We start from the raw sequence: 72,089 nt of genomic DNA on the forward strand, positions 1-72,089 counted from the left end.
TAAGATATGATTCCAAAAAATTTAATTAATTAGAAAATTTTCTGTGGGATCCAAATGAATAAAAATAAATACAAAATAAATTAAAAAAATTATAATAATATTTATTTAATATTTAAAATTATTAAAATAAAAAATATAACGTTCTCATTCCACATTTTATTCACTTCGATAAAACAACTTATTTTCTCGCATGTTTCATCACATATTTTTTCCGAATTAATCTCTCGTCTCGTGACCTCACACTTTGGTCAATCAAATATTTGATTCATATTTGTTTAACCACTTTCAAATGATACTGGTCTATTATCCCTCGACAAACCACATCTTAATCACACTTGGTTAAAAATTTGTACTTGTTTTTGTTAGGTTGCAAGTTCGAAATATATAAATAACATTTTTAATTTTATTTTTAATCGTTTTAAGTTTATGGGCGGGTCAACCCACAATCCAACCCAAATATCCATTACTCTCACATAAATATTCAAATTAACCACAGCTCTCGACCCGGTAATCCAGACACTTTAAAAATTAAGCATTATTATTATATATATATATATATATTAGTTAGTTAAAAATTTAAATTTTTATTGTTAAAATGTCTCGAGTTCATCAAATTTGATGTTGAATTTTAAATATAAAATGTTGTTAGCCTAGTTGGTTAAAGGGTTGTATTTATTTTGTTTGGTTGCAAGTTTGAAACATACAAATAATATTTTTATTTTTATTTTTAACCGTTTTAAGTTTATGGGTGGGTCAACCCATAATCCGACCCAAGTATCCATTTACTTTCACATAAATATCCAAATTAACCACAGCCCTCGACCCGACAATCCGGACACTTTAAAAATTAAGCATCATTATATATATATATATATATAGATTAGTTAGTTAAAAATTTGAACTTTTATTGTCAAAATGTATCGCGTTCATCAAATTTGATATTGAATCTTAAATATAAAGTGTTGTTAGTCTAGTTGGTTAAAATGTTATATTTGTTTTGTTAGGTTGCAAGTTCGAAACATACAAATAACATTTTTAATTTTATTTTTAACCGTTTTAAGTTTATGGACGGGTCAACCCAAAATCCGACACAAGTATTCATTTATTGTTAGGTTGTACTTGTTTTGTTAGGTTGCAAGTTCGAAACATACAAATATCATTTTTAATTTTATTTTTAATCGTTTTAAGTTTATGAGCGGGTGAACCCACAATCCGACCCAAGTATCCATTTACTCTCACATAAATATCCAAATTAACCACAGCTCTCGACCCGGCAATCCGGACACTTTAAAAATTAAACATCATTATATATATATATTAGTTAGTTAAAAATTTAAATTTTTATTGTCAAAATGTCTCGCGTTCATCAAATTTGATGTTGAATTTTAAATATAAAGTGTTGTTAGCCTAGTTGGTTTAAAGGTTATACATGTTTTTGTTAGGTTGCAAGTTTGAAACATACCAATAGCATTTTTTATTTTATTTTTAATTGTTTTAAGTTTATGGACGGGTCAACGGTCAACCCACAATCCGACTCAAGTATTCATTTACTCTTACATAAATATCCAAATTAACTACAGCTCTTAACCCGGCAATCCGGACACTTTAAAAATTAAGTATCATATTATATATATATATATTCTCTTAATTAAGCATGTTTATTTTACCATTAAGGTAAATAAATATTATTAAACATTATAAATTACCATATAATATAAATATCGCCTCTTCTCCTTATACTAACTCTAGATATGGGAAAGAAAAACCTATCCCAAGTCTACGTGTCATAAAATGACTGGCTTCACAATGCAAACAAAGATTATTGATTATATCATGATAATGTCACGTGGTCCACACCACATGAGAGACATGACATTTTAGTTCAATATTAAAACTAAATATTTTGAAAAATATAACCTCAACTAAAAGCACTTTTTATTTTCTTTTTTTTATTTGGAGTTGAATGTAATTTTTGAAAAATATAACACAAGATAATCTAAGATATTATTTTACCAATTTATTTCCACAGAAAAATAAACATGAGCACCATTAATATATTTTTAGTTGAATGAACTATTAAATATATATATATATATATATATATATATATATATATATATATATATATATTCTATAATCTAGTTTCTTTATATATTTCAAACAATATGGAAGATACATTTTTTTTTCTATAAGTTTAATATATCCTCCATCATATTTTTTTTAATATTAAATGTTTTCATGAAAACATTAATAATTAATCTCATATAAAATCCAATCTAAAATGAATTCTTATTTACTTAGTTGGGGACCTAACCATATTCTTATTTATCTTTAAGGGTTTGATCAATAATTTTGGAGGATCAAATTATTTCAATAACCATAATTTAGAATATTGTTGTAATAAAATATCTTATATTATTATTTTTTACAATTATTTATTCAAATAAAATTAAAATTCAACAAAAATCTGCATCATGACATAAAATTCAAAAAGATTATTATGAGATTAATATAATAAAGATTAAGAACTAAGGGCGGTAATAAATTGTAAGGAATAAATAGTAAGTCACTTTAATCAATTTAAAGTGGCTTATTATCTTAGATTCTGAATAATGAATTCACTGGGGGCAATTAAAGTACTATTACACACACTATTTTTTTAAAGGAAAAAATAACAATTAATGAGAGTAAAAATCTTGTATTGATAAGATTAATAACAATATTAATCTAACCAAGATAGACTATAATATTGAAAGATTTTTTAGTTAAGATTCTGAAATGGTTAATTTTGGTGAGTTTTGAGTGTATTATTTTTTTTTCAAAATGAACAGTTTTTGTCGCTATTTTTAAACGACTATCATTTATATAATATTTAATAAAAAAAAATTTAAAACATTTTTTTAGTTAAAATGTTATTAATATATACTAGCATGTTTCTTTTAAATTCAATTAGTCAATAACCTGAAATAAATATGAGTTATATATAATATTTAATTATTTAATTAATTATGATAATTTAAGTGACAGAAATATTATCATAAACTATAATCTTATAGTCAATTCTCACTACAAATTACCTCAGTTAAAATGGAAATCAAAACTACGAGGTGGTATTAGCTTATAAAATTTAATAATAATAATAATAATAATTTTTACATTACTTATAGTTGAATTTTCATTGCATATGAAGCATAATTAATAATTAGAGAATAAAACCTATTTCACACTAGCATAGCATAGTTGTAAATTTTGTCTTCTGCTTTTTTACATGGGTTGGTGATCTTGTGGTCATGTATGGGAGACAGCCCAATTGTATGGAAGCCTTGTAATTGACAACTAAATCATACTTAGCCATGATAATTTTATTTATTAGTATTATATATATATTTAGGCTAGTTCGATTTTGAGTTATTTGAATAAACTAAAAAAAATAAATTAAAATTATTCTACTTTTTTTCTAAATTTATTAACCAAAATATTAAAATATAATTTATTTAAAATTATTATTTTTTATTTAATTTATATATATCAATACATTTTAATTTTTTTTACTAAAAAAAAATCATTACCTTCTTAAAATCATCATCGATCATCATTTTTCTTACTCCTCTCCAAGTTATTCAAATAATCACTGCTGAACAACAAGTCCTTACTTAATATTCATAAGTAATGACTTTTATTGTTGTTGTCGGCCAAATTGTCTTGTTTAGATCAAACTTGTCATCATATTGTCCAATAACCACGTCACGTCATGCCAAAACATTGACCCGATTTGGTCATTGTAGATGTTGATCAGACTCATCAAGATCAACCCAAATTTCACTTCTTCCTTTTTCTGGAAGAAGAAGGTCATATTAGCCCTTGAACTTCATCTTGAGTGTCAAATTTGGGGACATAGTTGTTTTCATTGATTAGATTGTCCAAAAACCATATAGAATCAATATATACCTTCTTATGCTGAAATGGACTTCTTTCCCTCGTATATCTCGTTTGAAAATTAATTTAAATGATATTATATTAGTATATATATAACTTAGTTATACACCACACATTTAAATTATTTATATGCTACAGATCGACTTTCATAGTTAGCCGATAAAGCCTTTTGCTATCACCAAATTAGTAACAGGAAGATAGAAAAAGTTTGAGAAAATTTTTGTGAAGGAAAATTTATTTGGTGGCTCGGGGCAAGAAAATGCAGCAAGTAACTTCAATGGAGCAACTCAGACCGGGGAGGGAAAAGAAAGAAAAGTAATGTTTAAGATTTTTTTTTTAATCTTTATCTGCATTATGTTATTTTTTATTAGGAAGTTTGTTTAAAAGTTAGGCCTGGTTTGGATGAACTATTTCCTGTCCTACCCACATTTCAAACAACTTTTCTCAAACTATCCACATTTTCATTCTCATTTCCAAACTACTCACCTTCTCTCTACAATATTAATTAACTCATTAATTAACCCACTCTCCCTCTTAACCCACTAATTAACTCCCTCTCCCTCTTTTTTTAAACCCATTAATTAACTCTCTCTCTCAACTATTAATTAATATCCTCACTTTTAAATTATTAATTCATTCATTCTATCTCAATCAAATAATTAAAATATATTATATAAATATTAAAATAAAATAACACATGTATTTTATTTTTATTTTAATATATAAATATAATATATATATAATTCAAATTAAATACACTAAATTAAATAAATTAAATAACTATTATAAATTAAAATAAAATAGAATACATAAACAAACTTAAAACTTAAAATAAAATACATTACATAAACCTTACATCACAATAAAATACATAACATTATAATAAAATAAAATATATAATAAATATTAATCACATTTAATATACAATAAAATGCATATTTTATCTTTATAATTCAATTTTTTTTCTATAACATTTGTCTTATCTTTTAATGACTTTTCATCTAACTTTTGAGTTAGTGATTTGTCAATTCAATATTATATTTATAGTGATTTGTTAATTCAATATTATATTTATAGTAATTTGTTAATTATACTCTTATATAATTAATATAAACTTTTAATATTTATGTGTTATTTTATTTTAATATTTATATAATATATTTTAATTATTTGATTTAGATAGAATGAATTAATTAATAGTTCAAAAGTGAAGATATTAATTAATAATTGAGAGAGAAGGGTTAATTAATAAGTTTAGAGAGAGGGAGTTAATTAGTGGGTTAAGAGAGAGAGTGAGTTAATTAATGGATTAATTAATATTATAGAGAGGGAAGGTGAGTAGTTTGAGAATGAGAATGAAAAGCTGGGTAGTTTGGGAAAATTTGTTTGAAATATGGGTAGGATCAGAAAGGGTTCTTGTTCGGATTGAGGTTTTTGAAAAAACCTAAAGAGGGAAAAAATAATGATTGGTGATGATTTTGAGGAGATGATGATTATTTTTGATAAAAAGACTTAAAAAGTACTGATATATATGAATAAAATAAAAAATAATAATTTAAAATAAAAGGTATTTTAGTATTTTAGTTAATGAAATGAGTAATGTGATTGTCGAGAAGTGATTTGATTGAAAAATTAATTTAGGATGAATTAAAAAAAAAAAAAAAAGAACAAAACCTTAACCATGTTTAAGTAAATTTGTGTTTAGGTTTTGTTTGAATAAAAAGAAAAAAAAGAGCTTATTATCTGTTAGAAAATAAACCGTTAAGTCATATCAAGTATATTAATTGGTTTAAATATAACAAGAAGGTGTTGTAGCGTAGTGGTAAACACCCATGCCTGTCACACATGTGACCAGGGATCAAATCTCATCGACAGCAAATAATATTTAAAGTTTTGCTATTTCAGGGAAGCTGAGCAAAATCCGAAATTTACCTATAGGTCGCCGATTGAATATCAAACCGGCCAGAAGAAGCTATGAAAAAAACCTAAAGTCATCCAGAACCGACTGAAGAAAACCTAACCGGTCAAGCTACCAAACCGATCAAGAGTATTCGGTACGTGACCGCACAGAGAAAGGATCGGCCAAAGCTCAAAACCGGAATCATCAGGAACAAGGAACCGGACCGGATGAACAAAAGAACCGACTGAAGAAAACCTAACCGGTCAAGCTACCAAACCGATCAAGAGTATTCGGTACGTGACCGCACAGAGAAAGGATCGGCCAAAGCTCAAAACCGGAATCATCAGGAACAAGGAACCGGACCGGATGAACAAGAGAACCGACTGAAGAAAACCTAACCGGTCAAGCTATCAAACCGATCAAGAGTATTCGGAATGTGACCGCACAAAGGAAGGATCGGCCAAAGCTTAAAACCGGAACCATCAAACAGCCGATCAATCCACAAGGCAATCATAACCGGAAGAAGTCCGGTTACTTCACTATCAAAAGACATTCGGCCAAGTCAAGTGGCCAACCTAGGCCAAGTCAAGAGGCCGACCTGTACAAGAAGACACTTTGGGTATCTGTTGAGAATGATACCAAAGGAACAGACTGAATACTTCCATATCCATGCAAGTCTGAGGAAAGACTGTAGGCTGCAGAAAACAGTACTACCGGATCCTTCTACTTCGGGATAAGCCAGAAAGGAAATCTTCAAAGTACAGACAACTGTCCAAGCAGACAGTGCCTACATTGAGTAAAAGACAAACCCAGCAGGTTTGCTTTACAGACCGGCAGGTCTGAAACAGGATGCCAGGTCTGAGATTGACCGTCAGGTCTGAGGAGAAGACCGCAGGTCTGAGACACTGAATCACTGCATCTCTGACCAGCCAATCAGATTCAAGGAAGTGAAATATGACCGTTGGCATATTTCACCTATAAAAGGAGCAGCTGAAGAGGTGTAAAGTGTGGACACAAGACAAGATAAATTAAGTGTGTTTATCTCTCTACAAGATTGAGAGCTTAAGTATGATTACAATTTCGGTGTAAATTGTACGGGTGTTATCGAGCAGGAAATAAGTCTCGATCGGATTGTATTTGTATTCCTTAGTGAATATCCTTCTCGCGGTTTCGAGAGGAAGGGGTGACGTAGGAGTTTTATCTCCGAACATCCATAAAATCTGTCTTGTGTTATTTACTTTCTGTTGGCTTCACTACAAAACCGACTAACCTAAACATACCGCCACAAACCAACTTCATACTGACAATACCGAATATCCAGATAACCGAAACCGACCCACCATCCTTCAAATCTCCATCATCCGAAACCGATTCCGCCTATCATACACGTGTACCGCTTCAACTTGAAAACAAACCTCTTCCGCGCTTGAACCTAGTTCAAGGGTTTGTGACAGGTTGTGTAGTATTGAAACCCCGGTGTTAATCTCTAACCGGATTAACCACCACCCTACGAGTGAGAACCGCTAACCGGTCCAACCCCCGGTCCACCAGCGGCGACCTAGATCCTAACAATTGGTATCAGAGCAGTTAGTTTCAATACTCAAGCAAACATGTATCAAGATAGGCCTCCAATGCTAGAAGGTGAAGACTTTGCCAACTGGAAGGCACGGATGTATCTACATCTAATCACCTTGGATGATGAAATGGAGTCCATTCTAACCGAAGGACCGATATTCATTGATAAAGATAGAAAAGAATGGACGGCTGAAGATAGGAGAAGGAACAATCTGGACAACCATGCAAGAAACCGGATCTCCAACAGCGTAGACAGAAACACATATTGCAAGATCAGAGATTGTAAAACCGCGAAGGAGACATGGAACACAGTTATCCAGATCTTCGAGGGAAATGAAAGAACCAAGGAAAACAAGTGGGAATGCAGAAAACCGAGGAGAGATGACCGGAAACCGGACAATCAAAATAACCGAAATAACTATCAACAAACCGGTGAAGGAAGTGAGGTACCGAAAGCACTAATAGCCGACGATGGTGGAAGTTTGTGGGCTCGTAGTGACAGCGATGATGAGCTCACGTGCCTCATGGCAAATGAGGAACAGAAAAATGGGAACCAGATTTTCTATTGTCTATGAATGTAGGTAAATCAAGACAAAGGCTTGGAAAAGACAACATTGCATTCGGACAGCCGGCTGCTGACAGACACATCACATGAAGGGAACAAGCATGAAGTGGCTAACATCCTCACAAAGCCACTTCTCGAGTCTAAGTTTTCTTCCCTTAGAAATATTTTAGAATTATTAGATTAAACCGGCCAAACAAACATAAGATTTTTTAAACCGGCCTACTTCTTACTTCTTGCATGGTTTTGAATATTTATTCTAAATAATCAAAAAGGGAGAAATTGTTAGATAAAAGATAAAGACTCTTCCAAAACCTTTCTCAAAATTTTCTCCCAAAATTTTTCGAAAAATTCTCTAAGTCTTTTTCAAAAAACCGGACAAACAAAAACAACCGGCCTACGGTTGCAAACTTACATGATTTTGATAATTTTAAATAAAATAATCAAAAAGGGAGAAATTGTTAGAAAATAAACCGTTAAGTCATATCAAGTATATTAATTGGTTTAAATATAACAAGAAGGTGTTGTAGCGTAGTGGTAAACACCCATGCCTGTCACACATGTGACCAGGGATCAAATCTCATCGACAGCAAATAATATTTAAAGTTTTGCTATTTCAGGGAAGCTGAGCAAAATCCGAAATTTACCTATAGGTCGCCGATTGAATATCAAACCGGCCAGAAGAAGCTATGAAAAAAACCTAAAGTCATCCAGAACCGACTGAAGAAAACCTAACCGGTCAAGCTACCAAACCGATCAAGAGTATTCGGTACGTGACCGCACAGAGAAAGGATCGGCCAAAGCTCAAAACCGGAATCATCAGGAACAAGGAACCGGACCGGATGAACAAGAGAACCGACTGAAGAAAACCTAACCGGTCAAGCTACCAAACCGATCAAGAGTATTCGGTACGTGACCGCACAGAGAAAGGATCGGCCAAAGCTCAAAACCGGAATCATCAGGAACAAGGAACCGGACCGGATGAACAAGAGAACCGACTGAAGAAAACCTAACCGGTCAAGCTATCAAACCGATCAAGAGTATTCGGAATGTGACCGCACAAAGGAAGGATCGGCCAAAGCTTAAAACCGGAACCATCAAACAGCCGATCAATCCACAAGGCAATCATAACCGGAAGAAGTCCGGTTACTTCACTATCAAAAGACATTCGGCCAAGTCAAGTGGCCAACCTAGGCCAAGTCAAGAGGCCGACCTGTACAAGAAGACACTTTGGGTATCTGTTGAGAATGATACCAAAGGAACAGACTGAATACTTCCATATCCATGCAAGTCTGAGGAAAGACTGTAGGCTGCAGAAAACAGTACTACCGGATCCTTCTACTTCGGGATAAGCCAGAAAGGAAATCTTCAAAGTACAGACAACTGTCCAAGCAGACAGTGCCTACATTGAGTAAAAGACAAACCCAGCAGGTTTGCTTTACAGACCGGCAGGTCTGAAACAGGATGCCAGGTCTGAGATTGACCGTCAGGTCTGAGGAGAAGACCGCAGGTCTGAGACACTGAATCACTGCATCTCTGACCAGCCAATCAGATTCAAGGAAGTGAAATATGACCGTTGGCATATTTCACCTATAAAAGGAGCAGCTGAAGAGGTGTAAAGTGTGGACACAAGACAAGATAAATTAAGTGTGTTTATCTCTCTACAAGATTGAGAGCTTAAGTATGATTACAATTTCGGTGTAAATTGTACGGGTGTTATCGAGCAGGAAATAAGTCTCGATCGGATTGTATTTGTATTCCTTAGTGAATATCCTTCTCGCGGTTTCGAGAGGAAGGGGTGACGTAGGAGTTTTATCTCCGAACATCCATAAAATCTGTCTTGTGTTATTTACTTTCTGTTGGCTTCACTACAAAACCGACTAACCTAAACATACCGCCACAAACCAACTTCATACTGACAATACCGAATATCCAGATAACCGAAACCGACCCACCATCCTTCAAATCTCCATCATCCGAAACCGATTCCGCCTATCATACACGTGTACCGCTTCAACTTGAAAACAAACCTCTTCCGCGCTTGAACCTAGTTCAAGGGTTTGTGACAGGTTGTGTAGTATTGAAACCCCGGTGTTAATCTCTAACCGGATTAACCACCACCCTACGAGTGAGAACCGCTAACCGGTCCAACCCCCGGTCCACCAGCGGCGACCTAGATCCTAACATTATCTTTAAAAGTATTACTTTAATATAATTTATTATAGTATTCAATTAAACATGATTTAAATTATTAATTATATATATATATATTTATTTATATCACAAAATTTAAATAATTAAAAACAGCTTCCTTTATATCAAATAATTATTTTAAAATAATCTACCCAAAGTATACATGTATATATATAAATTAGCATAAGTAAAAGGTATGAGTACAAAATAAATTGTGGCAATCCTTACTTAAAAATAATAATCATTTTTATAATAAGTAAAAAATATTATGAAGATTAGTAATGGTAAGTAAAATAAATTATTGAAAAATAAAAATTGGATAGGCTTGGTGCTGGCTCAAATAATCAATATGAATTTCATTAAAACAAAAATCAAATTCATATTGGAATATACATGGTCTAGCTTCTAAAATTTTAAAGAAAAAAAATTAAGAGTTTAACCTTTTTAATTAGTTAAAAATTAAAATCATTAGCTGAATTAAATAAACTCAATTTAATCAAAAACAATGAATTTCTTTTATCCAATATACTCAAATTTTTAAACATTTTGACGGAATTTGAAAAAAGTTTGACATGGCGTTGAAAAAATAAAAAAAATCACTCTTCCTCACATCTTTTTCCTTTTACCTGCCAATTCCAAGTTTCCAAAATTTCTAACTATCACTAGTCTTAAATAATCATAACTTATGTGTAATTTTATATTTAGTCATAAAATAAGTATTTTTTTATATCTAAATCTATATATAATAAATAAGTTTACATTTATATGTAATTAAAAGAAAAATATTTATGTATTTTTATATTTTTTCTCATATTTTTTTTAATTTACTTTATTAAATGCATAAATTAATTTAATATATTTATTTTTAATTTTCATATAAATAAAATATATTATATTATATTATACAACACTACAAATAACTAAAAATTTATTTTAATATCTAAAAATTAAATTAAATATATATTTAGATAAATAAATAAGTTATATATTCTACGTGGTTTAATTGTAAGTTAATAAATAAAAGTTTATTATATATTATATAAAATTATAATTATAATTAAGATAAGTAAAAAATAAAAATTATATATATATATATATATATATAGTGTTTATATTATTTATGATTTACAAATAAAAATAAATAAATTTGAAGAAAAAATATTATATAAATAAATAAAATTATTTTAAGGTATTTTTTTTTGTAACCACCTTATCAATTAAAGGTTTGGTTGAAAAATGCTTCTTCAATTTATATATAAAAAAAAAAATTGGAGAAAGAATATTATATAAATATAAAAAATTATTATGAGGTTACTTAGGATTGTGTTGGAAAGATAATATATATTCATATAATGAGAAAATATATAATTTATATATAATGATGAAAATTAAAACTTTGTTTTTATATATTTATATATAAAATGAATGAAATATAAATCATAATTATATATAAATATAAAAATTAATAATAAAATATAATATTGAAAATATAAAAATTAATTAGGATAAAGTTTTTATAGCATATAACAAGTTACCTATAAAAGCGGATGTATCAATATATAAGGTTTCAACAGATCAACAAATAGATACCTTATGGGCTATGGCTAGTTTCAATAAATAATAATAAAAAGTTTTTTAAATAAAGCCCAAAATTCAAAATAACAAAAGAGAAGTAATAAAATGCTAAGGGTCCATCTTTCGGCCCAATCTCACTTAACAGCTGCAAGAGAAATAAATAATGCATTCAAACAACCCTTCAATTTTTAGTAATAAAATTTTAAAAATCAATTTCAATTGTTTTTACTAACATTTCTTCCTATAATTATTTTATAAACAACCAGAGTTCCAATCTACATGTTGTCCACATTCCGAGTCTCTATAACTATTTATTTTTGTCAAATAATCAAAAATATATTTTAAATGTTTATAAATAATAATATTTGGATTGATTTCAATGATTAGATGAGATATTAGTATTATATAAATTTATTTTTTTTAAAAGGGTATATAAAATAAATATCCAACACTACTAATATTTTTCAATTTGACATAAAAACATTACATTTCTCAACATGAATTAATATCCAACACTATGAAAAAACAATTTTCATAGAATTTTTTTTTGTCAATTAAATGCTTAGTCTCTGTCCGTCGGTGGGTCGAGGTCCCACGAAGAGCACGACTGATAAACTTGTACTTATATATATAATTATATATTATAAAAATGAACAATAACATTCTTATATAAATGGAGAATTGACATCTTACCTATGGTGTTGAAATTAATTTCTCAATTTTACTGTTAATTTATATAAAATGGAGTATCTACATTTTATAATCATATATTTAATTTAAATAAAAGGAAGTTGTCTAGGTATATATATAGTTAAAATAATAGTCTAGTAGTACACTACTGACAGAAGCTCTTCAATTATTTTTGATACAAATTTATTCCTCACTTTTTGACTCCTTTGTCTCAGCACCAAAATTAATGTGCATATCCGTAAGGGGATACAATTATTGAGATTTATATTATTTTTAAAAAGTAACATGTTATTCATTTTCTTTTGTCTCAATTCAAAAGTTATATTTATTATTCTGACAAATATTCACCATAATTTAAAATCAAGTCTCTCTATAAAATATTAATATTTATAAAAATTATTCTATAATACTTCCACGCTATACCCCTAAGCTCTTCAAATTTCATAATTTCATCTCTTATCGTATCATAATCACAGTCTAAAATATATTTAAAATTAAATCAACATCATTCTTTTGTCAATCTCTGTCCATGACTTTTGCTCATCTAATATTTTTTATTACCAATAATCAACTACTAAATATAATTAGGATAATCCTTTCCCACAATGTTCAGAAATACCTATAACTGACATTTGAGATAGAGCTGAATTTTAATAAAACAATATTATTTTATTTAAATTAATATAAAAAAAATTATAATTTTTTTAAAATTCAAACTAAAACCCAATTCGGAATATGGGTGTATAAATCAACATTATATAATATTTTAGTGACATAATTGTTAATTTGAAAATTTTTTTAGGTCAATTAAAATGTCATGCTTCTTCATTTAAATTTTAAAATTTGAGAATCTTATAATAAAAAGATTTTATTTTAATATTTTTAAATGTTATCAACTTATTATTTAAGTATGATATATAAATAAAAGATTAATTTATTAGTTTAACTACTTCAGTTGAACGAAGGTTTTAATTACCAAATTTTAAATAATTGTCAATAAAACCACTTAATTTATTTATATTCAATAATTAATTAATGACATAAATAATTTATTTATTTATCTATAAATATATATTTAAAACTATCCGGACAAAATCTCTTTTTTTTTTATTAATTTGCTTTAGCATTAAGTAACTTCAACAAATGAGAGATATGGGTTAATTTGATTATATGATTTTGTTTTTACTTGTAATGGACACGGCAAGTTAAAGTGGGTTTGCTAAAGCCGTTGGATGGAGTCTTTATGGCATGAGATGAAGTCAAACTCGGATTACTAATAAATATGCACCGTTGGATGGAGCCATCGAGGGTTTCCTGCTTTTTCAATATCTTCTTCTTCTTCTTCCTTTGAGCTAAAAAGCTTACCTTTTTTCTATTTTTCTCTCTCATCTATTAAAAACAATAAAACATTCGAAGGCCAGAGCTGGATTAGTGAGATCCTGAAAGCGAATCTAAGCGAGAGTTGATGGTGGAGGATTGATATTGGCTTGATTGATAAATGCGGCGGCGCTTTGATTTTGAGTTCCATTGTTAGGGCACGATTTTCCTCCTAATCTGTTTCGAGATGAATCGAGGTCTTAGGGCTCCGGAGAGGCCCCAAATTAGGAGTCTAAGAACATCGATGGTGAAGGAGAAGGATGAAGATCTCGCATTATTTCTGGACATGCGGAAACGGGAGAAAGAACGCGATGATGATCTGTTGCTTCAGAATACACAACTGCTTGAAGCTCCTCCTTTAGGTAGGAAAAACTTTGTGTGTTCATTACAGTTTCTGAATTTCTTATTCAAGAGTAAAGTGTTTGAAGCTTCTTCAGGTAAGATTACATTTTGGGCAAATTTTTGATGGAAATAGAGATTGATTGATTAACCTCATTTCAATAACTGGACTCTTGAACTATAGATTTGAACACATAATAATATTTATGTGAAGTTCCTTCTTCGTTTGATTTGAATTTGTAGATTTGTTGGTGGTTGTTGGTGTCAGCCTACTAAACAATAATAATGCTCATCTCTTCCTTTTTATTTGCTGGGTCCGTTTGTCTTTTTATTCTATTTTTTTTATGTAGTAGATAGACAGCTTTTGAATAAATTTCACAATAGTTTATTCCTGGTATTCCACTGTGCTTTAAATAATTGGTATCTCATGTAACACCATTTATTTTTTAATTTCTAGGTGCAGAACAGGGGAGATCTTCTTCTACACGTGCCCCAGCAAGGAAAAATTATTCTGATGATTTCTTGAATTCCGAGAATGATAAAAATGAATATGACTGGTAATAGCTTAGTCTCATACAGTCTTTATTTTTATACCTTTAAGCTACTTTCTTGGTTCACTTCTACCCAAGAATTGATATCTGGTTAATAAGGTTCAGTCTAACCAAAGAATAATCATTGCACCTGAATTTGGAAACACTTCTGTTCCTACTAGCATGTCCAGATTGATAGAGAAACCCCAAATGAATTTTCTGAACATGTGTCTTAGTATGCTAAGTACAAGTGTATCCCTTTTCCAATTGTAATCTACACCTGGATTAGAAATCTGATAAAAATGGTGTTTCCAAATGAAGTAAATTGTAGTCAGAAGTTCCTTGATCAATCTATGTATGTTCCATAATTGGCATCATTAACATAGTAGTTTAAGACAAAAACTACAGGCAAGGCCATCATCCCTACTACTATATCCTATATTAGTATTATGTATTGGGGTTTAGGGCTTCAATCTTATTTGTCTTTTGAAGGAAAGATTTTTCGGACATCCATTTCATTTTTTTTTTTGTTTACTCATAAGAATTGCATGCAGAATAATATAATATGCTATGCAGATCATTTCTCCATAATAAATTACACCTTGACATGGTTTAGGGTGTCATCTTTAAGTATTGTTGCTATTGTGAGTTTTTTCTTCCAATCCATTTTACTCAATTGGTTTTCTGTCGGAAAGTAGTTAAATTTAACAAGCTTCTCTTCTGTTGATTTCAGGCTTTTAGCTCTCCCTGGTACTCGTCGTTTGCCTCCAGTGGAGATGGAAAAACCTAGAACGGTTATGAATCAGGTTGGGACATCAAAAGCTCGCCCTGTGGCCCTGAAATCCAGAGTAAGACTTCCATCTAGGTTATTATTTGTTTGTTGGGAAATGGGGTTCATTTCACAATAAACATTATCTTGATCTAATCTCAGATCTAAATGAGAAACCACAATAATTTCTGCCTGATAAAAGAAGTGTTTCTATGGGCCCTCTTGCATATAGTTCATCTAGGCATTCTGATCTCAATTTATCATAATCATTACATGCAACTAACTTTTGTATTCTTATATTTTTTAAATGTCATAATAGGTAGCAAATACTCAGTCAGAGGCTTTTGGCAAGAGTAATTTGGCATCTAGACAGCCTACTGCAGCTTCTGGCTTGAATACTAGTTCAAATTCTACAGGGCTTCGCAGAGCCTCAGCAGCATCGGCTGGTCCAGGATCAACAAGACCTTCTACACCAACTAGACGTCCAACATTAAGTTCATCACCCAAACCCACTTTGACATCATCTAAAACCATTCCATCAAGAACATCGAAACCAACAACGACAACTACTACATCTAAGCCAGCAAGATCTTCCACTCCAACCTCCTCCAGGTCAACAACATTGTCTACAAATAAGTCTACAGTTCCAGCAAGATCATCTACCCCAACCAGACCCAGACCCTCTATACCTTCATCTATGCCCCAATCGAGGTCAGCAACTCCAACTCGTAGACCAACTGTCACAAATACATCTGCCTCTTCTGTTAAGTCTAATTCAGCTTCTGCACAACCAAGAGCAAGTTCTCCAACTGTGAAACCTAAATCATGGAATCCTTTGGAAATGCCGGGATTTTCACTTGATGCACCACCAAATTTAAGGACAACCTTACCTGACAGGCCTCTTTCAGCTAGTAGGGGAAGGCCTGGAGCAACAAACTCCTCTCGATCTTCTTCTGTTGAGCCGCCGATGGGCAACACTGGAAGGGTCAGAAGACAATCATGCTCTCCCTCGAGAGGGCGAGCCCCCAATGGAGTTATTCATGGTAGCGGAAGCTCTGTTCCAGCAATGAGCCGCTTACATGCTAAAGCTAATGACAATATCAGTCCTGTTCTGATGGGAACTAAAATGGTTGAAAGAATGATTAATATGCGGAAACTGGCACCACCAAGACAAGATGATAAACACTCTCCTTTGAGTAACTTATCCGGTAAATCCTCTTCTCCAGATGGTTCGGGCTTTGGAAGGACAATTTCTAAGAAATCATTGGATATGGCTATCAGACATATGGTATGGATTCTCTTCTCTCTCTCTGCTTCATTTTGAATACTGAATTAATTAAGTGTATGATAAAGAATTGATCTGAATTTTAAGTAATGTCCAAAAAGTACTTTTTATGGTAACATAATTTGATTAATTGACTTAGCCTCTTACTATATTTTATCAAGTTAAATCATTCAGCTTAGCGAATGAAGACAGATTTTCTAGCTTAATTTAACTTGAATCTAAGTGATTAAGAGATATTTGTTATGAATTTAGTACAAATAAACACAATTATCTTACTATGGGGTTGGACTGTTGGAGCAGGATATAAGAAGGACAATTCCAGGTAGTTTACGGCCATTGATGACAAATATCCCAGCTTCATCTATGTACAGTGTGAGAACAGGCCATTCCCAGAGCAGAACAGTTAGCGTTTCGGATTCCCCTCTTGCAACTAGCAGCAGCAATGGCAGTTCTGAAATGAGCGTTAACAACTGGTTATACCCAGAAGGAGGGAATGAAGTGGATGAAGGTATTAGCAGCAGCAGGAAATGTACTATTCTGTCCCCATCGTCCAGTGCACGAGGCAGGTGATGTGACCATTTTACCCCTCTTTTGTCTAATGGCGGATGTAATCGCATTTGTTGTTTAGTTTGGGCGAGGTTGTAAGTACAACGAATCTTGCTTGCCCGGGAAACCCGATTGTTGTCTCGGCTTATTAATTATGATATACGATCCATGTAAAGTCAATTGGATTAATTAAGACAGATATAAAGAGCTATGTGTTTTGGTTAATTGTTACATTTTTAGTAGGTAAGTTTAAGTTGCAATCAAGTATTTGATTTTTGCATGGATGTTTTGAGCTTTCTAGGAGAAAAAAAAGCCTTATTTATGTTTGTTTTGGTTTGAAAAGATGAATTTGATTCATAATGTTTTTTGGAATGGATAATCATTATAAGTCTATTTCTGATTTCTCCTTTGAATCATCCTTAAAGGCTGATATTTGTACTTAAGTTTAACAACCACATTTTAATTTTATTAGAAGAAGTCAATAATGAACTGAATCAACCATTCTAACGGAATTTGACTAAATTGTTTGCAATGACTTAATTATTACATTTGATTTAAAAAAAAAAATTGTTTAGGTTTGAAGATTTAAACTTATGATTATAACATTGTTAAATATTTTTAATTATTAAATAAATTATAAATTATTATTATTTTATTTATTAAATATTAAATAAATATTAACTTAAATAATTAATATATTTAAGTTACAGTTATCTAGTTTTCTTATAATTTATATTCATCTTTATAAATTAGTTTTAAATAATAAGTAAAATTCAAATTCACCAAATAATAATTAAATTTTCAATAATAAATTTTCACCTATAGATTTCATATTTCAAATGACAAAAGATCATTTAAAATTAGGAATTCATTTCTCACCTGAGAAGGTTTTTAAGTTATAGTTGAGGAATATACTAACTTGTAAATTAAAAGAAAATATTATATCTTCCAATTAATTAGATTAGATATTACTTTTTGGTTCAAATTAAAATGATAAAAGTATTGAATGATTAAAAGGTTTAATTACACTAAGAATAAACTATTTAACAACTTTTTCATATAACAGTTTAGTTTGAAATAAGTGAAGGTCTTGATTGAGTTGAATTATTTGAATTTTATATCTTACCATCATTAATTAATCTCTTGATAATCACAACAACCAACTAAAATATTAAAGAGAATTGAGGAATTTTGAGGAAGATAATTAGGAATGATGTGGCGCAGTCCAATTAACCAGTCAAATAAAATATATCCCATATATATTTATATATTACATTCAGAGTGAACACAGCTCAGCTCAGCTCATGTTGCAATAAAAAAAAATGGAGAATCTGACGAAATAGAATATATATATACACGTTGAATTCAAATATCTTTGTTTTCCGTGCATCCTTCTTCTTCTTTTTCTGGCGTGCTTGAATTGAAGTAATATATATGTGATGTGAATGAAAGATCGCATACACACACATGCACTTTTCTACTTAATCAACTGCAAATTTATATATATATATCATTGGATCAGGAATCTCATCAAATTCATTCATATCTCTTGCTAATTGCGATGATGAAATCAACCGGCGTTCCTTTTCATCTTGTAAGTTGCTGCGTTTTCGTTCTCTTCTTGCTTTTACTAACCTCCTACGCCGTCGTCGCCGACGCCGCTAACGACACCGACCGTCAAGCGCTGCTCGAGTTCAAATCTGCGATAACCCGGGATCCTCTACGAGTTCTTGACTCATGGAACGATTCGGCTCACTTCTGCGACTGGAAAGGCGTCTCCTGCGACACTCTTCACCAATCGGTCATTTCACTGGACCTCAATTCGATGCAACTCGAGGGTACACTCTCACCCCATATCGGAAACTTGACCTTTCTCGGCGGACTAGATCTCCAGAACAACGCCTTTCGAGGATTCATTCCCCAACAGATCGGCCGTTTAACCACTCTCTGGTATCTAGGGCTGGAGAACAACTCCTTTGCAGGGGAGATTCCGATCAACATTTCCCGCTGCCTAAACCTACAGTTCTTGAGATTAGGCAATAATCAGCTCGTCGGAGAACTTCCCGGAGAACTCGGAAGCTTGTCCAAGCTCAAACAGCTCTTCATTTACTTCAATAATCTCACCGGCCCGATTCCTCCTTCATTTGGGAACCTATCGTCTCTCATCCAGCTTTCCGGAGCTGGAAATCGTTTCATCGGCACTCTTCCCTCCTCACTTAGCCGGTTGAAGAATATGACATATCTAGCCCTAGGGGATAACTTGCTTTCTGGTACGATTCCTCTTTCCATTTTCAACATGTCGTCTCTCTTCTTCTTGCATCTTCCCCTCAATCGCTTCCATGGAAGCCTTCCATCGGATATAGGTTTCACTCTTCCTAATCTCGAAGTTATCAACGTCGCTGGAAATTTTCTTGACGGACCCATTCCCATTTCTATTTCCAATGCCTCAAATCTCATGAGACTTACAATACCCGGAAACAAATTCACCGGAAAAGTGCCGACTTTAGAGAACGTCAAGAAACTCCGGTGGCTAAGTATTTCTTTCAACAACCTTGGAGGTGACGACGACGATGATGATGATATGGGTTTTCTCTCTTCTTTAGTCCACTGTACCGAGTTAGAGGTGTTCGCCATTAATGGAAACAACTTTAGAGGCACAGTCCCTGAAGTTGTTTCTAATTTCTCTTCCCAATTGAAAATAATGGCCATGGATGCGAATCAAATAAGGGGAAGCATACCAGGCGGCATCCAAAATCTTCATAGCTTAGAGTTGTTGTACATGAACAATAACCGATTCAATGGAACTATTCCAGCTGGTATTGGATCTCTTCCAAATCTAACCGAATTGAAACTTGGATTCAACAACTTCACAGGGAATATACCATCGTCCTTAGGGAATCTCACATCCTTGACCGAATTAAGCATTAAGCAGAACGATCTGACGGGCAGTATACCTTCAACATTAGGAAATTGCCGGCGATTAATTTCGTTGGACCTTTCTGGTAATAATCTTAATGGAAGTGTACCCATGGAAATCCTCAGCCTCTCGTCCTTATCGATCTCTCTCAATCTGTCAAATAACCAGTTGGGTGGTTCTCTTCCGATTGAAGTCGGAAACTTGATGAACTTAGCCAAACTGGATTTGTCTAACAACAAGTTAACCGGAGAAATTCCTAGCAGTATTGGAAAATGTTTAAGTATGGAAGAGCTATTCATGCAGAGAAACTCGTTCGATGGAAACCTGCCTTCGTCTCTAAGTTCATTGAGGGCCATCCAATTCCTCGATCTTTCCCAAAACAACTTTTCCGGCAGAATTCCAACTTCCCTGGAGGACTTATCCTCTTTGCAGATGTTAAACTTGTCTTTCAATCATTTTCAGGATGAAGTTCCACTTGGAGGAGTCTTCAAGAATGTAACCGCCGTTTCTTTAACAGGAAACGATCAACTCTGTGGGGGAGAATCATCGTTCCAACTACCCGTATGTCGGGTTGTGGGTGGTGGAAAGAATCGAAAGAAGTCGAATTTGGTGAAGATTTTGGTCCCGCTAATTCTAGGATTAGTTCTGATAATCCTTATCGTGTTTTCGGCATTTCTTTATCGTTCGAAGAGAAAACGTAAACAGCAGCCCTCAACAGAGCTTCCGATATTGGCATCGGTTATACAAGTGTCCTACGACAAACTCCTAAAAGCGACCGATGGGTTTTCGTCTGGTAATTTGATCGGCGTTGGAGGGTACGGAACAGTGTATAAAGGTAATCTCGACGAATTCGCAACGCCCATTGCAGTCAAAGTTTTAAACCTTCAAAGACGAGGAGCGAATAAGAGCTTCTTGTCGGAGTGTGAAGCATTGAGAAATATCCGGCATCGTAACCTTGTCAAAATATTGTCTGCTTGCGCCAGCATTGATTTCCATGGGAATGAGTTCAAGGCTCTAGTTTACGATTTTATGTCCAATGGAAGTCTCGAGAATTGGTTACACCCACAAGACGGTTCCATAAAACTGAGCTTTCTTCAGAGACTTAATATATCTATCGATATTGGTCTTGCGCTGGATTATCTACACAATCAGTGCGAAACCCCGATGGTGCATTGTGATCTGAAGCCGAGTAATGTTCTTTTAGACAACGACATGACAGGCCGTGTTTCAGACTTTGGACTTGCCAGGTTCATCTATGGAGGAGAAGAAGAAACTGAGAAAAGAAGGGATGAAACGGAAACAAACACAATTGGAGTACGAGGAACTGTCGGTTACGCTGCCCCAGAATATGGAATGGGAAGTGAGGCATCAACAATTGGGGACATGTACAGCTTTGGCATAGTATTGTTAGAGATATTCTGTAAGAGGAGACCAACAGATGAGTTATTTAAAGACGGTTTAAATCTCGCTGGTTTTGCAAAGGCAGCATTGCCAGATCGAGTAATAGAAATCGTAGATCCAATACTAGTTGAAGAAGCCATCACTCACAACAGCAGCAGCAATATTGAAGCTTCTCTGGCTTTCATAATTGGCATTGCTGTTGCTTGCTGTGAATATTCTCCAAAGGAAAGAATGGATATTAGTAATGTCATCATCGAGTTGCAACACATAAGAAGCAATTTTCTCGTGGCCGCGAAGAAGAAGAATCTGTCCACACCATCGCGCGGGTAATTTGCTTTCATGGAATGGAAAGAACAATCAAAGGAAAGAGTATTTGTGATCATTTAATTACATATTCAAATGTTTACATTCAATCAGATGGAAGAAAGAAGTATAGTTAAATTGAACCTTTTATCTAGATGAAGTAGATTCTCTGTCTTTCAATATTAAACTCAGCTCATCCACCACATCACCAATATCCATTCTATCTCGTGTTGTGTCCATCGAGCACTTGACTCCGATGTTTATCATCGAAGCGAGGCATTTGGTGTCGTCTTCCTTCATGTCCTGAAGAAGCATCGGATCCACAATCTCCAATATGCGGTCTGGAAAAGACATCTTAGCGTAATTGTGGAGGTTTATGTCTTCACCAAACATAGGATCAGTTGGCTTCTTCCCAGTCACCATCTCTAATAATAAGATCCCATAACTGTATACATCACCATATGTGGATACCTCTCCTCCAACCCCATACTCTGTATAATATTTGTTGGGTTTTTTAGAAATAATAAAAAATAATAGTTTACATGCATAAATGTGTTTTTGTTTTCTTACCTGGAGGTGCATAACCAATTGTACCCCTTATTCCAATTGAACTACCATGTTGATTTGGCTCCATAACCATGAGCCCAAAATCTCCTACATGAGCTACCATGTCGTTGTCGAGTAGGATGTTGTTTGGCTTTAGATCACAGTGAATTACTGGTGTCTGGCAGTGTCGGTGAAGGTACTCGAGAGCAGAAGCCACGTCAAATGCAACTCTAATTCTCTGAAGAAGAGTGAGCTTGGGGAGTTCACCAGCTGCAGTGTTAGCCGTGAGGTTACCATGCAGCCAGCTCTCCAGGCTTCCGTTTGGCATGAACTCGTAGACTAGAGCTTTGAATTCATTACCTTGGAAGTCGATGCTTGAGCAACAAGTATAGATCTTTACAAGGTTTCGATGCCGAACGTTTCTCAAAGCTTCACATTCCGCTATAAAGCTCTTTGAAGCTCCTCGACGATTAAGGTTTACAACTTTGACTGCGAAAACCATCTCATCATCGTTCAGGACTGCTCTATACACAGTCCCAAAACCGCCTGTTCCCACCAGATTTGATGGAGAAAATCCGTTTGTTGCTTTGAGAATCTGCTCGTATGACAATTTCGGGAATGTTTCTCCCGGAAGCGACTCCTGAACATTCTTCCTGTCTTTTCTTCTTTTGAACCAACATAGTATCAGTAGAACTAATAACCCAACTAGAATGGATGTTGCAGAGGCTGCTATGAGTATTATTTTCAGAAGCTTTTTATGTTTCTTCGGTTTCAAGATGGTGCATTTCGGTAGCTTTAGTTCAGATATGCCACCACAGAGCCTTCTGTTCCCAGAAACCAACGTGGAATTGAAGTTTGCAAATACTCCTTTCGTGGGCACTTCACCTTCGAAGTTGTTGAAAGACAAGTTGAGATTACTGATGGAAAACTCACCAAGGAATTCGGGAATTCGTCCAGACAAGTTGTTGCGCGAAAGATCTAGATTCTGTATGCCTTTCAAAGAAGCGAGGGAGGAAGGAATGGAGCCTCTAAAGAAGTTTCCCTGCAGGTAAAGGTTCTGAAGGCTTGTGCAGCTGCCAATACTTCTTGGAATTTCACCTGACAATTCATTGTCGGACACATCTATTTGTGCCAAGTGTACTAGCTTCCCAACTTCATCGGGTAAGGATCCAAACAGACGGTTTCTAGCTAGACTTAACGTAATCGACAAACTGGGAATTCCAAAGAGTTCTTTCGGAATAGTGCCTGAAAGATTATTGTCTTGAATGTACAACCACGTCAGTTGTTGGCAATTTCCAAGACTCGACGGTATAGTTCCTTCAAACCTATTCTCATGAAGATAAAGGTCATTCAACAATGTCAAGTTTCCAATGGAAGGAGGTATAGAACCCGTGAGCTGGTTACTGCTAAGTGTCAACCTTTGAACTTTATAAAGGTTACCAATGTTAAGTGGAATTGAGCCCGTTAGCTCATTGTTACGCAAAGATAACAAAGTTAAGCCGGTTAAATCACCTATCCAAGGAGGTATTTCTCCATACAATTGATTTCCACTGATAGCAAAATGATACAACTTTTGGGAGAAGTTACCCACATAGCTTGGCAAAGCGCCCTTAAACTGGTTATCCTGAAAACCCAAGACCTGCAAATCGGTACAGTTGGCTAGAGACACAATAAACTGCATCTCATCCGGTTCCCCACTTCCAAGATTATTGTTCCACATTACCATTCCGTAGAAGCTTTTCATACGCGAGAAATCAATGGATAGCTTACCACTAAAGCTATTATTTGTCATGTCAAGCCTTACAAGACCAGAAACATTGGATAATGAAGAGGGTATTGGTCCATCAAATTGGTTACTTCCCAGCTGAAGGAATTGGAGATTAGGAAGCATTAATCCCAAGTTTGGCAGTAGTTTGCCACTAAGGTTATTCCCTGGTAAGGACAAGATGTTAATGGAAGAAATGTTATATATAGAAGGAGGGAGGGTACCGAAGATTCCAGTCCCACCGAGCCCAAGTGCTACCAAGTTTTTCATTCGCCCAAATATATCAGGAAGAGTTCCTCCAAAAGGATTCGAAGATGCTGATATGGTTTGCAGAGAGGTTAAGTTTCCAATGAAAGGAGGGAAACCTCCGGTGAAGTTATTATCGTGGATGATAAGGTCAGTGAGGTTTGATAAGGAGGTCAACTCTTGAGGCAGTTTACCCATGAGTGAGTTGTAAGCCAAATTGAGGTAAGTGAGGTTCAGGCATTGAGACAAATTGGGTGGGATTTGTCCTTGAAGTAAGTTGTTGTTGAGATTAAGGATTTGTAATCTCAACAAATTACCTAATTGATAAGGTATGTTACCCTTGAAGGTATTGTTACCAAGCTTGAGCACTTGAAGGAAGCTCAAGTTTCCCAAGTGTGGGGACAGAGAACCAGACAAGCCCTTGTCTGTCAAGTTTATGACTAGGACTCTCTGGCTCTTGTTAGTGCAGGTAATTCCAGCCCACTGGCAGAAATGGGTGGAATTGTTCCATGAGCTGGTGGTTGAATATGGGTCGTGAAGGATTCTTGACTTGAAGGCTTGTAGAGAAAGGAAATCTGTTTCATTTCCTCCAAGTGCATTAGCTTGAGATATCATTATTATTACTACTGAGAGGAAAGAGTTAATAAAGAGGAAGGTTCTCAAACTCATAATTTTGTCTCTGTGATGATGAATCAATCAATCAATCTGGGGTTCGAGTTAATAGGATGATGATGATAATGAGGCAAATTGATTTATAAGCACTAAACAAGCAGTAAACATCATTTTTAATAATGATATTGTTGTCTAATGAGTGTTGACTTTGAATATATGACTATAACAAAGGGAATCTTGGATTTGACTATGTTATTATTCTATGATGTCAGAAGAGTGGAAAATCATCTTCTTCAATCAATAGTTTTCTCATTTATGTGCTTACTCAGCATGTTTTTATTTTATTTTATTTGTTTCTGGTTGAAATCTTTTCACATCTTTTCATTTTCTCAAGAGGTCATTAGGTAGATGCCAAGAATATTATATTAAATTTTAGAGTACAGCTTCCCATTGGGATTATTGAGGATAATTTATAATAGGACATCTCTTTGAGACTTTAATGATAATGTTGAGAGTTTTAATTTAATTTATGCTAAACTAAAATTTGTCATTAAGTAAGATTTTATTTACATACATATAAGTATTATAACAACAAAACATATTGTGAGGTTTTCATGATTTTCTCGAGGGACCACAACATAACACCTTGGTCCACTTATTATATATTATAAAGAGTTATCAATTAGAAACATGTCTCTATCATATTTACTCCACTATCTTTTATTAATCTAAACAAGAACAAAGTCACACACTCTTTCTTTATCCCCAAACCTCTCCTTTAAGAAGGCAAACTACTATTCTAAGCCATGCCTTATCTCTATGAAACTCTCTTTTTTCCCACTAAAGTGGACTCCAAACAGGTAATCAATATTCTATTCAGATGCTCTAATAGTCCTTTTCTTTGGGTTGGGGCTTTGTTGGAATTCCATTCATTACCTTTGTTTTGAAATTCATCTCATCTCTCAACTATTCCAAATTATAAAAGAGTCTACTCATTTGAAAATTTTAAATTTCATTCTTGACAATCAATGTTCACTTACTGTATGTATGCACCATTGCAAGAAAATAAATTTTGCGGTAAAGCATAAACTGATTCAAAACTAGCTACAAAAACCAGAATAGTTCTACATTCAAAATGATGGAAGTTTATGACACACCACTAATTATATATCTTCAGTCACTCCAGTCCTTAAAGTTGTTAACTACTTGTGTATATAGAATCAGCACTGAAACACATAACCTTTCAAAGGGTCGGTTGATCATATATGTGAATGGTAAGGATCACTTGTCAGCCGCACCAACTGCCTTTTTTCTCTTCTGATGTTGTTGTTCATATGGGGCGGACTCACTTCTTGCTTAATGTTGTCACTCCTTCCTATTCCACTTCCAGAACAGTTATTGTTCAACTGAATTAGACTCTTTCCTTTACTTGCTTGGCTGCTGATGTTCTCTGGAAGTGGCAACATTTCAATGTTTTTGTTGTCAAGACCATGGAAGACACATGCATTCCCCTCCTCCGGTTCTGCGAATAGAATGTGAGATGGACTTGTAGCAGGGTCAAAATGGAGCATCTCGTCATCATCACTCTCATCATCGCTCCTTGACAGCTCATAGCTTCTACGAAGGGGGACAGCCACTTCTAGATGAGCTTCATTCTCCAAACAGGGGACAATTTCTCCTTCTCTAATCGATGTGTCATCATCCTAAGTTACATAAATGAGCCCATTAAAATGGTAACAAACAATTTTCAATCTCAAACTCACCTCTCTAAATAATCTAAAATCAAATGCCTATACTTTATCTGCTTAACAAAGTCTAAATCCATATGTGCAGAACCATTATGCGGTGATCTATATATCTTATTATAACTACCTTTTTATCTTCGATGCATTGTATAGACATCGACTCCTCTTGTTCATCAAGGAAGGAGTCAATCAGGACCTTGTATGCATCCTCTTCTATAAACTTCCACGACTCATCTCCGCCATAAACCTGCAGCAATAAAGCATGTCTCATTGTTGTCATTAAGCTAGATAAAAAGAGTGAATGAACATTGAACAAAAACAGTGGTCTGATTTGAGGACAATCAATAATAATGGGAGAGACAAAGAGGAAAATACAAAGAAACCATAACCACAACCCTAATTGAGGAGATGCCCTCAAAACATAATAGACAAAATCTCATTAAAACCTACACTCAGCAACAGTTATTTTTCTTGAATTTACTCAGCTTGGAGCTTCAGAGATGATGATTATTATTAGGTACGATTTAGACACGATCAGCCTGATATTTCAAGAGGTGAATTCTTAAACCTAATTAGCAGATTAGAGAAAAAAGTAACATTAACATTACATTGGGCACCTACCTACATATGCTGTGTTTGATTAAATGCATTCTGATCAACACCGTTTACAGGGGAGATAGACTATTACCTTCTAATGTTGAAGAATCGTTCAAAAAAGGGCAGCAAATAATAGAGAAATGAAAGCGAGGGAGAAGTGAAGAAAGAGCACTCACGGACAGAAGATGGTTAACCCTTTTTCGTACGATAGCTCTTGGGAAACCCATTGGCAGCAGTGCGTCAATCGCAGCATCCATCCGAGTGTTACGCGGCTGTAAAATTAGGCAAAATAAAGAAATTAAACAAGAAAGTATGGAGAGAAAACACCAATGGTAGTTCGATTCGACCTTGCGATTCCTTCCTCTTGGCGGCGCCATTGTTGAACAGACAGACAAACACACACACACACAGTCGAGTTTCTACTTTGTCTTGGCAGTGTCGTGAGGAGATCTTTCGTCCTTGCAATTAGGGCGCAGCAGACGACGGGATACGCAGCGAGCTATTTCGATCATTTGCATGTATATATATGGCTAAACGAATCGCTGTGTGGTCCCATCATCGCCTTCATGGTACAAATCATTATAAAATAATTTATTTGTCCCAAAGGATTGTTTGGTGAACGGGGAATTGTGGGAAATTTGATCAAAATGACCCTCAAAAAAAGGGTTTTTTTTTTTTTTTTCTTCTTCTTCCTTTTTCTTTTCCCCCCATTTCTCCTTCCCGTTTTCTCCCCATCTCTTCCCAACGACATTGCTCCAGCCCCAGCCACAGCCGCCGTCTCCCTATATTCCCCGACGACCTTGCTCCAGCCCCAGTCGCCGTTGCTCCATGTAATCACAAACAGACCGACTCCCGACGATCGTCAAGCCCCGGAGACGCTGAGCCCGACGTTCGCCCAACATTACTGAGGTTAGTAATGCTTAGTTAGTTCTATTCCCCAATGATTTTTCCGTTTTTTGAATGTTGAATATGGAGTTTTATGGTTTTAGGGTTTTAGTTTAGCATTTAGGTTTTAGTTAGGGTTTAGGGTTGAAATGTTTAGTTAGTTCTATTGTTTTGGTTTGAAATTCTTTGATCCGAGAAATGTAGTTTAATCTGAATGGTTTGTGAATGGGGCGTGGATTGTGGGGGTAGGGCGTGGGGGTTGTGCGAGGGGCGTGGGGTAGTGCGTGGGTGGGGCGTGGGCGTGGGCGGGGCGTGGGCGTGGGCTTGGGCTTGGGCTTGGGCTTGGGCGTGGGCGTGGGCTTGGGCGTGGACTTGGGTTTGGGCGTGGAATATGTAAAACGAATTTAATAAATTTATTAATAAGCAGGAATAGCTCAGTTGGGAGAGCGTTTGACTGGAGATCTGAAGGTCCTATTGGAAATTTTAAACAAACCATGTGACATCCCTGGTAAAAGAGAGTTGTTATGCCGTAATGGATTTCTTATCTAAAACTGACATTAAGATCTTCACCAGGAATAAAGTTATTTACCTTCATATTCGATTTCAAAACCTATAATTCGAATCGCAATCAAACAGGATCATCACCGAGACCACAAAATGAGAATAAAGTGAAAGTACTAAAGAAAATGAAGTCTATCAAGTAAGTAGCTAGTAAATCAATGCGATTAATTATATGGAATTGAAGATTAATAAATTGACTATTTATGTTACCGTTTTATAGAAGATGGCCTCACGGTGAGATTGCGAGGAGAGGAACGGTATCGCTGGATATATGTAATTGTAATAATCTGAGTCTTGATTTGAAGAGCGACGCGGATTCAGTGGAAGACGTTCGATCTCAATCTATGGATATGGATTAAGTGTCTTCAGTACTATCAGCACATAGTATAAAATTGCCAATTATGGTTTATGTTATCAATTTAGACGACTTGCGAAACTTCCATGAAACTCGTTTTTCATTTTATTATTTGGATTTTTGGGTGGAGAACTGGACAAGGAGATATGTTTAAGAATGCATTTAACTGAATTGCCTGGTAATGTCATATTTCACAATGATATCCTATGACTCTGTCTTGAAGGTGTGCTTCAATGAATTTTCTCATTCAAAATTTTATGACTGCAGCAGTGTTTTGTTCCAGCTTGGAAATTTTATATTTCACAATGATATACTAGGACTCTGTCTTGATGGTGTGCTCCAATAAATTTTCTCATTCAAAATACTATGACTTTAACAATGTTCTGTTCCAGCTGGGAAATTTTATACTGTTTGAAAAATTATGAACCAATTAGTGAATGGAGTAAGAGGTGTTAGATGCTCCTTTGATTCATGTGACTTGAGATGATATGATATACCGAGTGCGAATACTCTAGAGCTCTATGGAACACCCCTGTTTTACTTAATTCTGCAGCTCATATTTGGCTTCTTTGACAGGGAGGGGTGGAAAAGACAATATGTCTAAGAATACATTTTACCATTCATGGATGTTATAACTGAATTATCTCTATATTCCCTGAGAATTGTCATATTCCACAATGATAGACATTTAGCTCTTTGTGTCTGCAAGAGTGTCCACAATAAATGCATAAGAGAGTGTATTGTGTTTGGGCATACTTTGGAAGAAGGAACTCTGCTAGCGGTTTATGTTGGAGTTTTATTTGATGCTATTATTTTGTCACATATATACTTCAATATATTTGTATTATTGTTATTAAAATTAACTGTTAATGTTGTTTCTAAAACATTTTGTTCTATTTGAATTAATATATGAGATCTCTTTCATTTTTTGAGATGATGCGTTTTTTTTCTTCATTTTCTTTTTTCTAAGAACTTTTTCTTCTAGTTTTTAATGTTAAATTTTAATTTGTACACTTTTAGAATACTCTAATTTGCATTACAAATTAACAGTTGTGGCTTAACATAATTTTGTTTGCATATATTTATAATAATAACAGATAACAAATGAAAAAAAAAACTTTTGCAATAAAGGTGGCACCTGACCTTCAGATCTTCAGTCTGACGCTCTCCCAACTGAGCTATCCCCGCTTATTAATAAATTTATTAAATTCATTTTACATATTGCGTGGTACGCAATTGAATTACAATTAAATTCATGCACAAGCCCATGCCCCACCCACACACTACCCCACGCCCCTCGCACAACCCCCACGCCCCATTCACAAACCATTCAGATTAAACTACATCTCTCGGATCAAAGCATTTCAAACCAAAACAATAGAACTAACTAAGCATTTCAACCCTAACTAAAACCTAAATCCTAAATTAAAACCCTAAAACCATAAAACTTCATACTCCACATGCAAAAAACGGAAAAATCATTGGGGAGTAGAACTAACTAAGCATTACTAACCTCAGTAATGTTGGGCGAATGTCGGGCTCAGCGTCTCCGGGGCTTGGCAGTCGTCGGGAGTCGGCTTGTTTGTGATTCCAGGGAGCAACGACAGCTGGGACTAGAGCATGGTCGTCGGGGAAGATAGGGGGACGACGGCTATGACTGGAGCAATGTCGCCTGGGGAGTCGCCGGAGAAGAGAGGGGGAGAAAAGAGAAAACGGGAAGGAAAAATGGGGGAAAAGAAAAAGGAAAAGGAAGAAGAAGAAAAAAAAAGGTTAGTAAGGGTAAAAATGAAAAAAAAAAATAAAAAAAGATTAAAAATAAAAATTGATTTTTTTAAGGTTAAAAATGGGAATGACCCTCTTTTGAGGGTCATTTGATCAAATTTCTCAGGAATTGGGGGGAAATTTGCCGAAATGACCCATAATTGCTCTATTTGCATTCGTGGTCACACGATAATTTTAATTTATCTGGTGACCATTTTATTTTTTTTGACGAAAATACCATTTTCTCGTAACTCGATCTCTACTCTTTGTTCTCTCTTTGACGGCGACGAAGGCGGCGGCGACGGAACACATCATACAAATCGATGATACCCAAACCCCCTTCTAATATCATGTGTTCATTATACAGATTTATGTTCTTGTATCTTCATTTCAAACTTTAACCCTAAATCGATTTATGTTTTTTTATCTTCATTTCAAAACACTAAATATGTTCATGTTCTTATTTTCATTATCTTCTTTTCAAACCCTAAATCGATTTAACATGTTCTTATTGTTCATATTGAAAGTTCGACGATTTATCTTCAATCAAATACTCCACAAAAAAATAATTGGTATGGTAACCGAAATATGTAGGCATGTCATATTAGACGCATCAATCCAAACTTCTCAACAAATACAAAAGACTCGGACATTACCCAATTAATCTCAGTAATATGTCATAAAAGATTCTAAATACTAGTCACTCATCGGCAATACAAAAATAAGTGAATTGTCAATTCAACATCTTCATAACACATACGACTAGTCATAATACAACATTTTTTATGCACATATCATTCATAAGGATTCCACAATTAATAACGTTTCATCTAAAAAATGATATCTTAGATGAAATTTTTAACTCCCAATTTTTTCCAACAAAAATTATATGAAATCATCTTAGCGAATTAAATATGTTTAATATATTTTTAATTTATTTAACACATTTCTAATATATAGTTAATCTGTTTAATACAATTTAAAACATTTAACATATTTTTAAACTTATTAACCCATAATAATTCATTTATCATGTTTTTATGGATATTAACATGAACTTTTATTACATGTTAAAAAAAATTATTTTATTATAATGACATTAAAGTATTACTAAGTTTATTTTATTTTTAAATTTATTATAATTTAATTTAATGTGGTGAATATTATTTTATAAATTATAAAGTTGCAATATTATTTAAAATAAATTTTAATTTTTTTTATAGACTGATAAATTATAAATATAAAATGTCAATTTTAAAATATTTTTATCTTTTAAAAATATAACCGCATTATATTTTTAAAGAATTTTTAAGTTTATTCGTCTCACGAAAGAACTTGAGGTGGACCTAAAAATGGGATATTCTTGTGATTAAGAAGGTTTGTGAATAAAAAATATTAGTTAATTATTTGATTGGGGATGCGTGTCACCAAATCACTCACTTGATTATGAAAGATAAAAGGTCAAGAGAGAAAACAAATTTGTTATTTTTTCAACCAATTTTATATTATTCCTTCTCAAATTCACTCTCTCAAATTTTATTTCTAATAATTTCTCTTTAAAAAAATAGTAAATTAAGTTTGAAATAATATATAATGAATTATATATGAAGCTCTAAACTCAAACTTAGCATACATTTGTTCAAATAAAACGTTTTAAAATCTCGAGTTGAGTCATAAAATTTTACGATTTTAGATAAAGTTAACGAGTTTGATTTGTAAACTCTTAAATAAGTAAAATTTTACGATTTAAAATTTACTATAATAAAATTTTAAAATTTTATGAGTTTCAAATAATTTTAATTTTAGGATTTTTTACGATTTTAAGTTAAAATAAATAAATTATATTTATAAATTAAAAAAAAAGTTATTATTTATTTAAATAAATTATATATAATTAATTTTGTAAATATTTTTTTTTATAGTGTTATGTATTTATTATTTTGTTTATTTAATTTATATTTAAATATATATAAATTTTTAAAATTGATTAAGTATAAAATAATTAATTATATAATAATAATAATAATAATAATAATGTATAACTAATATTTTTTTTGAATTACATTTTCGAACAACGCCGTTTATTTCTGATTATTTTTTTAGTGCATAGCCAACACGGAGCCCCCCAACTTTCATCCTCATTTCAAATTAACCCTGAAGGCTTCTTCTTCTTCTTTTCCTGAACTGTTCGGCTGGGTTTACTTGGGCCTTCTAAGATGTTGGTAGGGCCCTTGGTCATTTTATCTGGGCTCGGCCTGCAACAAAAATAAACAAACCCATTAAGTTTATTATTATTTTATATATTTTTTGTTTATTATTTTCTTAATAATAATAATATTTTTTTGGAATTATGTATTATTATTATTTTTTTTTGAAAATTAAATTTTATTAAATTTATTCTGTATTTTTATAAAAATTGATACGATTTGAGTTCCAAATTAATTATAATTTTTTAATTTGCTGAGGGTCTATTTTTATTGTGATTTATCATTCCCCATATTCATTGCATTTTTCTAACTGTACATCTACCATAAAACTAAGAATCTCTCTTTTTTTTAACTAATAGTTTACCATAAATATTTACAAATTCCATTCTAACTTATAATTATATTGGATTCTGTTGACCTTATGTTTTCAACAAAAATGATATTCAAATTAATTGGATAATATATACTACTTAATTAGGTGTTTTGAAATTAATCTCAACCTATTTTTTTAAAATATAATTTCCTTGCACATTTAAAGCCTAATATGATTCAATAAAACAAACAAAATGATGAACTTTTTTTAAACTAAAATATATTTAAAGTCCAGAACAATAATACATGATTCAAAATGATGGAAGATTTTAAACCACTAATTATACATAATCAGTCACTTCGGTCCATAGAGAGAGAACCAACACTTAAACAGATAATTAACCTTTCAAAAGAGAACACTATTCTATAGAAGAACCATTAAGAAAAACACAGATGAATATATCTTATTATAAAATTTGAAGATAAGAAAAATAAATAATTATATCATCAAGGATATATTAGTTATATATTGTGATTCCTTGCCACCATTGTTGAGAAACACACAGTCTCTTTCTCTCTCTCTCTTCGAGCAAGGACCTTCGTCCTAAAAATTAGGGCAAAAACAAAGAAATAGATCCTTAAATATGTCCAATGTATTATATATCCTCAAATTATCAGTCTTTATGTTATTTTAATCCTAAACTTTCTTTTACTCATCTTTGCCATGTCAACCTAAAATTATTTTTATTATAATAAATACTACTATTATTAGAATAAATAAGAATACACACTCAACCATGCAAGTAATAATTTTATTATAATAAATACTACTATTAGAATAAATAAGAATACACACTCAACCATGCAAGTAAAGTAAGATAGTTATTGACACTCTAAACAAATAATCATATGTTGAGTAGGAAGATATATAGAGTATATAATCTAAAATATATTTTATGTATATTTTATCTAAAGAACAAAGAAAATCTAACGATTTCAAAAAACAATGTATATCATAATTGAGTTTCTTTAAAAGTAAATAAAACACATTCAAAATATAAGTATTAAAAATGATAAAATTTGATAAGTTTGATCCTTTAATAAGAAATATACGGGTGTGTCAAATAGCGGGATGTTGTTGCCTCTTCTCCTTCCTCCTTCTTCTTCCCCCTCCCCTTCCCCTTCCAAGTTTTCAACTCCTTGGTTATTGCTTCTATTTCCTTCTAGGATTGGGCCACCACCGTGACTAGTCATGATAACATTCCCGTGACGCAGCCTCTTCCCTATGTTACTTCCTCTTTCGCTATTTTCCCCCTGTTGAATGTTGTCATTTTCCTCCACGGGTTCTTCTTTAGGAACTATTGTACTGGACTCCGGGGACTCCGGGATAGTCCGAGCATAAGACGACGAGACATCCTACAAAAGATTAATGAACCATTACAAAATAATAAATCATGCAGTTTAAAACTTTTCTAGTAACAATTTCATTTTTTTTATGTAACATTGATCATGATCATAATTACTTAACTACAACAAACTTCGAAATTGTATTTACTTTAGAAATAATTACAACTTGTATAATACATTTTAAACAATAAAATATATAAAACAATCTAAATAAAAAGTAAGTAAACAATACACATTAAAAAATTAATTTATACAGAACCATTGAGAAATTAAAGGAGTGGTCTCCTTACCTGATGCTCTTCATTGCTGGTAGTTCCATCTTCTTGTTCATCAAGAAGGTTCTCAAGAAGAACCTTATAATAATGCTCTTCAATGAACCTCCAATATTCATTTCCGCCATAAATCTGCAAATGATGTCATATTGTTATCATTAAATTAAATAAAAAGGAGTTAATATACAAATTGATGTTAAGATTATGATTGATTTCTAACGTTATATCTTATACAACTATTTAAAACTTAGGCAATTCATTATATATAATTGCATCACATGTAGCTTTTGAAATATAAATGATGCATTGTAGCCACAAGACAATTCTCAAATAAATTAGGCTCAAAGAAAAGAAAAGAAAAAAAAGACTAATCACAAGATAAATCATCACAACAATATCAAGTACAAAAGTATCACAAGTACATCTAGTCAAAATATGAAAAAAAATTCAAAAGAGTTTCCAAACATGTAACTCTCTTTTTTACTTAACATAGAATTCTCTTTTTTTTTTTAAAAAAAAATAGCCATCTTTGATTTCACCATTTTCTTCAATTGTTTTTGAACAATTTTTCAAACTCTTGAATTATAAAACTTTCATTTTCTTTATTTCATTATGCAATTTTCCATGAGGGTGAATCCCATAATTCACATCCTTCATGTTTTATCAAAAGTATTTTTACTTAGAGATGTCTTCTATTTTCCATTTTACTTTTAAAAAAAAAACTTTCATTTGGGTTCTAAATCATAAGAATATGAAACAAGAATGTAAAAAACAAAACAAATTATGATTCAATTTATTCAAGTTCTATACTATATATTGGCTATCTTCATGAAGTTCCTTTTGCCTACATTTCACCAGCAAGTGAAAAGACAAATTTCAAGGTGGAAAGAATTAACTCTAGACAATTTATTCAATTTCTATACTATATATATATTGCTTGGACATTTCAATCACATAAAAGTACTACGGATCAAGGTCTTACAATGAAGGACAGTTTGTAGGAAGTACAAAAGCATTCAATATGATAGTTATTTAATATTCATGATTGATCAATTGGACCAATTAATTTACAATTCGGTAGATTAGACATGATTAACTCAATAAATCGATGACAATCTTAACATCAAATTGTATTGTATAAAAGAGGATATTTCATATATAAATAGAATCCACTCCCCCTAATTGATTAGAGTTAGCTTAAGGAATTAGTACTATAAAAGAGGAGAGAGAGAGAGGGAGATAGTAATTTTATTTTGAATCAAGAGCTAGCATATAATTGAAATTGAAGTACTCCTGATGAGATAAGCGCAAACAAGCCTAGCTACTAGTGAGAGAGAAGTATATATACTACTCACAGTGAGAAGACGGTTAGCCCTTTCTCGGACGAGATTCTTTGGAAACCCGAAACTTCCCATTGCTTCAATGGCAGCGTCCATCCTCGACAAACCTGTCTGCATGTAGAATCCAGCAAAACAATTACTTAAGAGATCGAATTTAGACAGACAATCAAATGTATATACAGATCTAGCTAGCTAGCTAACACTGATCTAGCTAGCTAGCTAGCTAGTCCGATCGATTAATACACATAAAAGATTATAAATATACCTTCACCATTGCTAGCTAGCTGTTGAGCAGACACACACAAACACGTACAATTACACAGTCTAGCTCTCTCTCACTCTCTCTCCGCGCCGATAAAGTGATCTCCTGAAAACTAGGGTAAATCTATATCTATCTATATATACTGTACCTAAAATAGAAACCAAACCTAGTATACGAGAAAACAAAAATATACTTCTTTTAATTTGTCCAAATATATCCTTCAAACTCATCTTATTCATTTTTAATCCTAAACTTAATTTGTTTTCACCATTATCTATTACACACTAATTAACTTATACTCATCTTTGCCAATGCCATCTTATATGTATGAATAAAAAGTGCTGGAGATTAAATTAATAAGTATTGTGTACCCTAGATTTAAATAGTAGATTATTTTAATCTTAATTATGATTATATTTTATCTTGTTACTACCGTCTTTTATAATAAAAGCGGTAATATACTTTATTAATTAATCTAAAATATGTATTAATATTTTAAATTGTTTTTTAGCAGAACCACGAATATACGACAAAAGGCGTGAACCTAATAATCACTTGTTTACGACAAATAAATGTTATTTAACTTTACCATCTAACTCTCATTCTTTATTTACGAGAATTCAATGAAGGGTTTTTAGTTACATTTTATTCTATCTTTTTCTTATTCTCAATCTAATCTTTTGATTTTATTATCATTCTTTTTATTATTTTTCTTTTTAAAAGGGAGAATTAATCATTTGGGAAGGAACTTCTTTCTTCTCTTAACATTTTTAATGACAAGAGAACATTCATTAAACAAACAAGTATGATTTAGATACTACAAATCTTATCATTTACCATGAATAATTAAGAAGAAGTTAATTACATGATCTCAAAATCACATCATTACTTCAAATCTTATATCCCATGATTGTCGGAAGTCCTCTTAGAAAATAAATGATTTTATTAAACTGTGAAATTGATTAGTTGAATTTTAAAACATTAATATATAAATACATGTATATATACTAATATAGACGTGAGTTATCTATCTAAATGAGATTTGACATTCACATGTAAACTATAAAAAAAATATAGATTTACTTAAATATTTTAATATCAATCATTTATATTATTTAAAATAATTTTTGTATTAAATATTATATATATATGAGTTTGATTTGTTATTTGATTACTAGAAGCTATTTTTTTTTCTTGTTAATTTAAAAAAGTTAACCCAATTTCTATAGTTATTGGCCCTAGCCCCTAGTTATGAGTTATAACTAGTTGTATTTACAAATATTGTAAAATGAACACTTAAAAAGAAGACGAAAATTGAATTAATTTTTCTATAATATTTTGATGTAAAGCTAATAAGTCTTGAAGGTTGCCAAAATGAATAAGATGGTCCCCAATGTTGGGCCAATGTTAATTGAGAATATTAGTGCCAAAACTTTGGATCTTAACAAACTGGGTCTAGATTTAATAAACAGGGATGGAACCTAAACATAAATTCAAGTTAGAATTATAGAAGAGAATGTCCTAAGGATCAATTAGTATCTTTCTCATTTGATGAAGATAATAGTATATCAACCTATTAAATTAGCTCAAAAACTGCAAAAAATAAATAATAATAATAATAATTAACAAAACCATCTCCACTGATTTTCCCAAATGGGATGAATGATCTATTAGTTAAATTCACAGGGAAAATGAATTTAACAGAAGGGGTTTAAAATGTTTTTCTTGTTTAATTCAGAATATTAGTACTATAACTACATAACCATTTTTTAAAAAATCTGAAAATCTGGAAAAATAAAATGGTCTCCTGATTCAACAAAAGTGTTCTTTGCAGGATCTTAATTCAAATAATTAAAATTCTGGCATCTGGTTATGTTTACAGTAATAACTTGTAATTCCTTCCTTGATACTTGTTCAGATAAAGACAATTTGTTTCAGTGTTTACTATTATTGATGACCATATATATACTGTACTGTATATAGGCAATCCTTGAGATATTGTACTAGACATTTGTATCCTGACATAATGTTTGAATCTAAACCTTGTCATATTTGCAAAAATAGTGTATCAAACATTGAATATAGAAACTATTCTGATCTGTATATAGAGTAGACACATGAATAAAAATTTTAGTTCAAACCCATAACTATGATTGATTTATCATACACTAATTAATTCCCTAATGAAAACAAAACAAATTGCATTTACCCAAGAATCATGATCAATCATATCACTAGACAAAAACTAACTGTAAGTCTGTATGAGAATTTACTAATTAAAGACCAAATTAACACATTTTGATGAACAAAAACACAACAGGGAGGGTTAATGATGATGAAACCGATTCAGAGTGTCATTTGCACATATCATTATCGAAAAGATGAACAACCAATATAAATAAGATGAACAACCAATATGAATCAGAAGAACAATAAGAACAAACTAATGGAAAAACCAATATAATAATAAGATGAACAAAATATGAACCAATATGAACAATAAGAACAGGTTAAATCAATTTAGGGGATTGAAATGAAGATAATAAAAATAAGAACATGAACATATTTAGGATTTGAAATAAAGATAAAAAAACATAAATCGATTTAGGATTAGGGATTGAAATGAAGATATAAGAACATAAATCTGTATGATAAACACATGATATTAGAACGAAAATTTTGATATCATCGATCTGTATGATGTGTTCTTCCGCCGCCGTCAAAAAAAGAAGGGCAAATTACCTGGGCGGCCCTCGAACTATCTCGATCGCTCACTTTTGGCCTCAAACTAATTTTTGAAACAAATCGCCCCTTCAACTTTTATAAATGTCACCAGTGGCCCTTCCGTCAACTTTTTAGTTAAACCTAACGGTTTAAGTTTAAAATATTATTTTTTTATATATTATCTTTAATCTTATATTTTATATTTATATATATAATTATTAAATCGCTTATATATAATATTATATATATTATTAAATTTTATATAATTATTAAATCTTCTATATAATAAATAAATTATATATATATTATTTATTTTTATCTATATATATATATAATTTATATATATTATCTTTAACTAATTTATATATAATATTTATATAATATATATTTAAAAAAATAATTTAAGTGTTAAAAGTATTTGAGTAGTTAGAAGGTTTCAATTACTTTTAATCTTTCAAATTATTTTGTAAAATATATATTCTATAAATTATATAAATTTATTTATATATATATATATATATATATATATATAATTAATGATTAGGGATAATTCATATAATTTATTTTTAAACTTTGTTTTATATATATTAAAAATAATTTATTAAAAGTAATTGTAACCTTCTAACTACTTATTAAAAGTAACTGTAATCTTCTAACTACTCAAATACTTTTAACACTTAAATTATTTTTTAAAATATATATTATATAAATATTATATATAAATTAGTTAAAGATAATATATATAAATTATATATATATATTAATAAATAATATATATATTATTTATTTATTATATAAAATATTTAATAATTATATAAAATTTAATAATAATATATATATAATATTATATATAAGCGATTTAATAATTATATATATAAATATAAAATATCAGATTAAAGATAATATATAAAAATTAATATTTTAAACTTAAACCGTTAAGTTTAATTAAAAAGTTGATGAAATGGCCACTGGTGACTTTTATAAAAGTTGAAGGGGCGATTTGTTTCAAAAATTAATTTGAGGGCCAAAAGTGAGCGATTGAGATAGTTTGAGGGCCACCCAGGTAATTTGCCCAAAAAGAACAAAGAGTAGAGAGTAGAGAGAAAAGAGAAAGGAAATTAAGGAAATTTAAAAAATTGAGTATTTATTTAAAAAAAATCACTTCGAAGTCCCTTCACGTTACACGAAAAGGATATTTTCGTCCAAAAAAAATTAAAGTGATCACCAGATCAATTAAAATTATCGGGTCACCACGGATGCAAATAGAACAATTATTAGGGTCATTTCGTCAAATTTTCCCGAATTGGAGGATCAATTCCAATTTTAATATTTGTCAAATTGATTTAAATATATGAATTATATTTAAAATTTGAATTTTATATTTTAAAAAATTTGAATTTGGTCTTATAAGAATTGTATATTTCTTTTTGTCATAACTCATACACAACTTTTTCTTTCTTTTTTCCATCCTAGTTAGACTTAACCTAAATCTTCTATTCTTTCGTATTTTTCATATTAACTTCATAGTTAGCTAGCTTAGACATAACACAATGATTATAGGAGCAAATGATGTGAGCCTCAACAATTAGACGTTGAAAACGACGATTACAATAGCATAGGTAAGATTCAACCTAAACACGACTTAGGTTTTTCTTTTACTTCTCTAAACCTCTCTCAATGAGGTGGATCGCACATCTCTCCTCTTTAAAGAAATAGTTTTAGACTTGGAGTTGAAATAGAAAATAGTTGTTCTTTGGAATTGAAGTGTTTCCTTTCCTCGTCATCTCTTTAGCATTATGTATTTTTTATACAAAACATGATATGAAAATAAAATAAAAAACGGTACTAATAAATTATTGAGCTCGTAAATCATCTAAAAAAACATGACTTAAGAGACAAGGTCAAATGTTCGATTTTATCTGAAAGTATTTTAAGTTGAAAAGGGTCATGATTGTTGAATGTTATGCTGAATTCTCCTTAATTTAAAAAAAAAAATACTCAAGAAGAACAATTAACTCCCCCGATAGGTTCTATTGACTTTTCAGAACGAAACTCATAAAGCGTAATAATAGTAACATTATGAATGATATGAATTTGACGACTACGATCATTGAAAGTTGGACGATTTATCTCCAATCAAATACTCCACAAAAAAATAATTGGTATGGTAACCGAAATATGTAAGCATGTCATATTAGCCGCATCAATCCAAATTTCTCAACAAATACAAAAGACTCGACCATTACCCAATGAATCTCAGTAATATTTCATAAAATTAAAGATTCTAAATACTAGTCACTTATCGACAATGCAAAAGTAAGTGAATTGTCAATTCAACATCTTCGTGACACATACGACTATTCATAATACAACATTTTTTATGCACATATCGTTCATAAGGATTCCACAATTAATAACGTTTCATCTAAAGAACGAGATCTTAGATGAAATCTTTGACTCTCAATTTTTCCTAACAAAAATTATATGAAATCATCTTAGCGAATTAGATATGTTTAAATATTTTTAATTTATTTAACATATTTTTAATATATAGTTAATCTGTTTAATAAAATTTAACATTTAACATATTTTTAAACTTATTAACATATTATAATTCATTTATCACGTTCTTATCTATATTAACATATTAACATGAGCTTTTATTACATGTTAAAAAAAATTATTTAATTATAATGACATTAAAGTATTACTAAGTTTATTTTATTTTAAATTTATTATAATTTAATTTAAAATGACATTAAAGTATTACTAAGTTTATTTTATTTTAAATTTATTATAATTTAATTTAATGTGGTTAATATTATTTTATAAATTATAAAGTTAAAATAAATTTTAATTTTTTTTATAGACTGATAAATTATAAATATAAAATATCAATTTTAAAATATTTTTGTCTTTTAAAATATACATATGTGCATTCTAAAGGATTTTCAAATTTATTCATCCCTAAAAATGGGAGGTTATTGGGATTAAGAATGTTTATCAATAAAAAAATATTAGTTAATTATGTTATTGGAGGATGGAAGATAAAAGGTTTGGAGAGATAAAAAAATTGTTATTTTTTTAATCAATCATATGTTATTTCTTCTCAAATTCACTTTCTCAAATTTTATTTTCAATCATTTCTTTTTTAGAAAATAGTAAATTAAGTTTGAAATAATATATAATGAATTAAAGATGAAGCACTAAACTCAAACTTAGCATACATTTGTCCAAATAAAACGGGTTAAAATCTCGAGTTGAATCATAAAATTTTACGATTTTACAATTTTAGATTAGATAACTAGTTTGATTTGTAAACTCTTAGATAAGTAAAATTTTACGATTTAGAATTTATAATAATAAAATTTTAAGATTTTATGAGTTTATAAATAATTTTAATTTTACGATTTTAGGTTAAAATAAATAAATTATATTTATAAATTAAAAAAAGTTATTATTTATTTAAATAAATTATATATAATTAATTTTGTAAATATATTTTTTTAATAGTGTTATTCATTTATTATTTTATTTATTCAATTTATATTTAAATATATATAAATTTTTAAAATTGACTAAGTATAAAATAATTAATTATATATATAAATAATAATAATAATAATGTATAACTAATCTTTTATTTTATTTTTAATTACATTTTCGAACAACGCCGTTTATTTCTGATTTTTTTTTAGTGCATAGCCAACACGGAGCCCCCCAACTTTCATCCTCATTTCAAATTAACCCTGAAGGTTTCTTCTTCTTCTTTTCCTGAACTGTTCGGCTGGGTTTACTTGGGCCTTCTAAGATGCTGGTAGGGCCCTTGGTCATTTTATCTGGGCTCGGCCTGCAACAAAAATAAACAAACCCATTAAGTTTATTATTATTATTATTTTATATATTTTTTGTTTATTATTTTCTTAATAATAATAATAATTTTTTGAAATTATGTATTATTATTATTTATTTATTTGAAAATTAAATTTTATTAAATTTATTCTGAATTTTTTAAAAATTGATACGATTTGAGTTCCAAATTAATTATAATTTTCTAATTTGATGAGAGTCTATTTTCCACATATTCATTATATTTTACTAACTGGACATGTTACCATAAAACTAAGAACCTCTCTTTTTTAAATAGTCACCTTAACATAAATATTTACAAATTCCCTTAACTTATAATTATATTGGATTCCGTTGACTTTATGTTTTCAAAAAAAAAAAATGATATTCAAATTAATTGGATAATATACACTTAATTAGGTGTTTTGAAATTAATATCAACCTATTTTTTAAATATAATTTTCTAGCACATTTAAAGCCTAATATGATTAAATAAAACAAACAAAATGCTGAACTTTTTTTAAACTAAAGTATATTTAAAGTCCAGAACAGTAATACACGATTCAAAATAATGGAAGATTTTAAACCACTAATTATACATAATCAGCTCCAGCCCCACCTAAATTAAAATCCTAAAAGAAAATTTTTTATATATGTGTTTGATATGTGAGTCTTAGCCCAGTTGACTATGTTATTGAAATGTGAATATGAGGTCAGTGATCAAACAATGGCCACACCTTTAACTTATAATAATATTATTTATTTTAAAACTATATTTATATAATAATTATACATTAATTTTTATTTACTTTAATATAATTAATAATACAAATTATTTATAAGGATAAAATATAAAAATTAAAATAATAATAATAGTGTTTTATATTTCTTAATTTTAAACTATTTTAAAATTTTATAAATTAATATTAATAAACAAGTTAAAATAAAGAATTTGATATCCTACTCAAGAACTTAACAAATCTCCTAAAATTGATGTTGATGTAAGTTCTCTTAAACTTGATCCAACATTACGTATTCCGATATGGAAATATCCTTTTAATCAAATGGATGAAATTAGACGAGTTTATATTAAGATGGGGTCATATCAACCTATTAAGGATGAGTACCCGCCGACCGAATTTGGAAATCAAAATCGACGGTTCCAAAGTCATTGGTTTAAGAAATTTACTTGGTTAGAATACTCTCTTTTGAAAGATGCTGCTTTTTGTTTCCCATGTTTCTTGTTTTAACATAAGCAACCCCAAAACCTACATTTACAATAGATGGATTCAAATATTGAAAGCGAGTTAATGATGAGGATAAATGCTCTTTTGTTATGTATATAGGATATAATATTTCACCACATAATAGAACAGTTGAATATCTTGATAATCTAATGAATATCCTTGTCATATGGACAAAGTACTAAATGCACAGTCTTCAGATGAAAAACAAAATAACAGATTACGGCTTACAGCAATTATTGAAAGCACTTTGTGACTCATTTTGCAAGCGTGTGCATTGAGAAGGCATGACGAGTTTCGATCTTCTAATAATCGTGGAAATTTTATTTAAAAAAAACGGAACATAGAAAATTAAATCTGAGATGCAAGTTGAAGTTAGCCTCAAGTAATTTTCATCCTGGCTCCGCCTGATAAAACCAACACTTCAACAGATAATTAACCTTTCAAAGAGAACACTATTCTATAGAAGAACCATTAAGAAAAACACAGATGAATATATCTTATTATAAAATTTGAAGATAAGAAAAATAAATAATTATATCATCAAGGATATATTAGTTATATATTGTGATTCCTTGCCACCATTGTTGAGAAACACACAGTCTCTTTCTCTCTCTCTCTTCGAGCAAGGACCTTCGTCCTAAAAATTAGGGCAAAAACAAAGAAATAGATCCTTAAATATGTCCAATGTATTATATATCCTCAAATTATCAGTCTTTATGTTATTTTAATCCTAAACTTTCTTTTACTCATCTTTGCCATGTCAACCTAAAATTATTTTTATTATAATAAATACTACTATTATTAGAATAAATAAGAATACACACTCAACCATGCAAGTAATAATTTTATTATAATAAATACTACTATTAGAATAAATAAGAATACACACTCAACCATGCAAGTAAAGTAAGATAGTTATTGACACTCTAAACAAATAATCATATGTTGAGTAGGAAGGTATATAGAGTATATAATCTAAAATATATTTTATGTATATTTTATCTAAAGAACAAAGAAAATCTAACGATTTCAAAAAACAATGTATATCATAATTGAGTTTCTTTAAAAGTAAATAAAACACATTCAAAATATAAGTATTAAAAATGATAAAATTTGATAAGTTTGATCCTTTAATAAGAAATATACGGGTGTGTCAAATAGCGGGATGTTGTTGCCTCTTCTCCTTCCTCCTTCTTCTTCCCCCTCCCCTTCCCCTTCCAAGTTTTCAACTCCTTGGTTATTGCTTCTATTTCCTTCTAGGATTGGGCCACCACCGTGACTAGTCATGATAACATTCCCGTGACGCAGCCTCTTCCCTATGTTACTTCCTCTTTCGCTATTTTCCCCCTGTTGAATGTTGTCATTTTCCTCCACGGGTTCTTCTTTAGGAACTATTGTACTGGACTCCGGGGACTCCGGGATAGTCCGAGCATAAGACGACGAGACATCCTACAAAAGATTAATGAACCATTACAAAATAATAAATCATGCAGTTTAAAACTTTTCTAGTAACAATTTCATTTTTTTTATGTAACATTGATCATGATCATAATTACTTAACTACAACAAACTTCGAAATTGTATTTACTTTAGAAATAATTACAACTTGTATAATACATTTTAAACAATAAAATATATAAAACAATCTAAATAAAAAGTAAGTAAACAATACACATTAAAAAATTAATTTATACAGAACCATTGAGAAATTAAAGGAGTGGTCTCCTTACCTGATGCTCTTCATTGCTGGTAGTTCCATCTTCTTGTTCATCAAGAAGGTTCTCAAGAAGAACCTTATAATAATGCTCTTCAATGAACCTCCAATATTCATTTCCGCCATAAATCTGCAAATGATGTCATATTGTTATCATTAAATTAAATAAAAAGGAGTTAATATACAAATTGATGTTAAGATTATGATTGATTTCTAACGTTATATCTTATACAACTATTTAAAACTTAGGCAATTCATTATATATAATTGCATCACATGTAGCTTTTGAAATATAAATGATGCATTGTAGCCACAAGACAATTCTCAAATAAATTAGGCTCAAAGAAAAGAAAAGAAAAAAAAGACTAATCACAAGATAAATCATCACAACAATATCAAGTACAAAAGTATCACAAGTACATCTAGTCAAAATATGAAAAAAAATTCAAAAGAGTTTCCAAACATGTAACTCTCTTTTTTACTTAACATAGAATTCTCTTTTTTTTTTTAAAAAAAAAATAGCCATCTTTGATTTCACCATTTTCTTCAATTGTTTTTGAACAATTTTTCAAACTCTTGAATTATAAAACTTTCATTTTCTTTATTTCATTATGCAATTTTCCATGAGGGTGAATCCCATAATTCACATCCTTCATGTTTTATCAAAAGTATTTTTACTTAGAGATGTCTTCTATTTTCCATTTTACTTTTAAAAAAAAAACTTTCATTTGGGTTCTAAATCATAAGAATATGAAACAAGAATGTAAAAAACAAAACAAATTATGATTCAATTTATTCAAGTTCTATACTATATATTGGCTATCTTCATGAAGTTCCTTTTGCCTACATTTCACCAGCAAGTGAAAAGACAAATTTCAAGGTGGAAAGAATTAACTCTAGACAATTTATTCAATTTCTATACTATATATATATTGCTTGGACATTTCAATCACATAAAAGTACTACGGATCAAGGTCTTACAATGAAGGACAGTTTGTAGGAAGTACAAAAGCATTCAATATGATAGTTATTTAATATTCATGATTGATCAATTGGACCAATTAATTTACAATTCGGTAGATTAGACATGATTAACTCAATAAATCGATGACAATCTTAACATCAAATTGTATTGTATAAAAGAGGATATTTCATATATAAATAGAATCCACTCCCCCTAATTGATTAGAGTTAGCTTAAGGAATTAGTACTATAAAAGAGGAGAGAGAGAGAGGGAGATAGTAATTTTATTTTGAATCAAGAGCTAGCATATAATTGAAATTGAAGTACTCCTGATGAGATAAGCGCAAACAAGCCTAGCTACTAGTGAGAGAGAAGTATATATACTACTCACAGTGAGAAGACGGTTAGCCCTTTCTCGGACGAGATTCTTTGGAAACCCGAAACTTCCCATTGCTTCAATGGCAGCGTCCATCCTCGACAAACCTGTCTGCATGTAGAATCCAGCAAAACAATTACTTAAGAGATCGAATTTAGACAGACAATCAAATGTATATACAGATCTAGCTAGCTAGCTAACACTGATCTAGCTAGCTAGCTAGCTAGTCCGATCGATTAATACACATAAAAGATTATAAATATACCTTCACCATTGCTAGCTAGCTGTTGAGCAGACACACACAAACACGTACAATTACACAGTCTAGCTCTCTCTCACTCTCTCTCCGCGCCGATAAAGTGATCTCCTGAAAACTAGGGTAAATCTATATCTATCTATATATACTGTACCTAAAATAGAAACCAAACCTAGTATACGAGAAAACAAAAATATACTTCTTTTAATTTGTCCAAATATATCCTTCAAACTCATCTTTATTCATTTTTAATCCTAAACTTAATTTGTTTTCACCATTATCTATTACACACTAATTAACTTATACTCATCTTTGCCAATGCCATCTTATATGTATGAATAAAAAGTGCTGGAGATTAAATTAATAAGTATTGTGTACCCTAGATTTAAATAGTAGATTATTTTAATCTTAATTATGATTATATTTTATCTTGTTACTACCGTCTTTTATAATAAAAGCGGTAATATACTTTATTAATTAATCTAAAATATGTATTAATATTTTAAATTGTTTTTTAGCAGAACCACGAATATACGACAAAAGGCGTGAACCTAATAATCACTTGTTTACGACAAATAAATGTTATTTAACTTTACCATCTAACTCTCATTCTTTATTTACGAGAATTCAATGAAGGGTTTTTAGTTACATTTTATTCTATCTTTTTCTTATTCTCAATCTAATCTTTTGATTTTATTATCATTCTTTTTATTATTTTTCTTTTTAAAAGGGAGAATTAATCATTTGGGAAGGAACTTCTTTCTTCTCTTAACATTTTTAATGACAAGAGAACATTCATTAAACAAACAAGTATGATTTAGATACTACAAATCTTATCATTTACCATGAATAATTAAGAAGAAGTTAATTACATGATCTCAAAATCACATCATTACTTCAAATCTTATATCCCATGATTGTCGGAAGTCCTCTTAGAAAATAAATGATTTTATTAAACTGTGAAATTGATTAGTTGAATTTTAAAACATTAATATATAAATACATGTATATATACTAATATAGACGTGAGTTATCTATCTAAATGAGATTTGACATTCACATGTAAACTATAAAAAAAAATATAGATTTACTTAAATATTTTAATATCAATCATTTATATTATTTAAAATAATTTTTGTATTAAATATTATATATATATGAGTTTGATTTGTTATTTGATTACTAGAAGCTATTTTTTTTTCTTGTTAATTTAAAAAAGTTAACCCAATTTCTATAGTTATTGGCCCTAGCCCCTAGTTATGAGTTATAACTAGTTGTATTTACAAATATTGTAAAATGAACACTTAAAAAGAAGACGAAAATTGAATTAATTTTTCTATAATATTTTGATGTAAAGCTAATAAGTCTTGAAGGTTGCCAAAATGAATAAGATGGTCCCCAATGTTGGGCCAATGTTAATTGAGAATATTAGTGCCAAAACTTTGGATCTTAACAAACTGGGTCTAGATTTAATAAACAGGGATGGAACCTAAACATAAATTCAAGTTAGAATTATAGAAGAGAATGTCCTAAGGATCAATTAGTATCTTTCTCATTTGATGAAGATAATAGTATATCAACCTATTAAATTAGCTCAAAAACTGCAAAAAATAAATAATAATAATAATAATTAACAAAACCATCTCCACTGATTTTCCCAAATGGGATGAATGATCTATTAGTTAAATTCACAGGGAAAATGAATTTAACAGAAGGGGTTAAAATGTTTTTCTTGTTTAATTCAGAATATTAGTACTATAACTACATAACCATTTTTTAAAAAATCTGAAAATCTGGAAAAATAAAATGGTCTCCTGATTCAACAAAAGTGTTCTTTGCAGGATCTTAATTCAAATAATTAAAATTCTGGCATCTGGTTATGTTTACAGTAATAACTTGTAATTCCTTCCTTGATACTTGTTCAGATAAAGACAATTTGTTTCAGTGTTTACTATTATTGATGACCATATATATACTGTACTGTATATAGGCAATCCTTGAGATATTGTACTAGACATTTGTATCCTGACATAATGTTTGAATCTAAACCTTGTCATATTTGCAAAAATAGTGTATCAAACATTGAATATAGAAACTATTCTGATCTGTATATAGAGTAGACACATGAATAAAAATTTTAGTTCAAACCCATAACTATGATTGATTTATCATACACTAATTAATTCCCTAATGAAAACAAAACAAATTGCATTTACCCAAGAATCATGATCAATCATATCACTAGACAAAAACTAACTGTAAGTCTGTATGAGAATTTACTAATTAAAGACCAAATTAACACATTTTGATGAACAAAAACACAACAGGGAGGGTTAATGATGATGAAACCGATTCAGAGTGTCATTTGCACATATCATTATCGAAAAGATGAACAACCAATATAAATAAGATGAACAACCAATATGAATCAGAAGAACAATAAGAACAAACTAATGGAAAAACCAATATAATAATAAGATGAACAAAATATGAACCAATATGAACAATAAGAACAGGTTAAATCAATTTAGGGGATTGAAATGAAGATAATAAAAATAAGAACATGAACATATTTAGGATTTGAAATAAAGATAAAAAAACATAAATCGATTTAGGATTAGGGATTGAAATGAAGATATAAGAACATAAATCTGTATGATAAACACATGATATTAGAACGAAAATTTTGATATCATCGATCTGTATGATGTGTTCTTCCGCCGCCGTCAAAAAAAGAAGGGCAAATTACCTGGGCGGCCCTCGAACTATCTCGATCGCTCACTTTTGGCCTCAAACTAATTTTTGAAACAAATCGCCCCTTCAACTTTTATAAATGTCACCAGTGGCCCTTCCGTCAACTTTTTAGTTAAACCTAACGGTTTAAGTTTAAAATATTATTTTTTTATATATTATCTTTAATCTTATATTTTATATTTATATATATAATTATTAAATCGCTTATATATAATATTATATATATTATTAAATTTTATATAATTATTAAATCTTCTATATAATAAATAAATTATATATATATTATTTATTTTTATCTATATATATATATAATTTATATATATTATCTTTAACTAATTTATATATAATATTTATATAATATATATTTAAAAAAATAATTTAAGTGTTAAAAGTATTTGAGTAGTTAGAAGGTTTCAATTACTTTTAATCTTTCAAATTATTTTGTAAAATATATATTCTATAAATTATATAAATTTATTTATATATATATATATATATATATATATATATAATTAATGATTAGGGATAATTCATATAATTTATTTTTAAACTTTGTTTTATATATATTAAAAATAATTTATTAAAAGTAATTGTAACCTTCTAACTACTTATTAAAAGTAACTGTAATCTTCTAACTACTCAAATACTTTTAACACTTAAATTATTTTTAAATATATATTATATAAATATTATATATAAATTAGTTAAAGATAATATATATAAATTATATATATATATTAATAAATAATATATATATTATTTATTTATTATATAAAATATTTAATAATTATATAAAATTTAATAATAATATATATATAATATTATATATAAGCGATTTAATAATTATATATATAAATATAAAATATCAGATTAAAGATAATATATAAAAATTAATATTTTAAACTTAAACCGTTAAGTTTAATTAAAAAGTTGATGAAATGGCCACTGGTGACTTTTATAAAAGTTGAAGGGGCGATTTGTTTCAAAAATTAATTTGAGGGCCAAAAGTGAGCGATTGAGATAGTTTGAGGGCCACCCAGGTAATTTGCCCAAAAAGAACAAAGAGTAGAGAGTAGAGAGAAAAGAGAAAGGAAATTAAGGAAATTTAAAAAATTGAGTATTTATTTAAAAAAAATCACTTCGAAGTCCCTTCACGTTACACGAAAAGGATATTTTCGTCCAAAAAAATTAAAGTGATCACCAGATCAATTAAAATTATCGGGTCACCACGGATGCAAATAGAACAATTATTAGGGTCATTTCGTCAAATTTTCCCGAATTGGAGGATCAATTCCAATTTTAATATTTGTCAAATTGATTTAAATATATGAATTATATTTAAAATTTGAATTTTATATTTTAAAAAATTTGAATTTGGTCTTATAAGAATTGTATATTTCTTTTTGTCATAACTCATACACAACTTTTTCTTTCTTTTTTCCATCCTAGTTAGACTTAACCTAAATCTTCTATTCTTTCGTATTTTTCATATTAACTTCATAGTTAGCTAGCTTAGACATAACACAATGATTATAGGAGCAAATGATGTGAGCCTCAACAATTAGACGTTGAAAACGACGATTACAATAGCATAGGTAAGATTCAACCTAAACACGACTTAGGTTTTTCTTTTACTTCTCTAAACCTCTCTCAATGAGGTGGATCGCACATCTCTCCTCTTTAAAGAAATAGTTTTAGACTTGGAGTTGAAATAGAAAATAGTTGTTCTTTGGAATTGAAGTGTTTCCTTTCCTCGTCATCTCTTTAGCATTATGTATTTTTTATACAAAACATGATATGAAAATAAAATAAAAAACGGTACTAATAAATTATTGAGCTCGTAAATCATCTAAAAAAACATGACTTAAGAGACAAGGTCAAATGTTCGATTTTATCTGAAAGTATTTTAAGTTGAAAAGGGTCATGATTGTTGAATGTTATGCTGAATTCTCCTTAATTTAAAAAAAAAATACTCAAGAAGAACAATTAACTCCCCCGATAGGTTCTATTGACTTTTCAGAACGAAACTCATAAAGCGTAATAATAGTAACATTATGAATGATATGAATTTGACGACTACGATCATTGAAAGTTGGACGATTTATCTCCAATCAAATACTCCACAAAAAAATAATTGGTATGGTAACCGAAATATGTAAGCATGTCATATTAGCCGCATCAATCCAAATTTCTCAACAAATACAAAAGACTCGACCATTACCCAATGAATCTCAGTAATATTTCATAAAATTAAAGATTCTAAATACTAGTCACTTATCGACAATGCAAAAGTAAGTGAATTGTCAATTCAACATCTTCGTGACACATACGACTATTCATAATACAACATTTTTATGCACATATCGTTCATAAGGATTCCACAATTAATAACGTTTCATCTAAAGAACGAGATCTTAGATGAAATCTTTGACTCTCAATTTTTCCTAACAAAAATTATATGAAATCATCTTAGCGAATTAGATATGTTTAAATATTTTAATTTATTTAACATATTTTTAATATATAGTTAATCTGTTTAATAAAATTTAACATTTAACATATTTTTAAACTTATTAACATATTATAATTCATTTATCACGTTCTTATCTATATTAACATATTAACATGAGCTTTTATTACATGTTAAAAAAAATTATTTAATTATAATGACATTAAAGTATTACTAAGTTTATTTTATTTTAAATTTATTATAATTTAATTTAAAATGACATTAAAGTATTACTAAGTTTATTTTATTTTAAATTTATTATAATTTAATTTAATGTGGTTAATATTATTTTATAAATTATAAAGTTAAAATAAATTTTAATTTTTTTTATAGACTGATAAATTATAAATATAAAATATCAATTTTAAAATATTTTTGTCTTTTAAAATATACATATGTGCATTCTAAAGGATTTTCAAATTTATTCATCCCTAAAAATGGGAGGTTATTGGGATTAAGAATGTTTATCAATAAAAAATATTAGTTAATTATGTTATTGGAGGATGGAAGATAAAAGGTTTGGAGAGATAAAAAAATTGTTATTTTTTTAATCAATCATATGTTATTTCTTCTCAAATTCACTTTCTCAAATTTTATTTTCAATCATTTCTTTTTTAGAAAATAGTAAATTAAGTTTGAAATAATATATAATGAATTAAAGATGAAGCACTAAACTCAAACTTAGCATACATTTGTCCAAATAAAACGGGTTAAAATCTCGAGTTGAATCATAAAATTTTACGATTTTACAATTTTAGATTAGATAACTAGTTTGATTTGTAAACTCTTAGATAAGTAAAATTTTACGATTTAGAATTTATAATAATAAAATTTTAAGATTTTATGAGTTTATAAATAATTTTAATTTTACGATTTTAGGTTAAAATAAATAAATTATATTTATAAATTAAAAAAAGTTATTATTTATTTAAATAAATTATATATAATTAATTTTGTAAATATATTTTTTTAATAGTGTTATTCATTTATTATTTTATTTATTCAATTTATATTTAAATATATATAAATTTTTAAAATTGACTAAGTATAAAATAATTAATTATATATATAAATAATAATAATAATAATGTATAACTAATCTTTTATTTTATTTTTAATTACATTTTCGAACAACGCCGTTTATTTCTGATTTTTTTTTAGTGCATAGCCAACACGGAGCCCCCCAACTTTCATCCTCATTTCAAATTAACCCTGAAGGTTTCTTCTTCTTCTTTTCCTGAACTGTTCGGCTGGGTTTACTTGGGCCTTCTAAGATGCTGGTAGGGCCCTTGGTCATTTTATCTGGGCTCGGCCTGCAACAAAAATAAACAAACCCATTAAGTTTATTATTATTATTATTTTATATATTTTTTGTTTATTATTTTCTTAATAATAATAATAATTTTTTGAAATTATGTATTATTATTATTTATTTATTTGAAAATTAAATTTTATTAAATTTATTCTGAATTTTTTAAAAATTGATACGATTTGAGTTCCAAATTAATTATAATTTTCTAATTTGATGAGAGTCTATTTCCACATATTCATTATATTTTACTAACTGGACATGTTACCATAAAACTAAGAACCTCTCTTTTTTAAATAGTCACCTTAACATAAATATTTACAAATTCCCTTAACTTATAATTATATTGGATTCCGTTGACTTTATGTTTTCAAAAAAAAAAAATGATATTCAAATTAATTGGATAATATACACTTAATTAGGTGTTTTGAAATTAATATCAACCTATTTTTTAAATATAATTTTCTAGCACATTTAAAGCCTAATATGATTAAATAAAACAAACAAAATGCTGAACTTTTTTTAAACTAAAGTATATTTAAAGTCCAGAACAGTAATACACGATTCAAAATAATGGAAGATTTTAAACCACTAATTATACATAATCAGCTCCAGCCCCACCTAAATTAAAATCCTAAAAGAAAATTTTTTATATATGTGTTTGATATGTGAGTCTTAGCCCAGTTGACTATGTTATTGAAATGTGAATATGAGGTCAGTGATCAAACAATGGCCACACCTTTAACTTATAATAATATTATTTATTTTAAAACTATATTTATATAATAATTATACATTAATTTTTATTTACTTTAATATAATTAATAATACAAATTATTTATAAGGATAAAATATAAAAATTAAAATAATAATAATAGTGTTTTATATTTCTTAATTTTAAACTATTTTAAAATTTTATAAATTAATATTAATAAACAAGTTAAAATAAAGAATTTGATATCCTACTCAAGAACTTAACAAATCTCCTAAAATTGATGTTGATGTAAGTTCTCTTAAACTTGATCCAACATTACGTATTCCGATATGGAAATATCCTTTTAATCAAATGGATGAAATTAGACGAGTTATATTAAGATGGGGTCATATCAACCTATTAAGGATGAGTACCCGCCGACCGAATTTGGAAATCAAAATCGACGGTTCCAAAGTCATTGGTTTAAGAAATTTACTTGGTTAGAATACTCTCTTTTGAAAGATGCTGCTTTTTGTTTCCCATGTTTCTTGTTTTAACATAAGCAACCCCAAAACCTACATTTACAATAGATGGATTCAAATATGAAAGCGAGTTAATGATGAGGATAAATGCTCTTTTGTTATGTATATAGGATATAATATTTCACCACATAATAGAACAGTTGAATATCTTGATAATCTAATGAATATCCTTGTCATATGGACAAAGTACTAAATGCACAGTCTTCAGATGAAAAACAAAATAACAGATTACGGCTTACAGCAATTATTGAAAGCACTTTGTGACTCATTTTGCAAGCGTGTGCATTGAGAAGGCATGACGAGTTTCGATCTTCTAATAATCGTGGAAATTTTATTTAAAAAAAACGGAACATAGAAAATTAAATCTGAGATGCAAGTTGAAGTTAGCCTCAAGTAATTTTCATCCTGGCTCCGCCTGATAAAACCAACACTTCAACAGATAATTAACCTTTCAAAGAGAACACTATTCTATAGAAGAACCATTAAGAAAACACAGATGAATATATCTTATTATAAAATTTGAAGATAAGAAAAATAAATAATTATATCATCAAGGATATATTAGTTATATATTGTGATTCCTTGCCACCATTGTTGAGAAACACACAGTCTCTTTCTCTCTCTCTCTTCGAGCAAGGACCTTCGTCCTAAAAATTAGGGCAAAAACAAAGAAATAGATCCTTAAATATGTCCAATGTATTATATATCCTCAAATTATCAGTCTTTATGTTATTTTAATCCTAAACTTTCTTTTACTCATCTTTGCCATGTCAACCTAAAATTATTTTTATTATAATAAATACTACTATTATTAGAATAAATAAGAATACACACTCAACCATGCAAGTAATAATTTTATTATAATAAATACTACTATTAGAATAAATAAGAATACACACTCAACCATGCAAGTAAAGTAAGATAGTTATTGACACTCTAAACAAATAATCATATGTTGAGTAGGAAGGTATATAGAGTATATAATCTAAAATATATTTTATGTATATTTTATCTAAAGAACAAAGAAAATCTAACGATTTCAAAAAACAATGTATATCATAATTGAGTTTCTTTAAAAGTAAATAAAACACATTCAAAATATAAGTATTAAAAATGATAAAATTTGATAAGTTTGATCCTTTAATAAGAAATATACGGGTGTGTCAAATAGCGGGATGTTGTTGCCTCTTCTCCTTCCTCCTTCTTCTTCCCCCTCCCCTTCCCCTTCCAAGTTTTCAACTCCTTGGTTATTGCTTCTATTTCCTTCTAGGATTGGGCCACCACCGTGACTAGTCATGATAACATTCCCGTGACGCAGCCTCTTCCCTATGTTACTTCCTCTTTCGCTATTTTCCCCCTGTTGAATGTTGTCATTTCCTCCACGGGTTCTTCTTTAGGAACTATTGTACTGGACTCCGGGGACTCCGGGATAGTCCGAGCATAAGACGACGAGACATCCTACAAAAGATTAATGAACCATTACAAAATAATAAATCATGCAGTTTAAAACTTTTCTAGTAACAATTTCATTTTTTTTATGTAACATTGATCATGATCATAATTACTTAACTACAACAAACTTCGAAATTGTATTTACTTTAGAAATAATTACAACTTGTATAATACATTTTAAACAATAAAATATATAAAACAATCTAAATAAAAAGTAAGTAAACAATACACATTAAAAATTAATTTATACAGAACCATTGAGAAATTAAAGGAGTGGTCTCCTTACCTGATGCTCTTCATTGCTGGTAGTTCCATCTTCTTGTTCATCAAGAAGGTTCTCAAGAAGAACCTTATAATAATGCTCTTCAATGAACCTCCAATATTCATTTCCGCCATAAATCTGCAAATGATGTCATATTGTTATCATTAAATTAAATAAAAAGGAGTTAATATACAAATTGATGTTAAGATTATGATTGATTTCTAACGTTATATCTTATACAACTATTTAAAACTTAGGCAATTCATTATATATAATTGCATCACATGTAGCTTTTGAAATATAAATGATGCATTGTAGCCACAAGACAATTCTCAAATAAATTAGGCTCAAAGAAAAGAAAAGAAAAAAAAGACTAATCACAAGATAAATCATCACAACAATATCAGTACAAAAGTATCACAAGTACATCTAGTCAAAATATGAAAAAAAATTCAAAAGAGTTTCCAAACATGTAACTCTCTTTTTTACTTAACATAGAATTCTCTTTTTTTTTTTAAAAAAAAATAGCCATCTTTGATTTCACCATTTTCTTCAATTGTTTTTGAACAATTTTTCAAACTCTTGAATTATAAAACTTTCATTTTCTTTATTTCATTATGCAATTTTCCATGAGGGTGAATCCCATAATTCACATCCTTCATGTTTTATCAAAGTATTTTTACTTAGAGATGTCTTCTATTTTCCATTTTACTTTTAAAAAAAAAACTTTCATTTGGGTTCTAAATCATAAGAATATGAAACAAGAATGTAAAAAACAAAACAAATTATGATTCAATTTATTCAAGTTCTATACTATATATTGGCTATCTTCATGAAGTTCCTTTTGCCTACATTTCACCAGCAAGTGAAAAGACAAATTTCAAGGTGGAAAGAATTAACTCTAGACAATTTATTCAATTTCTATACTATATATATATTGCTTGGACATTTCAATCACATAAAAGTACTACGGATCAAGGTCTTACAATGAAGGACAGTTTGTAGGAAGTACAAAAGCATTCAATATGATAGTTATTTAATATTCATGATTGATCAATTGGACCAATTAATTTACAATTCGGTAGATTAGACATGATTAACTCAATAAATCGATGACAATCTTAACATCAAATTGTATTGTATAAAAGAGGATATTTCATATATAAATAGAATCCACTCCCCCTAATTGATTAGAGTTAGCTTAAGGAATTAGTACTATAAAAGAGGAGAGAGAGAGAGGGAGATAGTAATTTTATTTTGAATCAAGAGCTAGCATATAATTGAAATTGAAGTACTCCTGATGAGATAAGCGCAAACAAGCCTAGCTACTAGTGAGAGAGAAGTATATATACTACTCACAGTGAGAAGACGGTTAGCCCTTTCTCGGACGAGATTCTTTGGAAACCCGAAACTTCCCATTGCTTCAATGGCAGCGTCCATCCTCGACAAACCTGTCTGCATGTAGAATCCAGCAAAACAATTACTTAAGAGATCGAATTAGACAGACAATCAAATGTATATACAGATCTAGCTAGCTAGCTAACACTGATCTAGCTAGCTAGCTAGCTAGTCCGATCGATTAATACACATAAAAGATTATAAATATACCTTCACCATTGCTAGCTAGCTGTTGAGCAGACACACACAAACACGTACAATTACACAGTCTAGCTCTCTCTCACTCTCTCTCCGCGCCGATAAAGTGATCTCCTGAAAACTAGGGTAAATCTATATCTATCTATATATACTGTACCTAAAATAGAAACCAAACCTAGTATACGAGAAAACAAAAATATACTTCTTTAATTTGTCCAAATATATCCTTCAAACTCATCTTTATTCATTTTTAATCCTAAACTTAATTTGTTTTCACCATTATCTATTACACACTAATTAACTTATACTCATCTTTGCCAATGCCATCTTATATGTATGAATAAAAAGTGCTGGAGATTAAATTAATAAGTATTGTGTACCCTAGATTTAAATAGTAGATTATTTTAATCTTAATTATGATTATATTTTATCTGTTTACTACCGTCTTTTATAATAAAAGCGGTAATATACTTTATTAATTAATCTAAAATATGTATTAATATTTTAAATTGTTTTTAGCAGAACCACGAATATACGACAAAAGGCGGTGAACCTAATAATCACTTGTTTACGACAAATAAATGTTATTTAACTTTACCATCTAACTCTCATTCTTTATTTACGAGAATTCAATGAAGGGTTTTAGTTACATTTTATTCTATCTTTTTCTTATTCTCAATCTAATCTTTTGATTTTATTATCATTCTTTTATTATTTTTCTTTTTAAAAGGGAGAATTAATCATTTGGGAAGGAACTTCTTTCTTCTCTTAACATTTTTAATGACAAGAGAACATTCATTAAACAAACAAGTATGATTTAGATACTACAAATCTTATCATTTACCATGAATAATTAAGAAGAAGTTAATTACATGATCTCAAAATCACATCATTACTTCAAATCTTATATCCCATGATTGTCGGAAGTCCTCTTAGAAAATAAATGATTTTATTAAACTGTGAAATTGATTAGTTGAATTTTAAAACATTAATATATAAATACATGTATATATACTAATATAGACGTGAGTTATCTATCTAAATGAGATTTGACATTCACATGTAAACTATAAAAAAAAATATAGATTTACTTAAATATTTTAATATCAATCATTTATATTATTTAAAATAATTTTTGTATTAAATATTATATATATATGAGTTTGATTTGTTATTTGATTACTAGAAGCTATTTTTTTTTCTTGTTAATTTAAAAAAGTTAACCCAATTTCTATAGTTATTGGCCCTAGCCCCTAGTTATGAGTTATAACTAGTTGTATTTACAAATATTGTAAAATGAACACTTAAAAGAAGACGAAAATTGAATTAATTTTTCTATAATATTTTGATGTAAAGCTAATAAGTCTTGAAGGTTGCCAAAATGAATAAGATGGTCCCCAATGTTGGGCCAATGTTAATTGAGAATATTAGTGCCAAAACTTTGGATCTTAACAAACTGGGTCTAGATTTAATAAACAGGGATGGAACCTAAACATAAATTCAAGTTAGAATTATAGAAGAGAATGTCCTAAGGATCAATTAGTATCTTTCTCATTTGATGAAGATAATAGTATATCAACCTATTAAATTAGCTCAAAAACTGCAAAAAATAAATAATAATAATAATAATTAACAAAACCATCTCCACTGATTTTCCCAAATGGGATGAATGATCTATTAGTTAAATTCACAGGGAAAATGAATTTAACAGAAGGGGTTAAAATGTTTTTCTTGTTTAATTCAGAATATTAGTACTATAACTACATAACCATTTTTTAAAAAATCTGAAAATCTGGAAAAATAAAATGGTCTCCTGATTCAACAAAAGTGTTCTTTGCAGGATCTTAATTCAAATAATTAAAATTCTGGCATCTGGTTATGTTTACAGTAATAACTTGTAATTCCTTCCTTGATACTTGTTCAGATAAAGACAATTTGTTTCAGTGTTTACTATTATTGATGACCATATATATACTGTACTGTATATAGGCAATCCTTGAGATATTGTACTAGACATTTGTATCCTGACATAATGTTTGAATCTAAACCTTGTCATATTTGCAAAAATAGTGTATCAAACATTGAATATAGAAACTATTCTGATCTGTATATAGAGTAGACACATGAATAAAAATTTTAGTTCAAACCCATAACTATGATTGATTTATCATACACTAATTAATTCCCTAATGAAAACAAAACAAATTGCATTTACCCAAGAATCATGATCAATCATATCACTAGACAAAAACTAACTGTAAGTCTGTATGAGAATTTACTAATTAAAGACCAAATTAACACATTTTGATGAACAAAAACACAACAGGGAGGGTTAATGATGATGAAACCGATTCAGAGTGTCATTTGCACATATCATTATCGAAAAGATGAACAACCAATATAAATAAGATGAACAACCAATATGAATCAGAAGAACAATAAGAACAAACTAATGGAAAAACCAATATAATAATAAGATGAACAAAATATGAACCAATATGAACAATAAGAACAGGTTAAATCAATTTAGGGGATTGAAATGAAGATAATAAAAATAAGAACATGAACATATTTAGGATTTGAAATAAAGATAAAAAAACATAAATCGATTTAGGATTAGGGATTGAAATGAAGATATAAGAACATAAATCTGTATGATAAACACATGATATTAGAACGAAAATTTTGATATCATCGATCTGTATGATGTGTTCTTCCGCCGCCGTCAAAAAAAGAAGGGCAAATTACCTGGGCGGCCCTCGAACTATCTCGATCGCTCACTTTTGGCCTCAAACTAATTTTTGAAACAAATCGCCCCTTCAACTTTTATAAATGTCACCAGTGGCCCTTCCGTCAACTTTTTAGTTAAACCTAACTGTTTAAGTTTAAAATATTATTTTTTTATATATTATCTTTAATCTTATATTTTATATTTATATATATAATTATTAAATCGCTTATATATAATATTATATATATTATTAAATTTTATATAATTATTAAATCTTCTATATAATAAATAAATTATATATATATTATTTATTTTTATCTATATATATATATAATTTATATATATTATCTTTAACTAATTTATATATAATATTTATATAATATATATTTAAAAAAATAATTTAAGTGTTAAAAGTATTTGAGTAGTTAGAAGGTTTCAATTACTTTTAATCTTTCAAATTATTTTGTAAAATATATATTCTATAAATTATATAAATTTATTTATATATATATATATATATATATATATAATTAATGATTAGGGATAATTCATATAATTATTTTTAAACTTTGTTTATATATATTAAAAATAATTATTAAAGTAATTGTAACCTTCTAACTACTTATTAAAAGTAACTGTAATCTTCTAACTACTCAAATACTTTTAACACTTAAATTATTTTTTAAAATATATATTATATAAATATTATATATAAATTAGTTAAAGATAATATATATAAATTATATATATATATATTAATAAATAATATATATATTATTTATTTATTATATAAAATATTTAATAATTATATAAAATTTAATAATAATATATATATAATATTATATATAAGCGATTTAATAATTATATATATAATATAAAATATCAGATTAAAGATAATATATAAAAATTAATATTTTAAACTTAAACCGTTAAGTTTAATTAAAAAGTTGATGAAATGGCCACTGGTGACTTTTATAAAGTTGAAGGGGCGATTTGTTTCAAAAATTAATTTGAGGGCCAAAAGTGAGCGATTGAGATAGTTTGAGGGCCACCCAGGTAATTTGCCCAAAAAGAACAAAGAGTAGAGAGTAGAGAGAAAAGAGAAAGGAAATTAAGGAAATTTAAAAAATTGAGTATTTATTTAAAAAAAATCACTTCGAAGTCCCTTCACGTTACACGAAAAGGATATTTTCGTCCAAAAAAAAATTAAAGTGATCACCAGATCAATTAAAATTATCGGGTCACCACGGATGCAAATAGAACAATTATTAGGGTCATTTCGTCAAATTTTCCCGAATTGGAGGATCAATTCCAATTTTAATATTTGTCAAATTGATTTAAATATATGAATTATATTTAAAATTTGAATTTTATATTTTAAAAAATTTGAATTTGGTCTTATAAGAATTGTATATTTCTTTTTGTCATAACTCATACACAACTTTTTCTTTCTTTTTTCCATCCTAGTTAGACTTAACCTAAATCTTCTATTCTTTCGTATTTTTCATATTAACTTCATAGTTAGCTAGCTTAGACAAACACAATGATTATAGGAGCAAATGATGTGAGCCTCAACAATTAGACGTTGAAAACGACGATTACAATAGCATAGGTAAGATTCAACCTAAACACGACTTAGGTTTTTCTTTTACTTCTCTAAACCTCTCTCAATGAGGTGGATCGCACATCTCTCCTCTTTAAAGAAATAGTTTTAGACTTGGAGTTGAAATAGAAAATAGTTGTTCTTTGGAATTGAAGTGTTTCCTTTCCTCGTCATCTCTTTAGCATTATGTATTTTTTATACAAAACATGATATGAAAATAAAATAAAAAACGGTACTAATAAATTATTGAGCTCGTAAATCATCTAAAAAAACATGACTTAAGAGACAAGGTCAAATGTTCGATTTTATCTGAAAGTATTTTAAGTTGAAAAGGGTCATGATTGTTGAATGTTATGCTGAATTCTCCTTAATTTAAAAAAAAAATACTCAAGAAGAACAATTAACTCCCCCGATAGGTTCTATTGACTTTTCAGAACGAAACTCATAAAGCGTAATAATAGTAACATTATGAATGATATGAATTTGACGACTACGATCATTGAAAGTTGGACGATTTATCTCCAATCAAATACTCCACAAAAAAATAATTGGTATGGTAACCGAAATATGTAAGCATGTCATATTAGCCGCATCAATCCAAATTTCTCAACAAATACAAAAGACTCGACCATTACCCAATGAATCTCAGTAATATTTCATAAAATTAAAGATTCTAAATACTAGTCACTTATCGACAATGCAAAAGTAAGTGAATTGTCAATTCAACATCTTCGTGACACATACGACTATTCATAATACAACATTTTTTATGCACATATCGTTCATAAGGATTCCACAATTAATAACGTTTCATCTAAAGAACGAGATCTTAGATGAAATCTTGACTCTCAATTTTTCCTAACAAAAATTATATGAAATCATCTTAGCGAATTAGATATGTTTAAATATTTTTAATTTATTTAACATATTTTTAATATATAGTTAATCTGTTTAATAAAATTTAACATTTAACATATTTTTAAACTTATTAACATATTATAATTCATTTATCACGTTCTTATCTATATTAACATATTAACATGAGCTTTTATTACATGTTAAAAAAAATTATTTAATTATAATGACATTAAAGTATTACTAAGTTTATTTTATTTTAAATTTATTATAATTTAATTTAAAATGACATTAAAGTATTACTAAGTTTATTTATTTTAAATTTATTATAATTTAATTTAATGTGGTTAATATTATTTTATAAATTATAAAGTTAAAATAAATTTTAATTTTTTTTATAGACTGATAAATTATAAATATAAAATATCAATTTTAAAATATTTTTGTCTTTTAAAATATACATATGTGCATTCTAAAGGATTTTCAAATTTATTCATCCCTAAAAATGGGAGGTTATTGGGATTAAGAATGTTTATCAATAAAAAATATTAGTTAATTATGTTATTGGAGGATGGAAGATAAAAGGTTTGGAGAGATAAAAAAATTGTTATTTTTTTAATCAATCATATGTTATTTCTTCTCAAATTCACTTTCTCAAATTTTATTTTCAATCATTTCTTTTTTAGAAAATAGTAAATTAAGTTTGAAATAATATATAATGAATTAAAGATGAAGCACTAAACTCAAACTTAGCATACATTTGTCCAAATAAAACGGGTTAAAATCTCGAGTTGAATCATAAAATTTTACGATTTTACAATTTTAGATTAGATAACTAGTTTGATTTGTAAACTCTTAGATAAGTAAAATTTTACGATTTAGAATTTATAATAATAAAATTTTAAGATTTTATGAGTTTATAAATAATTTTAATTTTACGATTTTAGGTTAAAATAAATAAATTATATTTATAAATTAAAAAAAGTTATTATTTATTTAAATAAATTATATATAATTAATTTTGTAAATATATTTTTTAATAGTGTTATTCATTTATTATTTTATTTATTCAATTTATATTTAAATATATATAAATTTTTAAAATTGACTAAGTATAAAATAATTAATTATATATATAAATAATAATAATAATAATGTATAACTAATCTTTTATTTTATTTTTAATTACATTTTCGAACAACGCCGTTTATTTCTGATTTTTTTTTAGTGCATAGCCAACACGGAGCCCCCCAACTTTCATCCTCATTTCAAATTAACCCTGAAGGTTTCTTCTTCTTCTTTTCCTGAACTGTTCGGCTGGGTTTACTTGGGCCTTCTAAGATGCTGGTAGGGCCCTTGGTCATTTTATCTGGGCTCGGCCTGCAACAAAAATAAACAAACCCATTAAGTTTATTATTATTATTATTTTATATATTTTTTGTTTATTATTTTCTTAATAATAATAATAATTTTTTGAAATTATGTATTATTATTATTTATTTATTTGAAAATTAAATTTTATTAAATTTATTCTGAATTTTTTAAAAATTGATACGATTTGAGTTCCAAATTAATTATAATTTTCTAATTTGATGAGAGTCTATTTTCCACATATTCATTATATTTTACTAACTGGACATGTTACCATAAAACTAAGAACCTCTCTTTTTTTAAATAGTCACCTTAACATAAATATTTACAAATTCCCTTAACTTATAATTATATTGGATTCCGTTGACTTTATGTTTTCAAAAAAAAAAAATGATATTCAAATTAATTGGATAATATACACTTAATTAGGTGTTTTGAAATTAATATCAACCTATTTTTTTAAATATAATTTTCTAGCACATTTAAAGCCTAATATGATTAAATAAAACAAACAAAATGCTGAACTTTTTTTAAACTAAAGTATATTTAAAGTCCAGAACAGTAATACACGATTCAAAATAATGGAAGATTTTAAACCACTAATTATACATAATCAGCTCCAGCCCCACCTAAATTAAAATCCTAAAGAAAATTTTTTATATATGTGTTTGATATGTGAGTCTTAGCCCAGTTGACTATGTTATTGAAATGTGAATATGAGGTCAGTGATCAAACAATGGCCACACCTTTAACTTATAATAATATTATTTATTTTAAAACTATATTTATATAATAATTATACATTAATTTTTATTTACTTTAATATAATTAATAATACAAATTATTTATAAGGATAAATATAAAAATTAAAATAATAATAATAGTGTTTTATATTTCTTAATTTAAACTATTTTAAAATTTTATAAATTAATATTAATAAACAAGTTAAAATAAAGAATTTGATATCCTACTCAAGAACTTAACAAATCTCCTAAAATTGATGTTGATGTAAGTTCTCTTAAACTTGATCCAACATTACGTATTCCGATATGGAAATATCCTTTTAATCAAATGGATGAAATTAGACGAGTTTATATTAAGATGGGGTCATATCAACCTATTAAGGATGAGTACCCGCCGACCGAATTTGGAAATCAAAATCGACGGTTCCAAAGTCATTGGTTAAGAAATTTACTTGGTTAGAATACTCTCTTTTGAAAGATGCTGCTTTTTGTTTCCCATGTTTCTTGTTTTAACATAAGCAACCCCAAAACCTACATTTACAATAGATGGATTCAAATATTGAAAGCGAGTTAATGATGAGGATAAATGCTCTTTTGTTATGTATATAGGATATAATATTTCACCACATAATAGAACAGTTGAATATCTTGATAATCTAATGAATATCCTTGTCATATGGACAAAGTACTAAATGCACAGTCTTCAGATGAAAAACAAAATAACAGATTACGGCTTACAGCAATTATTGAAAGCACTTTGTGACTCATTTTGCAAGCGTGTGCATTGAGAAGGCATGACGAGTTTCGATCTTCTAATAATCGTGGAAATTTTATTTAAAAAAAACGGAACATAGAAAATTAAATCTGAGATGCAAGTTGAAGTTAGCCTCAAGTAATTTTCATCCTGGCTCCGCCTGATAAAACCAACACTTCAACAGATAATTAACCTTTCAAAGAGAACACTATTCTATAGAAGAACCATTAAGAAAAACACAGATGAATATATCTTATTATAAAATTTGAAGATAAGAAAAATAAATAATTATATCATCAAGGATATATTAGTTATATATTGTGATTCCTTGCCACCATTGTTGAGAAACACACAGTCTCTTTCTCTCTCTCTCTTCGAGCAAGGACCTTCGTCCTAAAATTAGGGCAAAAACAAAGAAATAGATCCTTAAATATGTCCAATGTATTATATATCCTCAAATTATCAGTCTTTATGTTATTTTAATCCTAAACTTTCTTTTACTCATCTTTGGCCATGTCAACCTAAAATTATTTTTATTATAATAAATACTACTATTATTAGAATAAATAAGAATACACACTCAACCATGCAAGTAATAATTTTATTATAATAAATACTACTATTAGAATAAATAAGAATACACACTCAACCATGCAAGTAAAGTAAGATAGTTATTGACACTCTAAACAAATAATCATATGTTGAGTAGGAAGGTATATAGAGTATATAATCTAAATATATTTTATGTATATTTATCTAAAGAACAAAGAAAATCTAACGATTTCAAAAAACAATGTATATCATAATTGAGTTTCTTTAAAAGTAAATAAAACACATTCAAAATATAAGTATTAAAAATGATAAAATTTGATAAGTTTGATCCTTTAATAAGAAATATACGGGTGTGTCAATAGCGGGATGTTGTTGCCTCTTCTCCTTCCTCCTTCTTCTTCCCCCTCCCCTTCCCCTTCCAAGTTTTCAACTCCTTGGTTATTGCTTCTATTTCCTTCTAGGATTGGGCCACCACCGTGACTAGTCATGATAACATTCCCGTGACGCAGCCTCTTCCCTATGTTACTTCCTCTTTCGCTATTTTCCCCCTGTTGAATGTTGTCATTTTCCTCCACGGGTTCTTCTTTAGGAACTATTGTACTGGACTCCGGGGACTCCGGGATAGTCCGAGCATAAGACGACGAGACATCCTACAAAAGATTAATGAACCATTACAAAATAATAAATCATGCAGTTTAAAACTTTTCTAGTAACAATTTCATTTTTTTTATGTAACATTGATCATGATCATAATTACTTAACTACAACAAACTTCGAAATTGTATTTACTTTAGAAATAATTACAACTTGTATAATACATTTTAAACAATAAAATATATAAAACAATCTAAATAAAAAGTAAGTAAACAATACACATTAAAAAATTAATTTATACAGAACCATTGAGAAATTAAAGGAGTGGTCTCCTTACCTGATGCTCTTCATTGCTGGTAGTTCCATCTTCTTGTTCATCAAGAAGGTTCTCAAGAAGAACCTTATAATAATGCTCTTCAATGAACCTCCAATATTCATTTCCGCCATAAATCTGCAAATGATGTCATATTGTTATCATTAAATTAAATAAAAAGGAGTTAATATACAAATTGATGTTAAGATTATGATTGATTTCTAACGTTATATCTTATACAACTATTTAAACTTAGGCAATTCATTATATATAATTGCATCACATGTAGCTTTTGAAATATAAATGATGCATTGTAGCCACAAGACAATTCTCAAATAAATTAGGCTCAAAGAAAAGAAAAGAAAAAAAAGACTAATCACAAGATAAATCATCACAACAATATCAAGTACAAAAGTATCACAAGTACATCTAGTCAAAATATGAAAAAAAATTCAAAAGAGTTTCCAAACATGTAACTCTCTTTTTTACTTAACATAGAATTCTCTTTTTTTTTTAAAAAAAAAATAGCCATCTTTGATTTCACCATTTTCTTCAATTGTTTTTGAACAATTTTTCAAACTCTTGAATTATAAAACTTTCATTTTCTTTATTTCATTATGCAATTTTCCATGAGGGTGAATCCCATAATTCACATCCTTCATGTTTTATCAAAAGTATTTTTACTTAGAGATGTCTTCTATTTTCCATTTTACTTTTAAAAAAAAAAACTTTCATTTGGGTTCTAAATCATAAGAATATGAAACAAGAATGTAAAAAACAAAACAAATTATGATTCAATTTATTCAAGTTCTATACTATATATTGGCTATCTTCATGAAGTTCCTTTTGCCTACATTTCACCAGCAAGTGAAAAGACAAATTTCAAGGTGGAAAGAATTAACTCTAGACAATTTATTCAATTTCTATACTATATATATATTGCTTGGACATTTCAATCACATAAAAGTACTACGGATCAAGGTCTTACAATGAAGGACAGTTTGTAGGAAGTACAAAAGCATTCAATATGATAGTTATTTAATATTCATGATTGATCAATTGGACCAATTAATTTACAATTCGGTAGATTAGACATGATTAACTCAATAAATCGATGACAATCTTAACATCAAATTGTATTGTATAAAAGAGGATATTTCATATATAAATAGAATCCACTCCCCCTAATTGATTAGAGTTAGCTTAAGGAATTAGTACTATAAAAGAGGAGAGAGAGAGAGGGAGATAGTAATTTTATTTTGAATCAAGAGCTAGCATATAATTGAAATTGAAGTACTCCTGATGAGATAAGCGCAAACAAGCCTAGCTACTAGTGAGAGAGAAGTATATATACTACTCACAGTGAGAAGACGGTTAGCCCTTTCTCGGACGAGATTCTTTGGAAACCCGAAACTTCCCATTGCTTCAATGGCAGCGTCCATCCTCGACAAACCTGTCTGCATGTAGAATCCAGCAAAACAATTACTTAAGAGATCGAATTTAGACAGACAGTCAAATGTATATACAGATCTAGCTAGCTAGCTAACACTGATCTAGCTAGCTAGCTAGCTAGTCCGATCGATTAATACACATAAAAGATTATAAATATACCTTCACCATTGCTAGCTAGCTGTTGAGCAGACACACACAAACACGTACAATTACACAGTCTAGCTCTCTCTCACTCTCTCTCCGCGCCGATAAAGTGATCTCCTGAAAACTAGGGTAAATCTATATCTATCTATATATACTGTACCTAAAATAGAAACCAAACCTAGTATACGAGAAAACAAAAATATACTTCTTTTAATTTGTCCAAATATATCCTTCAAACTCATCTTTATTCATTTTTAATCCTAAACTTAATTTGTTTTCACCATTATCTATTACACACTAATTAACTTATACTCATCTTTGCCAATGCCATCTATATGTATGAATAAAAAGTGCTGGAGATTAAATTAATAAGTATTGTGTACCCTAGATTTAAATAGTAGATTATTTTAATCTTAATTATGATTATATTTTATCTTGTTACTACCGTCTTTTATAATAAAAGCGGTAATATACTTTATTAATTAATCTAAAATATGTATTAATATTTTAAATTGTTTTTTAGCAGAACCACGAATATACGACAAAAGGCGTGAACCTAATAATCACTTGTTTACGACAAATAAATGTTATTTAACTTTACCATCTAACTCTCATTCTTTATTTACGAGAATTCAATGAAGGGTTTTTAGTTACATTTTATTCTATCTTTTTCTTATTCTCAATCTAATCTTTTGATTTTATTATCATTCTTTTTATTATTTTTCTTTTTAAAAGGGAGAATTAATCATTTGGGAAGGAACTTCTTTCTTCTCTTAACATTTTTAATGACAAGAGAACATTCATTAAACAAACAAGTATGATTTAGATACTACAAATCTTATCATTTACCATGAATAATTAAGAAGAAGTTAATTACATGATCTCAAAATCACATCATTACTTCAAATCTTATATCCCATGATTGTCGGAAGTCCTCTTAGAAAATAAATGATTTTATTAAACTGTGAAATTGATTAGTTGAATTTTAAAACATTAATATATAAATACATGTATATATACTAATATAGACGTGAGTTATCTATCTAAATGAGATTTGACATTCACATGTAAACTATAAAAAAAAATATAGATTTACTTAAATATTTTAATATCAATCATTTATATTATTTAAAATAATTTTTGTATTAAATATTATATATATATGAGTTTGATTTGTTATTTGATTACTAGAAGCTATTTTTTTTTCTTGTTAATTTAAAAAAGTTAACCCAATTTCTATAGTTATTGGCCCTAGCCCCTAGTTATGAGTTATAACTAGTTGTATTTACAAATATTGTAAAATGAACACTTAAAAGAAGACGAAAATTGAATTAATTTTTCTATAATATTTGATGTAAAGCTAATAAGTCTTGAAGGTTGCCAAAATGAATAAGATGGTCCCCAATGTTGGGCCAATGTTAATTGAGAATATTAGTGCCAAAACTTTGGATCTTAACAAACTGGGTCTAGATTTAATAAACAGGGATGGAACCTAAACATAAATTCAAGTTAGAATTATAGAAGAGAATGTCCTAAGGATCAATTAGTATCTTTCTCATTTGATGAAGATAATAGTATATCAACCTATTAAATTAGCTCAAAAACTGCAAAAAATAAATAATAATAATAATAATTAACAAAACCATCTCCACTGATTTTCCCAAATGGGATGAATGATCTATTAGTTAAATTCACAGGGAAAATGAATTTAACAGAAGGGGTTAAAATGTTTTTCTTGTTTAATTCAGAATATTAGTACTATAACTACATAACCATTTTTTAAAAAATCTGAAAATCTGGAAAAATAAAATGGTCTCCTGATTCAACAAAAGTGTTCTTTGCAGGATCTTAATTCAAATAATTAAAATTCTGGCATCTGGTTATGTTTACAGTAATAACTTGTAATTCCTTCCTTGATACTTGTTCAGATAAAGACAATTTGTTTCAGTGTTTACTATT

General features: G+C 29.3%; 4 protein-coding genes across 4 annotated transcripts; 2 read left to right on the forward strand and 2 right to left on the reverse strand.

The window, feature by feature from the left end:
- The first annotated feature begins 13,792 nt into the window (after window positions 1-13,792).
- Window positions 13,793-17,561, forward strand: LOC124931386 (serine/arginine repetitive matrix protein 2-like). The gene is made up of 5 exons (XM_047471836.1): window positions 13,793-14,170; window positions 14,605-14,704; window positions 15,411-15,525; window positions 15,766-16,734; window positions 17,032-17,561. Exons 1-5 carry the CDS (start codon window positions 13,996-13,998, stop codon window positions 17,299-17,301), a joined length of 1,629 nt encoding a protein of 542 aa, XP_047327792.1. The 5' UTR covers window positions 13,793-13,995; the 3' UTR covers window positions 17,302-17,561.
- Window positions 17,562-18,823: 1,262 nt separating this feature from the next.
- LOC124931384 (probable LRR receptor-like serine/threonine-protein kinase At3g47570) lies at window positions 18,824-22,042 on the forward strand. The gene has a single exon (XM_047471834.1). It carries the CDS (start codon window positions 18,839-18,841, stop codon window positions 21,923-21,925), a length of 3,087 nt encoding a protein of 1,028 aa, XP_047327790.1. The 5' UTR covers window positions 18,824-18,838; the 3' UTR covers window positions 21,926-22,042.
- On the reverse strand, window positions 21,953-25,084 carry LOC124931385 (probable LRR receptor-like serine/threonine-protein kinase At3g47570). Its single transcript, XM_047471835.1, has 2 exons — window positions 22,469-25,084; window positions 21,953-22,389 (listed from the first exon to the last, which is right to left on the reverse strand). Exons 1-2 carry the CDS (start codon window positions 25,068-25,070, stop codon window positions 22,046-22,048), a joined length of 2,946 nt encoding a protein of 981 aa, XP_047327791.1. The 5' UTR covers window positions 25,071-25,084; the 3' UTR covers window positions 21,953-22,045.
- A 1,093-nt stretch (window positions 25,085-26,177) lies between these two features.
- Window positions 26,178-27,898, reverse strand: LOC124933011 (probable inactive histone-lysine N-methyltransferase SUVR1). Its single transcript, XM_047473735.1, has 4 exons — window positions 27,757-27,898; window positions 27,586-27,681; window positions 26,940-27,059; window positions 26,178-26,770 (listed from the first exon to the last, which is right to left on the reverse strand). Exons 1-4 carry the CDS (start codon window positions 27,784-27,786, stop codon window positions 26,327-26,329), a joined length of 690 nt encoding a protein of 229 aa, XP_047329691.1. The 5' UTR covers window positions 27,787-27,898; the 3' UTR covers window positions 26,178-26,326.
- Window positions 27,899-72,089: the final 44,191 nt, after the last annotated feature.

Source organism: Impatiens glandulifera, chromosome 3 (genome assembly GCF_907164915.1).
Source record: "Impatiens glandulifera chromosome 3, dImpGla2.1, whole genome shotgun sequence".
Taxonomy (NCBI): Eukaryota; Viridiplantae; Streptophyta; class Magnoliopsida; order Ericales; family Balsaminaceae; genus Impatiens; species Impatiens glandulifera.

Bases quoted from the DNA above. Each gene is read 5' to 3' on its own strand.
- LOC124931386 (XM_047471836.1), top strand. From the start codon at position 13,996: ATGAATCGAGGTCTTAGGGCTCCGGAGAGGCCCCAAATTAGGAGTCTA. The intron at 14,171-14,604 runs GTAGGAAAAACT...TTTAATTTCTAG, and splicing joins GCTTGAAGCTCCTCCTTTAG to GTGCAGAACAGGGGAGATCT. The intron at 14,705-15,410 runs GTAATAGCTTAG...TGTTGATTTCAG, and splicing joins GATAAAAATGAATATGACTG to GCTTTTAGCTCTCCCTGGTA.
- LOC124931384 (XM_047471834.1), top strand. From the start codon at position 18,839: ATGATGAAATCAACCGGCGTTCCTTTTCATCTTGTAAGTTGCTGCGTT.
- LOC124931385 (XM_047471835.1), bottom strand. From the start codon at position 25,070: ATGATATCTCAAGCTAATGCACTTGGAGGAAATGAAACAGATTTCCTT. The intron at 22,390-22,468 runs GTAAGAAAACAA...AATATTATACAG, and splicing joins AATTGGTTATGCACCTCCAG to AGTATGGGGTTGGAGGAGAG.
- LOC124933011 (XM_047473735.1), bottom strand. From the start codon at position 27,786: ATGGCGCCGCCAAGAGGAAGGAATCGCAAG. The intron at 27,682-27,756 runs GTCGAATCGAAC...CTAATTTTACAG, and splicing joins CAAGAGGAAGGAATCGCAAG to CCGCGTAACACTCGGATGGA. The intron at 26,771-26,939 runs GTAGTTATAATA...TATGTAACTTAG, and splicing joins AATGCATCGAAGATAAAAAG to GATGATGACACATCGATTAG.